This window comes from Cottoperca gobio, chromosome 12, assembly GCF_900634415.1.
Source record: "Cottoperca gobio chromosome 12, fCotGob3.1, whole genome shotgun sequence".
Lineage (NCBI taxonomy): Eukaryota > Metazoa > Chordata > Actinopteri > Perciformes > Bovichtidae > Cottoperca > Cottoperca gobio.
This window is the reverse complement of record NC_041366.1, coordinates 16717831-16787359: the sequence shown is the minus strand read 5'-3', so window position 1 is coordinate 16787359 and position 69529 is coordinate 16717831. Positions and strand designations below refer to the sequence as shown.

The 69529-nt window shown below is 40.1% G+C and overlaps 7 protein-coding genes and 1 long non-coding RNA gene across 15 annotated transcripts; 2 read left to right on the top strand and 6 right to left on the bottom strand.

Annotated features, from left to right (window-relative positions):
* Positions 1-2791: 2791 nt before the first annotated feature.
* On the bottom strand, positions 2792-13662 carry alpk2 (alpha-kinase 2). Of its 6 annotated transcripts, none has more exons than XM_029445011.1 (12): positions 13542-13654; positions 11216-11699; positions 9644-11121; positions 6891-8400; positions 6636-6783; positions 5686-5813; positions 5558-5602; positions 5169-5467; positions 4607-4695; positions 4281-4498; positions 4114-4162; positions 2792-4037 (listed from the first exon to the last, which is right to left on the bottom strand). In XM_029445011.1, exons 3-12 carry the CDS (start codon positions 11042-11044, stop codon positions 3830-3832), a joined length of 4095 nt encoding a protein of 1364 aa, XP_029300871.1. In that variant the 5' UTR covers positions 11045-11121; positions 11216-11699; positions 13542-13654; the 3' UTR covers positions 2792-3829. The 6 variants fall into 6 exon arrangements, with proteins under 6 accessions (XP_029300871.1, XP_029300870.1, XP_029300867.1 ...); XM_029445010.1 differs by having other exon boundaries at positions 9644-10413; positions 10504-11699; positions 13542-13653; XM_029445007.1 differs by having other exon boundaries at positions 9644-11699.
* A 3186-nt stretch (positions 13663-16848) lies between these two features.
* On the top strand, positions 16849-18291 carry LOC115016860 (uncharacterized). The gene is made up of 3 exons (XR_003833199.1): positions 16849-17203; positions 17629-17706; positions 18157-18291. It is a non-coding gene; the product is annotated as an uncharacterized LOC115016860 (long non-coding RNA).
* On the bottom strand, positions 17173-22945 carry oacyl (O-acyltransferase like). The gene is made up of 15 exons (XM_029444931.1): positions 22865-22945; positions 21660-21793; positions 21493-21571; positions 21260-21395; positions 20756-20958; positions 20207-20419; positions 20020-20122; positions 19555-19656; positions 19277-19442; positions 18986-19065; positions 18773-18883; positions 18474-18597; positions 18137-18323; positions 17839-17981; positions 17173-17712 (listed from the first exon to the last, which is right to left on the bottom strand). Coding segments are annotated over exons 1-15 (1887 nt in total). The 5' UTR covers positions 22866-22945; the 3' UTR covers positions 17173-17607.
* Positions 22946-24464: 1519 nt separating this feature from the next.
* Positions 24465-37754, bottom strand: znf532 (zinc finger protein 532). Of its 2 annotated transcripts, none has more exons than XM_029445237.1 (9): positions 37673-37754; positions 31323-33609; positions 30851-31032; positions 30180-30356; positions 29444-29606; positions 28891-29205; positions 28364-28476; positions 26267-26405; positions 24465-26172 (listed from the first exon to the last, which is right to left on the bottom strand). In XM_029445237.1, exons 2-9 carry the CDS (start codon positions 33576-33578, stop codon positions 25678-25680), a joined length of 3840 nt encoding a protein of 1279 aa, XP_029301097.1. In that variant the 5' UTR covers positions 33579-33609; positions 37673-37754; the 3' UTR covers positions 24465-25677. The 2 variants fall into 2 exon arrangements, with proteins under 2 accessions (XP_029301097.1, XP_029301098.1); XM_029445238.1 differs by lacking the exon at positions 37673-37754 and adding an exon at positions 36397-36433.
* Positions 37755-43763: 6009 nt separating this feature from the next.
* On the top strand, positions 43764-45185 carry grp (gastrin-releasing peptide). Of its 2 annotated transcripts, XM_029445046.1 has the most exons (4): positions 43778-43888; positions 43979-44094; positions 44591-44781; positions 44871-45185. In XM_029445046.1, exons 2-4 carry the CDS (start codon positions 44013-44015, stop codon positions 44922-44924), a joined length of 327 nt encoding a protein of 108 aa, XP_029300906.1. In that variant the 5' UTR covers positions 43778-43888; positions 43979-44012; the 3' UTR covers positions 44925-45185. The 2 variants fall into 2 exon arrangements, with proteins under 2 accessions (XP_029300905.1, XP_029300906.1); XM_029445045.1 differs by having other exon boundaries at positions 43764-44094.
* A 940-nt stretch (positions 45186-46125) lies between these two features.
* On the bottom strand, positions 46126-49011 carry rx3 (retinal homeobox gene 3). The gene is made up of 3 exons (XM_029444911.1): positions 48619-49011; positions 48185-48420; positions 46126-47363 (listed from the first exon to the last, which is right to left on the bottom strand). The coding sequence occupies exons 1-3, from the start codon at positions 48875-48877 to the stop codon at positions 46917-46919; spliced, it is 942 nt and encodes a 313-aa protein (XP_029300771.1). The 5' UTR covers positions 48878-49011; the 3' UTR covers positions 46126-46916.
* Positions 49012-52234: 3223 nt separating this feature from the next.
* On the bottom strand, positions 52235-57237 carry cplx4a (complexin 4a). Its single transcript, XM_029445119.1, has 3 exons — positions 57074-57237; positions 54556-54643; positions 52235-52462 (listed from the first exon to the last, which is right to left on the bottom strand). The coding sequence occupies exons 1-3, from the start codon at positions 57235-57237 to the stop codon at positions 52235-52237; spliced, it is 480 nt and encodes a 159-aa protein (XP_029300979.1).
* A 2546-nt stretch (positions 57238-59783) lies between these two features.
* Positions 59784-69251, bottom strand: lman1 (lectin, mannose-binding, 1). Its single transcript, XM_029445390.1, has 13 exons — positions 68952-69251; positions 67662-67816; positions 66910-67017; positions 66503-66564; positions 66022-66121; positions 65673-65796; positions 64960-65018; positions 64598-64730; positions 64231-64418; positions 64021-64100; positions 60922-61084; positions 60712-60836; positions 59784-60325 (listed from the first exon to the last, which is right to left on the bottom strand). The coding sequence occupies exons 1-13, from the start codon at positions 69169-69171 to the stop codon at positions 60289-60291; spliced, it is 1554 nt and encodes a 517-aa protein (XP_029301250.1). The 5' UTR covers positions 69172-69251; the 3' UTR covers positions 59784-60288.
* Positions 69252-69529: the final 278 nt, after the last annotated feature.

The window sequence follows — 69529 nt, the reverse complement described above, 5'->3', positions numbered from 1 at the left end:
GATTATTAAATACTAAAACGTATACGTGCCAGTTTCTTTAATGTTGATCTGAACTGATCTTTGTGCAGCCATTGCTCACACCAACATATTCCAAATTGTTTTAATAGATTCTCCTTACAGAGCACCCGTCTTGAGAAATGATTGAAGCTTACAACTCTCCCTGTCTGTCTTTTTTTTGTGTGTGCGCACGTGGTGGTGAAGGGACCTCAGTTCATTCACACAGGCAATCTAGGAGTTATCAGCTCCAAGGACAAGCAAATAAAAGCCACCCGGCCTGTCCGGGTACATTTTATCAAGCCCTGCTTCCCTCGATCTGGTCACAAACAAACCAAGAGCCAACTGTTCTTCAGATCCAAAACATTCCACTGGCTCGAAAAATAAAGTCACAAAGTGCAAATCTAAACTATGAAGAGGATGAATCATAAGAAAGCCCAAACACATTTCATTTTGTTGTCTTGCAGGCCTCTCACTGTGTAATGTCACAGCACCGACCTTAATCCAGTTGAAAATATTGTAATGATTAATGTTGCTCTGCTAAATCCTTTGTGGGAAAACCTGTAAAATATTAGATTTTAAAGGCAATTAATTGATAAAAACCATCCAAAATATTAAAAGACCTACTTTTAAACACCTTTAGCAACAATTTAATATAATAATTTTAACAACAAAACCTGAACACCATTGCACATGTATTGTAAAATGATATACATTTTGCAATACACTACAGGTAAAGTGAACTTATAGACCATGAAACTTCCCCTGTTGATTATTTACATTAAGACAATTGTTATTTGTATTACACATTTTCTGAAATGTTATATTTAAATGTGCAAATGAGGCATTTTTTAATGCTAACTTTTGGTAAATGGAGAAATCTACAGACACAAATAGAGAAATAAACACATAAATGTCTATTTTGGATGTTTTCTTTCCTTTCTGCATGAAACAAAACAATGTTTTTGCTTGTTGTGTATCAGCAGTACAGTGTCTTCAATACAAACAGTTATACAACTTAAGGTAATGTTCTGCAGACTCTGGGAATAGTTACTGTTTGACAGTCTGGACACTTCAGAAGTGCCCCCGGGGGTACAAGTACCCCCTAGTTGGGAATCCCTGATGTATTGTCATTCAGAGGGGGACAACTGAGCAGAGCGACACACATCTGACCTCCAGTTAAAGGCCTGCTGTTTCATAATCTGCATTAGGTGACAGGTTATATTCTGAAACGAACCCTTGAGGACATATCGCTACTTACAGAGCATCTATTAACTATTTTCTATCCATTAACGATTAACTCTTAAGAATTTGAACATTCGCTGTGTGAAATGTTTTAAATGGAGTTTGTCTTTCCTTTCCTTAACATTTGCCTTCAGATTGTGGAATAAACACATGACAAAAGTATTTTACGAGTGTCTAATTTTACTCCAAACTCTGGAGTAAGGTAGTAAACTCCCTCAGCTCCACCACGTTCTTCTGTCAGGCCCTGTTGCCACACCGGGGCAGCTCTTTGGTCTCCCCCTCCTCCACCCTTCACCCTCTACCTCTGGTCAGGGTCGATCAATACTTCCCCTGTAGCTTATCACTAATGTGGAACCGGCTGTTTGTCCAAACCCTGCTCTGTCTACATAAAGACTTGGAACGGGACAGCAGCAAACCCAAATGCATCACATACCACCTGGTGAACCTGCAGCTCCGGACGCACCACTGGACTTTTAAACGGTTTGGAAAGACTCAGAGATAAAGACACGCTGGAGCGAGAGGGAAGGAGCAGAGAAGAGCGAGAGAGTAAGCAGGGGGGAACCAGGAGCAGGAGAGTGACCGCTGGGTATGAACGAATGAATCGTGGAAAGAGGATCCACTTTAGAAACTTGAGGTTAGTTGGTTGTATATATCTGAAAAGTAAAGTTTTCAGCTCAGAAATGTTATATAATAGTTAAACGGTGATTTTTAAAAATATTTCTGTACAGTCTACTATATTTTAGAAAACATTAGTGAAACATTAGAGTGCTACTAATAATTATACATCATAGCTTAGTGCAGATTTCCGTCTGCCTTGTGTAACACCATGTGTACTATAACACTATCTTTTTCCCCACTTTCACTTAACTTACTTTTCTTTTTCTTCCACCAGGTTGTCCATCTACCAGTTAACAAACTCTCCGTATGCAGACTCTCCAGTAAATGTTGTCCTCCAGAGCTGTGGAGTGTGACAATGGTGTTTGTGTCCTGTGAATCAAACGCCATTATCACACTAAATAGCTACAGTGTGAAACAAACCTCGATATATTCCTCCGTGTCCTGCTTGTTTTTTTTCCCTTTTGTGTGTTTTTTTTGTCTTATTTATTATCTTAATTTTCTTTTTTGAAGATTTGGGGCAGAGATGGAAAGAGACACGCAGTGTGTTGATATGTCGCACGTGATCTTGAGCCTGTGACACACTTACTTTTGTGTTTGAGGCGTTAACTTGCTGCTGGAGACCTTCTCCTGTAAGTATAAATAAAAACAGATGCCGTGTTTGTTTCCATGTTGCCGCCATGTCTTGTCTTGGAATCTTCATCCATGCAAATGACGTGAATAAAGTTTTTGTTTTGATGTTGCTATAGAGTGAACTTTGGCCATTCATAAACACCTTTAAACATAGTCCCAATGTACAAAGACAAGCAGATATTCACACAGACACGGTGTCAAAATCCTGATGCAATACCCCCCCGTCCCTCAAACCTGAGGGTCACAGGTCCCATTACAGGAACTCGTTGATTTAACTTCTTAAAAACATAAATCAGAAAGCATCTTCAACCAGTAACATCTCTTTAATAACAAAGATCTATTGTGTGCTTACACACTGGCCTTAGCCGCATGATGTGATATGAAGACCGTCTGAGATGAACAGCTGTTATTGAGATCATGTGTACGTTAGTAGATTTGGTTCTGGATGTCGGGTTTGGGTTTAGTTTTATACCCTTTCACTTAATTTGAGATACATTAAAGATCCTTGAAATGATGCCCGACATACGCGTCAACTTAACGAGCAGTATTGCTCCAGACAATAAAATGAACAATAAATAAATCTTCACATGTTTCAGTGAATACATTCAAAACGCTCACTGCACTTAACGTGAGCTCTGTGTACAAAATATCTTTGTGTTTTTTTTTCTCCCCAGAATAAAAATATGAGCTTATCCTGAAATCACTGGCTTTTTACTAAATGTACAAACATTATAGTAATCTCAAATTAAACTGAATATCAAATACCTTGCAAACCAAACACACACACACACACATGTGCCACTCATACTGAACAATACATGTCTTTAACTGTGTGCACCTTATCATACAACCTACTTAAAAAGACATTTCCTCTAATCAATTAATTAACAAGTTCATTAATTTAATGAACTAATAGTTTGAAAACATCACCACAGTAGAAAAACAAGAAAACGTCATCAATAAAGCAATCTCTAAGACATCACAGTTCATCACAAACTCATCATTAAATAATCATTTTCAAGTGTTTGTTCAATTTGTCACAGTTTTCCCAAAACTGGTGAAATAAAGTGTCCTCCCATAGACTATAAATACACTCTCGTACAGAAATAATCTCGTTAAAATAAAATCTCTCTCTCAAATGTTCAACACGAGATGAAGCAAAATCAACTCTTATGAATCAAATACATCCGTTTACTCTTCTGGACTTCTGCAGCTCGTTGTCTGATCGATGTTTGACAGGCCGAACTCTGCATGACCAAGTCCAACTCGAGTGAAGCAAATCGCCGAAAATATCACCGTTTTCAATAAAAATGAAACCCCATAGTTCACAATTCTCCTACTATTATGACTTTCCCTTCACTGTTGGCCCACACGCTTTCTTCTTGGGTGCCGCAGAGGGTTGGGGTTTGGCTTTGGGAGCAGATGCAGGCTTTTTAGGTTTGGGCTGCAGGGATTTGAGGCCCAGGATCTCACAGTATGTGTTGCACTGGTGCAAAGCTTTGAACTGGTCGATGAAGGAGGTGGCACAGTTTCCTTTGAAGCCCTTATATCTAAAAAAGGAAACAAAGTTTAGTTTACATGTATGAACAAACTTGCTCTATTATTGGTCTCAAAAGAAATACTCACCCTTTCTTACAGGTGGCTATTCCCACATCAGTCAGCCTCATTCCCACACCTGAAAACACACAAACATCAGCCTGATAGTTAGATCTCCAAAATGTCATTTTAAAAGTACAATCATTTGGAAGTAAAAACATTTTGCGCGCCCTTCAAAATGCTCTACGTTTCCAAACCTTGCATGTCTGTAACCAGCAGGTTGCCCTCCGTCTTATGGTAGACCCAGTGCTGGAAAGCACAACATTTCTGCCCGGCCTCCGACTCGCGTCTCATCAGGTTTATCTCTTTCCCGTCTTTGACAGAGTACTTCACAAAGTCACCGATCAGCTCCTGCTCCAGCGTGGCGTACGGGATGTCATTGGATGGACGGTGAACCAAGTAGATGGGAATGATCCTGGTGGAAAGCATGAAATTAAATGCATTGCGTATTTTTTTTACATTATTCTAAAACACAGAGTTGTGTTGTGCGTTAAGTTTACAGATTTGAACATGCGGCACTTACTCTGGGATCTCTCCGAAGGCTTCCACAGACTGGGCTGCAGCGGTGTACGCCTTGATGTACTCTCTTGCTGTGTTCTGGACATGGCACTCCTACAGAGCGAAAACTCAATTACAATACAACACACAGACCATCTAAGCCTGCAATGCTTTCTATAAGTAATTAAAAACGTCTCATAAAAAGCTTTAATGAAAGCTTATCACGTATGTCACATGCCAATTATGTATGTTTTCGGGCATAAATGTAGTTAGTGGCACTTGGTGATTATTTTCCCAGAACAAATTGCATTTTTAAGCCATACATGTAATTTCATGTAATATAAATGTGAACTTTTTAATCACAATTTTATGACATTTTTCACAGAATTTTAATTTATAAAATTCTTTATAAATTTTAGATATTTAAGTATAATTTTCTATTTTATTATATATTAATTACTCTATTTACTGCAGGAAAAACATATGCTGTGGTATGTAATGTGGTTCCCAAAGAGGACTTTTATGTACATGATTGAATTATACTTTGAGCTATGAGGGACTGTTGGAGAGTCCTGTGGCGCTCTTACCTCGACAGCCAAAGTGAAGTTCCTATGTACGAGCTCATCGTTGTTCTTGGTCCCGTAGCTGATAGAGCTGTGTACTTTGAGCACACAGGAGTGTCCAGGTAGTAAGAAGGTTATCTGACCCGCCTGCATCTTGGTCCGGAAAGCTTGACGGTGCATCCCCTCCCCAAAGTGAACCTTTTCGGTGATGATGCTTAAAGGTTGGTTCTCTCCAAAGTATTGTTGAGAGAGGAAATCCTCTTTAAAAATCAACCTGGAACAGTTGACATCCTCTTCTTCACTCCCAACATCTACAGAGGCAGCTGGGGGGAGAAAAAGACAATGTGTCATCTGTTAAAATACAAAATAAGCCCAAATGTGTAAAGTCATCTCGCTGAAGGTTTGAAACTCACATGAGATGGTCTTTGGAGATGGAGGGATGACAATCTCACTGAGCACTAAAAACAGATTGATTTTGTAAAATGTGTTGGATACACAATTATGTTCTAGATAGTGACTGTAGTTAAATCATGATGTATACCTTCGTATGTGAGCAGGTAGTCCAGGGTGACTGATCCATGTGCGCTGGTGAGCTGACACTGGTACATGCCCAAGTCTTTTTGGGAAGCGCTGCAGATGTTCAGTGACACTCTGCTCTCGTCCCCTGCACTTCAAAAAGAGGTGAAGTGTCACACAATGCACCACACACACACAGCTGATGGTCACACGACAACCCTCCGGCATTGCATCTGAACATAATCTGAGGTTTTGATTCACCGTGACATTTTCAGTAACTATATATATTTTTGGAAATTCATGTGCCAAAACATATTTCTTGTGTCTGCTGATAATTGACTGTTTTGGTTGCTTCTCTTGAAGAACGGTCATGTCGGCTAGAGCAGTGGGGGGGGGTCTCAACCTGAGTTGCGAGATAATTCCTGTGGGACGCTAAATTCACTCTACTCATGTTATTTTCTTACTTCCTGCCTTTATCTTGTCCCCTCTTGTTTTCTAACACACCTGTGTGTCATTAGTTGATCAGTCTGTGTGCTTTCCCTGTTTGAGTTGTCAGGTCGTCTGCTTTGTTGCTTGTATCAAGCGCTTTTTGTTCTTCTTGTTGTTTAGTATTCCTTATGCTTTTATAGATGTACCGCTGTTTCCTGCCAGCTTTTGGATTCTCAGTCTTTTTTCATGATTAAATTATTGAAACTTTCCCTGCTGCCTCCAATTTTCAATAAAGTCAAATGAAAGCATTTAGAATATGACCAGCGGTGTCAATGAAAGACTACAATGAAATACTTCTGTAGCATCACTTTAACTAAAGGAGCATAATATTACAAGTCGCCTAACATAATGTGGTTATGTGGTAAATCACTGGTAGGAGATTGGTTGGGGCTTTGGGTTGCATAAAGCTGAGTTGTGTGAAAGTATTGTATAAAGATGAGGGTAAAGCTTGAGAACATTGTAAAAAATAATGTAAAATTAAACTACCTTCTCTTGCTCTCCGACAGGACAGTGTCCTCTCTGCGCCAGGTGACAGTGCAGTTGGAGAACACAGCCGCAAATTGACACCACAGGCACAGAGTCTGGGGGTCCCCGCTCACTGAGACTGCCTGGATAGGCTGCACCACCTTGGGGTCTGCAGACATATGCTTTAATTATGAGGTGTTTAAATACCATCATGCTGCTGGAATACTATAACGCGTCAAAGAGGAGCAGAACAATAGTTAAATGTATATCCCTTACCTTCCTTAGGTGGGATTTTCTGTTTGACCACTTCACTGAATGCCTTCTTGCGAGTTGCTCCGGCCTCTACCTTGGGCTCCTCTGCCTTTGCCTTAATAGAAATGCTTGGCTTCGGTACTTTAGACTCCAAAGCACTGACAATCTTCCCAAACTTATTATCTGACAGGCGACGTCTTTTAATAATATCATCGTTCAGAGGAGTGGCGACGTTTTTAGGATGGTGGTCTTTATGATCTGCATGACGCGGCGGTTGTTCTCCCTGGGAAGCTTTAACTTTAGCCTCTGGCTGCTGGGACTTTTTCTCATCTGACTGATCACTGTCGTTTTGAGCTATCCCAGCTTTTGCGCCCAGCTTGGCCTCAAACATGTCAATCCTTCCTTTTGCAGTCTTTGATTTTGTGCCATTCTCCACTTCAACCAGTGGCTCCCCTACACTTTTCACTCCTGTTGCATTCTGAGCATGTTTCTTTTTCTTCTTGACGTGTGGTTTGTTTGGAGCCTTCTCGGTTGGTATAATAGTCTCAATCACCAATTTAGCCTCCTTGTCCTCAAGCCCGACTTGAATGTTCTCACTGGTGTGATTTTCCTCAGTAAGAGGATGAATGTCTTGCTGTTTGCAGACCTGCTGGGGTGAAACATGATGAGATGAATTCTCCTGTTTCTTGGAGACTTGTACACCATGATGATGACCCGTTGTCTTGTCCTTTTTGGAGCGTGCTTTGCTCTCTGAGGTGGACTTGTGGGTTTTGTGCGGCATCTTTTCAGCTGTTTTCTGATTCAACTCCGATTGTATGGCTGTGGCGATGGGTTTTGCAGCCCTGGAGACAAATGGGTCATTTAAATCTAAAGTGATGAATGCGATGTGGTTCCTCTGTGAGACGACGAAATGATCAGCAGGGACATCAGCCAAGTGGGATAGTTCTCGACTGAGATCATGAATCTCCTCAATTATTGTTTTTCTCTCAGGTTGTCCTTGTGGTAAAGATTTCTCAGCAGACTTTATTGTACACTTTCTATGAATCAGCTCATCACCACACAGAGATGTTTTGTCAGTAATCCCATCCAAGGTGGGCCAGAGAATGCAGGGTTGTACGTGATCACAACTGAAGTCTGTGTTGTCATTGAGAGACCTTTTGGTACAAGTTTGATCTCCGTCCAAATTGCAGCTTGTCCGATAGACGAGTGAGGAGCGGATATCAAGAGGAGCTAAGGGCATAATAAACGTAGGACTTCCAAACTGTGGCTCCACCTGACATGCTCCGTCAAGGTCTGGTAAAGTGTCAGACGACACCTGTTTGTGAACATTAACATGCAGGCCAGGTTGTTTGTGCACACCTGGCAAGTGTGTGTTTGTCAGAGTGTGTTTGGTGAGGAAATGAAGATCTGTTGAAGGTTCGGTTTCTTCACGATTGACCTCATCTGGCACACTGTTGACTCTCTGCTCGACCGCCGAGCCCGGCTGGGAGACGATGTGTTCATCTGTCACTTCACACACTTCATCTCTAAACGGCTGGTAATGAAAAAGAACAAATATTAATACAAAGAAATGTGGAATGTAAGAAATTGTATATTCCTGAGCCACATACTTATTTAATCCACATACACGTGAGTATAAGACTCACTCAATGAGACTGTAATATCATCGTATAGTCCTTTAATAATACTAGGTGTTGGCATCAGTAGCACTGAACAGGTAATTATTTAAAGCAGATTTAGTAGATGGTTACAAAAACATGCACAACATTCGGATCCGTTCAACACATACCTTTCTATCGAGCTACAAAGCAGACGCTCATGAAACACCATGCTCCTATATCCAATCCCACAGTCCATATGTCCTGCACGCAACTGAAACCTACACTGTCGCTGTTATAGACAGGCGCTCCAACTATGCCTTGTGCACCTAAGCCAATCAAAAGCAGTCTCGTAGGCTCGTGGACCTGTTGGCGTCCTGATCCTGGGTTTCTAAAGGAGATGCGGTGGGAATGAGTGTGTTAAAGGGTGCATACATAAAGAGAGAGAGAGAGAGAGAGAGAGAGAGAGAGAGAGAGAGCAAGGGAGGGTCATGTTTCATTCCTCAGCTGTGCTCTCCTCTCACCCCTCCACTCTGACACGCCACGGATGCATGCTATTATCATTGAACTCTCAGCTATTATTAGATGCCATTTCTGTCCATTTAAAGTTTTCCTCGCATGCACTCCACGTTTCCTTCAGCACACACAGCTGCCTGTCTTTGAGATGGGAGCCAAAGGACTTATCCAATAATATAGAATCAAGCCTGGGTGAGACATGAAAGACCTTCATGGGTGCAAAATAAGTGGCTTCCATCCAAAGCAAGGTGACAATACTCGTGAGTGTCATACATGGATTTCACTCCCAAGACCACACAACTCCTGACTGGCAATCAATACTGTAGGAATGACAACACTGACAAGGGCAGGAGCAGGAATGTCTCTTAAGGTTCTGGCCGTGTTTCCAAAGTGGATGACTGATTTATCTGTTGGCTAGCGCGACTGATGTGAAGGTGATCGCTGTTATTCTCTCAACGGCGGGAATCTTTCCACTGCTCTATCTCTCAGTACACCACATATTTAGGAAAAGGTTATGTGTGTTTGAGAGTGTGTGGACAGGCACGTATGTGTGTCTGTATGTGTGGGATCAACACGCAAGAAAACAAACATACCGTCCCCAAGTTTTCCACCTGTCAAACATTTCTATAGTATAGTATAGATCTATGTAGTAAGTCATCTTACCTCCTCAATTATCAGTTCTCTGGGTTTAGTTTGTGCCTCCAAATCTGCATCCTCTATTATATTCAGAATGACTGGATCTTCTTCATTGCTGATGAAAATGTCTGACTCGTCAAATCCACTAAAGTGAGAAAGGTCCAGATCAGCAGAAGAAGTAGATCCAGGGATCACATCTACACTGTATCCTCCAGGAGAAGCCAAGGTAGCGCCGGGTGATCCCATGGATGAGTGCTGGTGTGAGGGGTATGGAGAGCGCTCAGCCTGGCAGCTCTGGATCTCTTCCAGCTTCTTTTCTTCTTCTGTGGTATCTGTGGAATCACACAAGGATTCAACGCTCTGGGAGCCCTCTCTGTCTCTGAGCTCAGGTCCTGCAGCTTCGTACAAAGAGAGACATCTCTGCCCAGAGAGGACGGAGCTCTCTGGGATGTTTTGTGCCTCTATAGGCTGATCCTGGATACCCATGGGTGGCTGCGATCGTGCCCGCACCGCTGACTCTACACCCTTTTCTTCTTTAGACGCCTCTGTTTCTATATAAGTATTTACCTCTGCTAGTGCCTGTGTCAGAGCATCAATGCCAGCCCCTATCTCCGTGAAAGCGGCTGTAAAGTCCTTTGGTGGAGATTCGAGGATGGCAGTCCAGTCTGAGAGTGCACTTGCCCAGCTGTCCACGGATGACCACCTCTCAACCGGTGGCCCCCAACCCCTGGTGTCATCACTGGACCAGCCAATCCCCTCACTACCATCAGGGATGTAACCTGACACTTGTGTCTCTCCTGGGGGAAAAGACAAGTCACTGGTGATCCCTCCTTGCGTCACAGAATGTCCTGTCTTTTCCCAAACATCCATATCATCCATATCCTCACCTGCTAGATACTGGCATGCGTCCAGCCACTGATCGATAGGGCTGTCACTTCGCCTTGCTTGGTGGGTTAAATCAGTGACCTCCGCTTTCCCTCGCCTCCCATCATTTACGGACATCAAGCCTGCCTCACAGGCATCCACAGCAGGTGGTCTTCGCTTTGCATGTTGACTTACGTCTGACTCATAGGCCACCATATCTCGTTCCTCACTGGTGCCGCCATGACATTGTGTCACGGCATTGTGTGAATCACATATCAGGACATGTGTATCGCAGTCAGGCTCTGCTTTTTCTCCCTCTGTTTGAGATAATGTCTTGTATTCAGTACACTGAGCCTCCTGGGGGTCTACATTAGGGCTCAGGATGAAGTCCTGTGTGTCACTTTCAAAGATGTAGAGGTCTGACACAGGTGCTATAGCTGTATCAGTCTCTAAACTATCCTGATGTGATAATGACCTTAATAGACAAGTGGCTAGACTGTGTTCAGAGCTGGAGAGAGGCTCAGTGACAGATGGCTCTGTCGAACCCTCACAAGTAGATGACATGTCCCTGAAAGGTTGAGGTGTACTATTGTATTGTAGGATTGAAAAGGAGAGGGCTGGTTCTTGTTTAGCGTGAAACTCTGAAAAAGATTCAGATAGGGGAGAAATAAGGTCATGAGAGAAGACAGGTAAAAAAGGTAATACCGGTTCTGAGGAGCCAAAATAGCTACAAACCCTGAAATCATCATCCTTTGGTGCTGGCTCGGAGCAAAGTGGTAAACACTCTGACATATTAAAGCTGGATGATGAAGGCTTCAAACACTCTGAGTTGGGGCTTTTCTCCTTAGAGAGGCTTTTGGAAACGTTTGATAAAGGCTCAGGGGATTTGCCTTCGGGGTCTGAGACATCTAACACAGCCTCTGCCCCTGTCTCGTATGCAGACAGCATGTTTTCTATGGGACTCTGCAAAAGAGAAAAAGGATCTAATTTGTCAGTTTGACTGTTTTTAAGAGCTGGGAGTGAACGTGTTTGGTCATCTGTGTAAAGGAGTGACAGATCCATCGGGACTGCTCGAGGAGATTATCAGCAGCAAGACTCCAGCTGTCAAGTTTTGGGACGAATGGCAAAAGGTTCTGCGCACAGATCACTTTTGCCTGTTTTTCTGGTGTCATTTCCACCCCTGGGTTCAACTGTGTCCTTAGATCCTTAGATTCAGTACCTGCAAAGTGAAGTCAAACAGTCAAATAATCTCCGATCTCTGACTCTTGTGTATATTTACCTCTTCGATATGAAGCATTTGAAGTAAGGCCCACTATCTCCCTCAAGCTATTTACGTTAGTTGCAGGAGATGCCAGTTTTTAAAAGGCATGTTGCATCTATTCTGGACGCTTTTAAAGGGCACTTAAAATACCGTATCAACAGGAAACCTGTTGTTGTTACTTTGGAGCTGATAAAAACGTCCGGTGTGTGTGTGTGTGTGTGTGGTGGTTGTGTTGTTACCAGCTGCAGACTACACTCAATTTCCTCAGTCTTGCACAACTAAGGGTAGTAAAACATGCATCGTCTATATTGATCCTGTGCATAACCCTGTCAGTCATTAGCTATGTATAAGAGACAAACACAACAATATTGAGTTTCCAAACCATCAGAGCTGCAAGTCGTTACATATTAAGAAAGTTGTTAAGAATCTTACTTTATTAGTTCAAAGGTAGCACTTTGCAGTACATGGTAAGGTAAGGAAAGTACAATTCCATGTTTATTAATCTCCAGTTTCATCTTATTTGCTGTAAAATTATGAATGTTTCCAATTCTGTTTTTTATTGGTCTTTTGTTAAGTAATTATATCCATACATTTAAAAAAAATAATGTAGGTAACCAAAATAACAATACACTAGGGATGTTTCTTAATATTTCAGCTGTGTTTCATGTTAATTTTTAGTTTATCGCTGTGTCTTGTTAAATTCACATTGCCCGTGTTGCTCACTACAGGCAACCTGACATACGTGCAGAAGCCTGATATAAAGTGTTGAAAGGGGAAGGCTTCAAAACATGCACCCTGATATACAGGTTTGCAGGAAGGGAACTGGTGGCAAACGACACTGGAAAAAATACCAGCACATCTTCACCCATGACCTGCATTTGTGACATTCCTGCTGCAGTGAAGGACACCTCGCCGAGAGCTCGAGTCTGAAGTGTTTACGAAGGAATACAGATCCTAACTTTAGTAAGTCTATTGACAAACACCTTGGACATACGGTGAACATATTGTACTCAATGTTCAAGCTGCAAAACACATTAAAACCTGACGAAATGTTTAATATGCCACAATCGCATTTTGTACACTGACTCCATATTTACATTTAATTATGGCGCGGATATTAATAGTCCTCTATATCTGAGTTGTAACCTACTATAAGAGGCTCTTGGAAGGTTTTAAATTAATCAGTAATCGACGTAGTTGGTGTGGTTGATTAAAGCATTAGATTGGACTGTAATCTGTAATAACAATAAAGCTGTCAGCACCTGCGTGACTGAGAGCAGGAAAGTGTAATTCAATTTCATCTGGACTGCCTGTGCCAAAATAGATCCATCCTCGGTCACAGAACACGCCCCAAGAGCCTGCCGCATCTTTAAAGCTTCTGCATGTGAACAACTTGCTTGAAAGACGTGCGCTCGAGTAAATTAGAAACAAAAATGTAAACACAAGGTGCGTCAAAATGTGACAGACTTTCTCAACACTACAGACGAGCAGAAGACGAGAACAAATGTTGTGTCAAAAGTTAATTACACTTGTAAATCACTTTACGGAATTATTTATGATGCTTGACAAAGTATGTCGTGTGTTTATCATGCAGCCCAGCCGCGTGTGTCCACCTGTCAGCATTAAGACGAAGAAATGTAATTGAGCACATTTACAATTCCCAAAGGAAAGCACAAACTTATGTATAAGCAGTAACCTCACAGCTGAATCACGCATAATGAAAAATATTATTATTACTTGAGGTATTAAAACAGTTGACAGCCTGCGAAGGGGAATTTCAGCCCTGCATGTAGTACGTACCCTTGTAATAGCCGTGTGGTTGAAGATATAGACCTATGTAGTTGGACTTCAGTATGAGCTCGGGCTTGAGCCGGCGGTCTTGGGATGTGAGTCTATTTTTAACTGTTGTCCCCCACAAGTACAAAGTCAGTTACCTGATATTGCAGACATGTGCCGATCTTGAACATTTAACACTCAATATCTATTTTTGCAGGCTGTTTCAGTGTTGGCCTGCTTTACAGATGAAGATGTTGACTTGTGGTTGTTGTAGAAATGTAACTACGGGAAGGTTTTTGGCTCTTGTCAGAGAGAAATGATGAGAAACTTAAGGCCAGCTCACATTTCAGATATTTAGGTTTGGATCAACTTACATTCATGAGGTGCAAAGAAGCAAGTGCATGAAAAAATAAAAATAAACGTGCAAATGTTACCGCTTGACGTTGAGTTTGCATGTGAAAAACAAATTCAACAAAACTAATTTGACTAGTTTTACAATAAAACAATGTATGACAAAGTAAAATCTGATATAAACATGTGTTATTATTGCACCCGACATTGAGGGTCACACTTCTGGCAATATTTACACCCCTTTTAATTACTCTGGCAAAGCAACAATGCACTGTTGTCAGTGGCCAGACATCCTAATGAGGACAGACCTTTCTCGGCCATTATGGAATATTATAAGTAGTTAATGATCTCACCCTGCTATGACGGTGATTAAATGTGACTTTGCCTCTCATTTAGCCGAATTACTCAGCTCCTGATCAGTGAACACGAGCTAATCCATAACGACATAAATGGCAGGTCAGTTTCCAATAATTAGACTGGTCCACTGATTCTTATTTAGTTGGAAAGTGATAATGATGATCTGTTGTTTGTACTAAAGAAATGAAATAATTATGTTGTTGTTTGCCAAGCTCCCACAATCCATAGATACTTTATGAGAGAAAGGCTTAAGTGGAGTCACATAATGATGCTTTGAAGGATTTAAAGGAAGAGTTTGACATTTCTTGCCAAACGTTAGATGAGATATTGGACTATGCTGTCATGTCTTTATGCTAATTTAATATATCCATAGTGAGAAATTAAACAGTGACGGTGGATGTTATTGACGGTCTAATGCTGCGCCACTTTAAATGTTGCTGCTGCAAGGAACTGTGGGACGACATTATCTCCTCTCCTTTCGTAAAAGATGTTCAAGTGTGTCCTATGCTTAAAGGAGATAAGGAAGGACACATTAAAGCAGCTTTCCTTAGCATTTAGAGAATTGGAAAAGACTCCCAATTAAACCTTCTTGAGCAAAAAGAGTATTCGACCCCAGCCCAAAACACTTCTCACTCCTAGTTATTCATCCCATGCTCTCATCTTGCTGCCGAACAGATGTCAATGCCGTATTCCTGCTACAATCCTGTCTTTGACTTCATGCCTTGCAATTCTCTTCTTACTTTTGTTTGTTTGCCATTCTTCATTATTCATCCTTCTTATGCTTCTGCAAGACCAGTCAGTCACCATGTCCAGGTTCTTATTGTCACACGATTGCATCTTTGAATCCAGCAAAACACTATTCCCTGGTCCGCTTTCAAAAAACATTTTACCCTTGAAATGACGAGTTATACCTTTTTATATATTCCATAAAACCACTTACATTATGTTTCATAATGACAGCGAAGGACAGTTTTATAAGCAGTAGTTTATGGCTCTTACCTCATTGTTTCTGCGACAGGTGGGTGAAGTGGAAGCTTTTAGAGCAGGGGTGTCAAACTCATTATAGTTCAGGGGCCACATGCAGCACAGTTTGATCTCAAGTGGGCCGGACCAGTAAAATCATAGTGTAATAACCTGTAAATAACAACAACTCCAAATGTTTCCCTTCGTTTTAGTGCAAGAAATTACAAGTACATTCTGAAAATGTTCAAATTTAAAGAACTGTCTTTTTTACTAAACATTATGAACAACCTGAAATTTCAACAATATTATGCCTCAGTTTATTATTCACACATGTGCGTTACAACTTACAGATCACAGTGTATCTACAAAGGCACAAAACATTTAGTGACAGGTATCTGGAACAGTATTTTACTTTATGATCAAAACAACATATTTTTACACTTTGCAAAGTCATCCCGCGGGCCGGATTGGACCCTTTGGCGGGTTGGTTTTGGCCCCCGGGCCGCATGTTTGACACCCCTGTTTTAGAGCTTTAAAATCACCACATTGGTAATAGTGGTTTAACAACACGTCTCAAATCTGATTTTTAAAAATGAATAAAGATAATAGACTATTTGACTATTTTTAGCTACTACTACTATACTTCTTGGCAAAGAAATGTATGACATCATTATTGTTCAGTGATGAGTTTTATGAATGAATAAGCACACACACATAAAGGCACACTACAGTACAAAGGGTTTCATTTATCATTTATTATTACGAGTGCAATAAACAGAGGACACTGTGGGAGTTGTTTGGTTTATTAATTTGTACTTTATCCTTCTGTGTTTTCTTTCTTTTGAAAAATATTTCACGGCAGATTTATTGTAATGAAGTTACTTTGTAAGTTTTCAAAATTAAATAGAGTACATAAATGGGATTAAACCATTAAAATGAAGCTTTACTCATAATGTGTCACTTCCCATTGAGTCACCAAGCAGCACTACTTTAATAGGGTGTGTGTGTGCGTGTGTGTGTGTATTCTGTATTCTGAGGCGGGGGTACACCAGTATGTTAGATCTTTTAAATACAGATAAATATGGAATAACACAATATAGGACTTTATCAACAGCCGTGCTCAGTATTTCTTCTATAAACTTACTTCATTTCTCCAAGACATTTTGCATCTTCTTGGACATGTTGTTGTGGGGCTTTGGGATGGACGTGGCCTCTTGTTGTCATGGTGAGAGAAGTGTCATCTTACCAAAGCAAGATATATTTTTACACCATGTTGTTGCAAAGTCGGCCTCCGCCTGGCGTCTGCCTTCCTTCCCTCAACTCCCTGGGACAGGACCAGGTGGGGAATAGTGCTGCACATGTAAGACGTGTGCGTCATAGCTACGTATTGTTTGTTTGGGTGCGTGAGAGAGTCAGCTGAAGCATGCTTTTCCACAACCAATTAAGGCAGGAGTGCCATAGCAGGCAAATGATGAGATCACTACGCCAAAGTGCTGTGAAAAAAAATAGCAAACCATATTTGGATTTTATCTTACACAGCTGAACTCAATGAAATAAAACATGATTTTATTAAGCACTGGATGCTGAAACTGGAAAAATATGGAGTTTTTTTTCTTTAATCTCCATCCTGGTGTCAACAACATTGTTCCATCATGCTGATTTTACAACATTACTCCAGTGAAAATCACCACATAAGGAGTTTGTTTCTGTGTGAGCGGCAGAGATTAACAGCGGCTGGAGGATCAAACATATTCCTTTGAGGCTGTTCATGAAGCATTACTCAACTTAATGCAATGTACAACAGAGCACATGCCCCGCATAGTGCTATGATGGAAACGTAGCTGTGCGGTTACGCTTCATAAGAAACTGAAGACCTTTTGTTATGATCTCATCAGCTGAGTCAGTGTCACTCTCTGACTCACTGCCACGTGAAGCAGTGAAGTGATGTCCCGTTAAAAGCAGGGGAAGGATGGGATATGATGAACTTTGTCACACTAGCCTTGTCCTGGCAAGAGGTCAGTACTAAGTATTTCTTTGTAATGTCAGACCTCTCCTCTTTTAATAACTCCGTGGAGACAGTAAATTATACCGTGCTTATGGAAAAAACTAATCCTAAATAGGAAACTTTCTTTCTGCATGGCTTTTGTTTTTTTGTTGGTATTTTCGGTTCTGGAGATCTCAAATACATTTCAATTATCTTCACTTCTTTACTGTTTACAATGTAAAAGTGGTTAATACTCAGCAATCACGATTAAAAACCAGAATTCTTTTTTCTTGGTTCCTTTTTTTTGTTTTTAGAAACAAACAGGTTTAATATCAACAAAAGCAGAACTGAACGAGAGCACTGACGAAGCTTACAAGGCACAAGCAAACAGAATATAAGAGAAGGGGTGTTAGCTGGATGAAGTCTTTTGTGTCTTTATGTACTGCTCCATTTCAGGAGGAGGTATGGCTTCTCAACCAGCACAGAAAACACATAGCTGACCCCGAGCGTGAGCACCAGGTGTCCAAAGAACAGGTACATCTAAAGAAGACCGGAGACAACACATTAAGTTAGACAAGGATGCAGCAACACAGCCAAATAGTGGATCTGAATCTGAAACACGTCAGCGTTAGGCTTGATGAAACTGAATTAAATGTGCTGACTCACGAAGTTGATGTCCATGTAGTGGATTGGAGTCTCTTGCAAGCCAATGTAGAGGATGATGAAGACTGGATGTGTCAGATAGCAGGCGAAACTAATGTTGGAGAGAGGAACCCACAAACCCAATGACAAGAAGCTCTTGATCCAACCTGGAGAGCGTGAAACACAGAAGGAAATGTAGCATAGATTTGATTAAATACATATTTCTGCTTTCTGTTTAAAGCTTAACAAGAAGTGTACGGTCATGCTACTACTGTATTTGTATTTAACATTTTATTTGATAGGCTCTGGACTCTTTGTTTACCTCCGTAACCCTCCTCACAGGCCAGTATGATCCAGGTGACAGCCAGAGCCCAGAGCGGCCTGTGCAGTCCCTGATAGAGGGCATGTGGCACAGATGGATAGGCCGGGGTCTCCCTGAGGACGTAGGCCAATCCAACCAACACAGCCATGATTGACAGACAGGAGAACCAACCAAGCGCCGCCTGCCACTGGAGCAACAGCAAGACTTCGATAAGCACAGGAGTGCGATGATTATGTGTGCTGAGTATATTCAGCGTGATGATATCACAACAGAGCATATATATATATATGTGTTCAAAGTACTACTAAGAACAAGCTGTGTGTAGTGACTTTCTCACCTTTTGCTTTAACAGCGGATCTTTTTTTGTTGACAGATATATTCCAGTCAAGATCCCAATTAAAAATGGTCCATACCTTGTGTACGGTTTCACATAGTAATATAAGACATAATACTCAGATGTCCTGCAAAATAAAGAAACAGAAGAAGAAACTATTTGAATGGCTGCTTAGCCTTTACTCTTTTTTTTTTTTTTACAGATTTCACAGTATAACAAATACAATTAAGTCACTTTACTTTTCATGTATTTAGTTCCTAAGCTGTTTGCATTTGTACTAGATCACCACCACTAAGGCTTACAGTGTCGACGGCTGAAAGACGGGCAGCTGCAGGAGTGCAGTGATAACAGCACCGGCCACAGTGGTCATCAGCAGAAGGCTTCCAGCCACAACCACAAACACACCTCTGTTTCTGATGAACACAAGACAGGATGGATGAGATTACATAACTGGAGTTGTTATAGTGAGCTGTGGCCATAATGTCATTTGTTCAAAGTAGAAATCAAGAACATACAGTCTGTAGAAATAGACCAACAGAGGAGTGGTGGCATAACACTGGAAGTCCAGAGACAGGTACCATGTCCAAGGAATACACTGAGGAGAGATTGGGAAATACAATGTTATGGTAAGTGTGTCAAAAATAGAAGAAGAGCTACTGAATTATTGCTTAAAGGAATACTTCACCCCCAAAATGAACATGTGTACATCAATTACGCTCACTACTTCACAAATTCAAGGTAACACTGGGTGAGTAGTTGATATACAAATGATCATTTTTGGGGGTGAAGTATTCCTTTAAACTTACTATCTCATGGACTGGGAGGAGATTGCTTATCAACAGTAAGTTAGCCCACCAGTACGTCTTACAATCCATCAGTGTATCTATAAATGGGAACCAGTAAGGTCCCCACTGGACCAGCGAGATGAGGCCGATGGTTAGACACATAATAAACAGATGCAGTGGTTGAATCCTGTAGCGAAGAGAAGACAAAGACAGAAGGTTTTAGATTGCACATACAATGAAGAGCTTCTAAATCAGTTTTATTGCCAAGATAAGATAACTTCAAGTACAGGAGGTCGCACCTTTTAATCCTCCTGAAGAGGTAGCTGGCCACCAAACCGGGGCTCAGCTTGTCCTCAGCCCTGTCGATGGAGCCCAGCAGAGACTTCGCACTAAGCAGACCCCTACAACACAAGAGCTGCTTCAGAAACGGCCACATTTAGCTTATTTAAAGGGACAGTTTACCCCCAGAACAAAAATACATACAGTTCCTCTTCCCTGGTAGAAAGACAATAGTTCCTATATGAAACTATTCACAACAAGGTCTGTGGATTATCTTGAGAAACAAGGTCCTGATTTCTGGAGAGAGACATTGCTATACAGTATATTCAAAGTGTATGCAGACATCTCTACGCCCGATATCTCCAACACTCTGCAACTCATACTAAAACAATGTAGACTGAATAACACTGCAGGTAAGAGGAACTTTTTAGTTTTTAGTTTTTGGGTGAACTGTTCCTTTAAAACTCGTGTTGTTTCAGACTTACCCCAGCAGTAGAAAGGTGTCTACAGCCAGAAACACAGGCCCGCTGATGGTAAGCACATGCAGAGGGTTGCTTTCAACTGTTCTCTTCCAGTTTTTGTAGTTATCTGCAATAGAGACAATACAGTTTATAGGAAAATATACATACGTAGTTAAATGACATGAAAAAGAGACGGTGAGTCTTGTCGTACCCAGGTTGTTTATTACTGGGAACTGTGCAGAGTGTCCACATATGATCCAGAACAGGCTGAGAACACGGATGCCATTCAGGGAGGAGTAGCCTCCTCCTGGGATGGATGAGGAGGTGCTGAAGACGCCCTGGCTGGTGGTCTGTAGAGAGAACGCCTGAAGGCACCGGGACATGCAGCTTCGAGGGAAACACGATGGCGTGTGCCTGGGACTGCCTGAGAAAAAAACATATTCAGTAAACTTATCGGTGTTCTTTGCTCGTTTATCTTTAGCCTACTTGTTCATGCTCAGTTTATAAAAAGGTTACTTTGACATGCTATTTTATTATTATGTTAATTAATGTTCACATTATGTTGGTGTGGTTTGGGAAAGAGGGAGAGCCTTTATGTGTATGTCCTTGTTGATAGTTGTGTGTCACTGAATTAATTTACTATCATTATTATTAATTATGTGCTTTTATAAATACTATCATCTGTAGTCCAACTACAGAAAAAGCATTAAGCATTCTCAGGAAATCTCGTAGAACATGTACTCACACAAAATGTACTTACTATTACTATTTTCCTCCAAAGTGTTACTATTAATATCGCTGCTGTAGGAGCCATTAGTCTTCAGGGTGCCATAAAGCATGAGGCCAGGGTTTAAACAGGAAGCCTCCGCCGTGGGCCGGACCTCTCTGTGCCGCTGCCACCTCATTATAGCTGTAAACAGGGTGGCCGCAAGAGGAATGGCTACCATTACACAACACACAAACCTGCAGGAGAAAAGGTTTCTGATTTAGCTGAAAGCTCACTGTAATAAAAATACACCTGTTCACTATGAATTGTTACATTTCTCATATTTAAGTGCAAATGTTTTGATCAGTTAACAATTTCAAAATAAAGGCGTATCTTAAAGATGATAAAATGTATCAATGTTTTCACTTTGCATCGACGATATTGAATCGTTGATCTTTGAATATATTGATCCAGATCGTTGTATTGTTACACTCGTATAACAATACAACAGTAAAGATCATTTAATAAAAAAGAGGTCACATTCAATAATATACTGACAGACACGTGGCATCAGAAGCATCAGGGGCAGTGGCGTTGGACAAACAGTGGGTCATGATCATCTCCTGAGTGGACTGATTGACCAGGATGGGAGGTAAAGGAGGAATGAGGGACATCTGACCAAACTGAAGTCTTCCTGTTAAAAAGGTGAAACAAATCCCAAGTAAAACAAAACAAGTATTGGACTGACAGAATGATGATGTTCAGAGAAAACTGATTTTAAAACCACTCACCGTACAGCACCAGCGTTTGCACCTCGTCTTCTCCACAAGAGTCAGGAACACAAATACCCACAAAGTACTGGAGTGCTCCCTGTGGTAGAACAGCTTAGTTTAAAATCTAAGCCAACTGTCAGGATGACATTTTATCTTCTTTAATTAATAACATTGTTTGTTGTTACCTGCCTGAGGAACACCTGGCAGTACTGTCCGGAGAAGGCGGGCCCGTGTGCAGAGCGACACTCCTGCAGCAGGCCGGGCTGGTTGACATTACCTCCTTCGATGTTACTACCCATCTTTCCAAATGCATCATACACTGACAATACACACACACACACACACACACACACACACACACACACACACACACACACACACACACACACACACACACACACACACACACACACACACACACACACAGATGACGGAGATGTAATTGAATTCAGCACAAACTAAGTTTTCACTGTCAGTTTGAACAGCTTTGCTATACAATGTAAAAATAACACAATAACAAAGTTTTCAATCACAAAAAACAATATTATAAGTAATAAGAACTCAAAAATGTTAACAAATCAATCTTAAAGTTCCTGTACTTTTACTGGGGTTTTATTTTCTCAACGGCTCTAACTATCACCCTGTATCGCCCCCTAATGGTCAGACATGGCGTCGCACCCTTACAGGTGGTGGACAGGCGAAGTTACTTTGATTACTAAGTATCAAACGATCAGACGCGCTCACTAGGATGTCTGTAAAGTGGACAAGTTATAGGAAAAGCATCTCAAAAGTCAAATTTAAAACCAGTCATACAACAAACAGCAATAGTTAATATTTAAATGAAACAAGAGTTAGCTTGCTTTTCAGTGTTGCTAGCTAGCCGTGCTGTAGTGAGACTAGAGAGCAGATAGTTCTGTAAGCTGAAAACAACTAAAAGCCATCTGAGCAACACGTGTGAGGAGAACATGATGACATCTACATGCATCTGGCTTCAAAGGTGAGTCAGTGCACCCTGTCTGTCTCTTTTCTCACTATTTGTTCTACCTGCTCTGTTACACTGAAGCTGTTGTTACAGTGTGCTGCTGACAGACACAGACAGTCACAGGGGTTTCAATTTGTGAATAAGTTTGAGCAAAACGTCTGCTAGTTCCTTGTGAGGATTCTGTTGAGGTTTTAAACTGTGCTGTATGATGATGATGATGATGATGATGATGATGATGATGATGATGATGGCTAAAATGAACACTTAGTTTCAAAGTTAATGAATCTGACCCAGTGTAGTTTAAATGGAATTGAACCTCCACTGCCCTTAGACTGATTGCAAAGGCACAAGTGACTCTACAACTTAACATAAAGAAAGAAAAAGCCCTTCAAAGTCAGCAACACTTACTGAGAACAGCATATTCCTTCGGCCTGTCCTGTTTAATTTCCCAGAGGAAAGTGTTGGTGTCCTCCGTACATCTCTGAGACACAGTCGAAGCCTGCGTATTCTCCAGCGCTACACTACACCCTGCTAACAGAAGGAACACCACCCAACACAGGGCCATTTTTAGGAATGAGTGCACCTTTTTAGTGGAGAAGCTGTTTAAATAACAAAGGAGGGGACACATCATCATGAAGAAGGTGGCGTGAAATTCATCTTGCATGGGGTGGATTGAAAAACTGCTTTGGCAACTGCAGCAGGTGTGAACAGGATTTGGTTACATGAGGATGAGATGGCTGTGATTATGGTCTGCACACAGGATAATTAAAGTGCAAGTAAATAATCATTTATACAGAAGTCAGTGTCAGGTAATCCAATCACTACCATTGGACCTACGTTGTTTAATTGTGTAATCATTTTAGTCATCAAGCTAATTTGGGAGTGCAGTAATTAAATAAATCAACAATAGCCACTAGAGGGTGAGCTTGTCCTGAAAACCTCCATAAAGTGCCTCAACTTTACCAGGCAACAGTGAGGGAATCTCTCATCCCCATCCTGTATGACGCAGCGACACGTTCTAATACATTCTAGCAGAGAGGAGTAAATAATTTAGTTATGCAGCACCTGATTCAAAGTCGTTAGATCTACATGAAATCATTTCGCTCCACAGTGTGACATTGTTGTACACTTTGCAGCATTTTAGAAAGGAGGGGAAGAGGAGATTTCTTTTCATTTTTCATTACATCAATATACTAAATTATTTTGTCGTGAAGGAAAAACATTTTTTTATTTGGATTATGTTCCAAAATGTTTTTATTTTTCAGTCCAGGAAGCTGTAGGCGATTTGGGAGGGGGCCCTTGTTCACAACACAACACAATGACCAACGTATATCCCCTTGTAAACCTGCCATCCCCCCCGTTACACCCTAGTAGCAGAGAGAGTGCCGGGGCAGAGGGGTTGTTTAGTTTAATGTGTGAGTCTCGTCTGCCTGACTCATTGACCAAGTTAGGATCTATGACCCGACCCATGGCTCTAACGTATCAGCAGCCTAACTGTGCTGTGTGTTGATAAGTCCCTGGCGCTGTCTGTTGTGCTGAAGCAGCACGAGGATTTATAATTACGACTTCTTCTCATCAGAGTCCCGCCCTTCTGTCGGTTTCCTTTATAATACTCTCTAAACTATAGTATAGCTAGTGGGGAGCAGGCGGTTTAAAAAAGCAAAAGAGTTAATGGACCGGGTCGATAGTAGCGGCTGAACAAATTAACTATTAACAAATCTCCTACTGCCAGGAAGTGTTGCATTCTCCGACCACACAGATGTACCACATGATTTTCTTTTACCTCTTGAGGTCTTACACTAAACTGTAAACACTACACTGACATAGTGTCACCTTGTGAGATTGATATGCTATCTGAATATTCACTCTCCTTTTAGCTCTGTATCCATCCACACAAATCCAGCATTTAGATTCCATTAATGCAACAACAGCACAATTGGACCATGAGTTTAAATAATCATGAGAGGGTGGAATATTTCCACAGAGACGAGCGGATGTGCACTTGACATCAGATCTTGTCATCATTTATTGACATAAAGAAAAGCTTTTTACACAAGCGTCAGAAACGTCTAAAAACAGCAGCAGCAACAGATCATTCACAGACTGCGTCTCTCGTGCAGTTTCACAGCGGCAGACAGTTAAAGTCTTATCGTCAGAGTAGAAACACTACTGTCCAAAACAGAATCATGTGTTTCTGTTCAGTTTGGATATTGTTCCCGGTGTTATTCCTGTCAATGAACTCTCATTATGATTTCATATTAACTACAAACTGAAAGGAACAAGACAGAAAATAATTGTTTTGACATTAGTTATAATGGCAAGAAGACTGCTGCTTTTTAAATATTCAGGTAAATAAACAGTGACTCGTCATCACAAAGAGCTGCCATATTATAGGACAGGAATATATAAGACAGGAATGAAAAGTTTAAAAAAGTTTTACAATCTTTTCCTTGAAAAAAGCTTATTCAAATGTGGCCGATTATATATTTGTCTTTAAAATACTTTTGTTTGTGATGTTTAATGTTTGATATAATCATCCACAAAACTGGCAGCTTTAAACTCATTTCTGAATGTTTGCTGTGTATGTATTTGATATATAAATGGTGCTTATTTGACAAGGTTTTTATCTTTGTCTGATATCTTCAGCTCAAAGTGAAGGCATTTTGTTTTAGATCAATAGTTTCAGGATAGATCCAGAGCCAGGAGGGCTCAGAGAGGAATATAATTATACATGCAATTAAATAAAAACTGAAACATAAAGACTTTTTGACGCCAATCTTTTACTCAAGTGAAATTGAGTGTGTTGAATTGTGTTGAAACCTGAAGCTCCAAAACGTTTTATATATATGTAAGTTTCTTACTACAGACATTCGTTTGACATTAGCAGCATAGAGAGTTCAGAGCACTGCTGACTGCATGAGGATTAATCCCAGTTCGACAAAATAACTTACGCACCTTATCTAGCACTAGTGAGAACAATGGAAACGATTTAAAATAAAAAAAAGCTCTTCTATAAAAGATCTATTCAAAGCCTATAAACATCTATGTGTACAAAAAACATGTTTAATTTAGCTAAAGAAACATAAAGTGACATACATTACATATTTGTGTGTGTATATTGTAGTACCCTGCATGTACATTATGTATATACATAATGTCTGCAACAACAAACTGTAAAGTTTAACACAGCTGTTTGCTTTAGCTGGAATGGTTTCAAAGTGTCACTTCTCAGCCGCGCTCAGTCTCTTGGACTTTATGAACGCCATCCCGTGTGTCCTCATGTGAGTATTGAGGTTTCCCTCCGTCTCAAACGTCTTCCCGCACACTTTGCATTTGGTATTTGGTGTCCCGTCTGTAACGTCCAATTGGTTCTCTCTCTGACTCTCGTCGTCGTCGTCCCTGCCCCGTTCGTTGTATCGTGCGAGACCCTTCGGCTCCTTCAGCCGATGGACGATAAAGAGGTGTCGGGCCAGCGAGCGGTGGGAGGTGTAGCACAGGCCGCACTCCTGACACTGGTAGGACGAGCCGTCTGACTTGTGTCCGGGAATGTGCTCGTGGAAAGCTGCGATGTCCTCAGTGGTGAAGCCGCAGACGGCACACTTGTGAACTTTAAGGATGTTCACCTTGAGCCTCTTCAGCGGCTGTGAGCCGAAGCCCCTGGAGGTCAAGCCTGGAGACCCCTGATCCTCTTCTGGCTTCCTTTTGGGGCTGAGGGTCTACACAGGGAATTAAAATGAGTTAGGAATGACGGAAACCATGAAAATCACTTGTCAGGTAAAAAGATGAACTTCCTTCTGTGTGGCACAGTACCGTTTTCTTGTCCGGTAAAGCCTCCTTAGTATCAGAGTTGCCCGTCTTCCCCTCGGAGTCTTTGACTCCATGCACCAGATGGATGTGCTGATCCAGCAGTACTCTTTTAGTGAACGGCTGAGTGAGAGCTGGACAGTGCCTATCACAGTACAAGAAAATAACAATTATAACCCCTTGCAGCTGATTTTTGACTTCTAGTGTTTGCATAAATACAATTTGCATACATCGTTATTATTATTAAAACATTATTACACTTTGAATTGTACTGTATGTAAGCAAGGTAAAGTATGGTTCTCGCACTGGACGTCTCAAACTTGTGCTCGCGCCCCTAAACCTCCACAATTACTAATTGGGGCTGCTGCATGGACCCAACACGTACCTCTTGAAATTTGACACTAAATGCTCGAGCTCCTTATTGGTTATTGACTCATTGGTACTCCCTAGCCCAGGGGTCGGCAACCTGCGGCTCAGGAGCCACATGTGGCTCTTTAACCCCTCTGCAGTGGCTCCCTGAAGCTTTGACCAAAAGAAACATGGAAATAAATAACATTATTTTTATGTGTTTCTTTGTTGCACAGTGGACAATCTTTCAAACGGAACACCTCTTATCTTGGAGGTGATATTGTGACACTGAAATACATTTAATTTAATGTTTACATTTCGTCCACTAAAACATGCGTCACATTCTCCCTGCGTCTACGGGCGCGGCGCCTTTCCCTGCAGGGGACTAATCTTGAGTTTCCGACCCCCGGCTAACTCGGTAAGCTAACAATGGATACAACTAAAAAAAGAAAAGTCTCGGAGGAAACAAGAGAGTTTAATTCTGCGTGGACAGATGCATTTGCTTTTACTGCCAACGATGCTGCTTTACCTGTCTGCTTGATATGTGGCGAGAAATTAGCTAACAACAAAAAATGTAATGACGAAAGACGTTTCAAGAACAGACACACGAGCATTTACCGAAAAGTACCGAGCTGGAGATGCGCGAAAAAAAGCGATTTCTGAACTTCTGCTGAAATCGGAGCGGAGCAAATATTATATTATAAGTCTTCAAACTCATCTACTGCTGCTAAGTTTTGTGGCCGCTGAGGAGATAGTGCGGCGTGGAAAGCCGCTCACAGATGGAGAACACATGAAAGAAGCACTCTTAAAGATATCAGAGCATCTATTTTCAGACTTCAAAAACAAAGATGAAATTGTTCAGAACATTTGAGATATGTCTCTCTCTGCAAAGACCGTCAAGGACAAGGCCATTAAAATGGCAACACACATCACCAGACAGCAAACTGAGGACATCAATTCAGCTGAAGCGTATTCAATCGCCTGTGATGAGTCAAGTGATGTGAATGATGTTGAACAGACAGCGCTGTGATGCAGGTGTGTGAACTGTGATGTGGTGCAGGAAGAAATCATTGAGTTGATACCGCTAAAAGAGTTTGGTGTTGTCCTAATAACAATTAAAAACAACAATACAATCTCAACAGTTTCCTTTGTCTTTCTGTAATTTCATAAATGCAACAAATATAGTATAACTATATATACAACTTAAGCTGTGTTATGAAATATGTGTTGAGGCTCCAGACACATTTTATTTGGTGGAAGAGGAGGCAAAATGGCTCTTTGGATAGTAAAGGTTGCCGACCCCTGCCCTAGCCAATGACCTTCTCTTCCGCTTCTTCAAAAATGAGGAAGTAGTCTGAGAGCCACAAAGAGGTCAGGGTGAATGGATGGGTCAACCAAACGTTAGAAAACATGTTCTGCTGTTCTTTTCTTGTTTCCTGAGGACAGTCAACATTGGTTTCTTGTAATCATGACAGCAGTTGTTCGCCAAATGTATCCAACTCGTTATTATGGTATGATGACCGAAATCTCCTAACCTTAACCGAGTAGTTATTTTAACCCAAACCTAAGTCTAACCAAACCTTATCCATAATGGCGTCAGATTATAAAACACATGCATGCGTCCTTCTGGAGGGTGGAGACCAACAACGCATTTTGTGATTACATTTGAAGGACTTGTTGTCAAAACTACAGTGTGTGTGTGTGTGTGTGTGTGTGTGTGTGTGTGTGTGTGTGTGTGTGTGTGTGTGTTCTCACGGGCAGGTGTAGAGCTTCCGCAGTCCCTTGTGTTTGAGACGGTTGTGTCGGCAGAGACTGTGGGAGGAGCTGAACGACTTGTCGCACTGCCGACATGGATGTTTCTTCAGTATCTGCGATGGAAGGAGAACGCATGATTACTTTTAAAATATAGGCATTCATGGTTCATGTTTATACTCGTGCTGTAACCAAGAACATTTACTCAAGTACTAATTTAAAGTGCTTTTACTTCTTTCTCCACTACAATTATTTGACAGTTATAGCTGCAAATGACAAATTAAGAGTTTACATTCAAAACATACTTACATACTTTTCTTAAGCAACATTAATGCAGGACTTTGACTTTGATTTTGTCCTTGTACTTTAAGTAGAGGATCAGAAGACTTTCTCCACCTCTGCAGGACTTAAATCATCAACTGTCTGAATGTTCATAAAGATTTCTCTCGTACCGCTCTAAGCAGAATCTCCAAAAAGACCATGTGACGAAATAAATAATAATAATAATAAAAATGGTTTCAAACATTCACCTTTCCATGTTCACGCCTCATGTGAGCCACAAAGACCTCCCTGGAGCTGAAGAGGCTGCTGCAGTCTGCACATGTGTATCCTGAGCCCGGAGGGTTCTTGAGGTCCACAGAGCAGTTACTGTTTGCTTTCTTTAGAGGCGAAGGCTTCTTTACTCCCTTGTCTTGTCCAGTAACATTTCCTCCATCTTTGTTATTATTATTACTGTTGGGATTATTGCTGTTGCTACTATTAGAGTTAGTGGGCTTGGTGGTGAGAGGGAGGTTGATGCCCAAGTTTGGTGGACCCTCGATGGTCTTCAGGGTTCCATGGATGGCCTGGGAAGGATCCACACATGTAGATTTAATCATAACTAAAGATTTATAAAGCACTGGTATGTGAAACATTTCTCCACCAAAGGTATTAGTAGAATTTAAAAAGATAGTAATGCTGTGTCACACATGTATATTCATTAAGTCACCTAAAGAGGTTTGATTTGAGAGTTTTAGAAATAGAAGTTAAAAACAGTCTCTATTATTGTCACGCGTCCCTAAAATAACTGCTGGTTATTCCTACCTTGATATGCTCCAACATGAGCTGTTTCTGCGCGTAGTGCAGGGAGCAGTCGGGGCATTTGAACACTGAAACCTTATGATTGGCGATGTGCTGGTCGAAGTGCGTGTAGAGCAGGGATTGCAAAGTGAACACGGTATCACACATGGAACACTTATAGATCAGCCTGAAAGACAGAAGAAAAGGAAATGCTGTTACTTTTTCTAATAGATCCTACGTTTCACATTGAGTTGCAGTTGTATTCTAACTAATGTCTGTATCTTGGGGCACAACCAGGGCTAGACCCCAAACAATGGTGCATGAACACCTGCTCCTGAGCACCTGCATCATCAGTAGTACTGATGCTGGATAGTATGTAAGTCAGGGAAAGGTTACCATGTGGAAAAAACAACCCAAGTTAAGCCACCAAGTCTAAAACCCACAAATCCTGCTACTGATGAAGCAGCGAGGATGATTTCCTTGTGAAGAATGAATTGGACGTGGGTATTAGGTTATATTGGTGTGTGCCTGTGTGACAAGGAAGAGAGTGTAGATGTGTGTCGACAAAGAAAAGCTGGTGTGTATTGCATTTTCTTTTTTTTAATATTACAAGACTTCATTTTGCATTAAAGTAAAAATGTTGTGTACTTCACAAAAACAACTGGAATACATTTGCTTTAACGGAACATAAAACTGAAATACATTTGGTTTGGATTAGCGTTTGTATAAATAATAAGTGCCCACAGTGCTTTTGACCTACTTGGGCTCTCCTGTCTTCATTCCTGGATGCTGTGTGTTCGCATGAGAGTGCGTTCCAGGAGCAGACTTGAAGGCCATGGGGCAGAGAGGACATTTATAGAATACCTCACAGTGAGAACTCTGGATGTGGGATTTTACAGATGCAAGATCAGCGAAGATCCCACTACAGTGGATACAGCTACAAGGAGAAGGAATAAGAATTAGTCAAATTCAGATTTAAATACAATTTCTTATTGTTTTCTTGTCACTATTTTAATAAATTATCATAACCAGACAGGAATTTTAAATATATTACAACATTGCAGATTTGAACTTTGAGACAAGATGTTCATTTTTATAACTTAATTTTAAGACCAGACTCATAATTGATTCATAATTGGTCATATACTGAGTTTTCAGTTTTAATGGCTTGTATCTTGTGTGAATCTACATAAAGATTGTGACTGTCCAATCTTCCCCCATAAGTTTCATTGTGAATAATATCACTTTCAGTTATATGGGATTGTCAAACTGAGGCAAACGTAATGTAATAATAACTGTAATTAGAAATGACATTGTACTTGTACTTAGAAAGCAAGAACACTGCTCAATGAAAAGAAACTACATCTCCTCACAAGAGAAGACTAGAATGAAAATAATTTATGATCTACATTTTAGGTAAGGTAAACTGACCGGTAGCCGACTCTACGGGTGTAATGCAGGCAGTTCTTGGTGACATGTGATTGGAAGTGGACCGAACGGCAGCTGGCGCCACACTCGGGGCAGCTGTACGGAGACTTGTGCTGGTGGATTCGCTGGTGTGACAGGAAGCTGCACTGATTTGGGAGTAGCATTTGGCAGATGGTGCATGTTTTCTGAAAAGAGGAGATAAAGAAAATCATCAATTGCATTTTAGACTGGCACTGGAACGATTGCACCCAGAACATGAGGGGTTATCTTCGTGTAAAGGATACTGTTATTTATTTAAAATAAATTAATGTTTCATGTAGATCCAAGCTGTTGAATTCCTCCAACTGTGACTGTAACATTGTGAATGGGAACCAGAGGCTCCTCGAAATAGCTGCTACCACCACTAAACCACTTAAAGCTGCTAAAATTCAATTAAACCATTTTATGTAGCAGTTCACACATTACATACACACACCTGCCCACTGGACTCCGGTGCCTGTTGGTAGTGCATAGCAAGCGAACTGTCATCCTGGAACATTTTATTACACTCCAAGCACTTCAGACTATGCCTGCAGAGCTTGGATGCATCATCCTCCAAGGGCATGGCTGCCACAAGAGGAGCACTGCATGGAGCTGAAATCACTGTACTTTGGGACCCTCCACCAGCAACTCTCCCTGGGATTTGATCAGTGGGTGCTTGAGCTTGTGATGTGGAGATGGTGCCAGTGATGTTGGGTGAGCCTGATGATGGGGATGTAGTTATCATCTGATCTGCAGGGATGGGTTTTAGGATTAGATGTGAGCACTGCATGACAACCCCTTTGTCCTTGTGGCCTCTGGCATGAGACAAGAGGCTGCATTTGTTGTAGAACACTAGACCTTTGGCACAGTGGTTGCAGGTGACCTCAATCCGCACACTGCGACGTTCGCGATGATGTGTCAGGCTCTTCTCAAGAGCAAATGAATCTCCACACTCTAGGCACTTGTAGCCACGTGAGGGTAGAGAGATACAAGCTGAGGTTGGCGGAGAGAGGTTTGGGACGTACACAGGGACAGGATTTATGCTACTCAGGACTTTATTGAATGCATCCACTACAGAAGTTTGAGAGCTGGTGAACACTTGAATAGTAGAGACTTTCTTTGAGGCCCGGCCAGCTAGAATTGTCTGACGTTTGACTTGCTGTGGTAGTTTGGAGGAGGATATGGCCTGTTTGAGAGCAGAGGATAGAGTCTGAGGCAGAAGATTGAGTTTACTAAGATGGACTGTCTTTGGCACAAGTTTAGCTTTAGCCAGACTGGAGGCATGAACCATGACAGTTTTTTGCTGGATGGCCTTAGCAGCTTTCAAGATAGCACTACTGGCACTTTGCACGGACGCAGCGGGGATGACTGTTGCTTTCACTGTGGTATTGTTAGCTAGCTTCAGGTTGATGACTTGGGAACCAGCTGTCTTGACTGCTGAGACAGGCAGGAAAGCTGTCGCCACAGGTTTAATAGTAATTTGCTTGGTTATTTCAATAGAAGGGCCTCCAGTGGTGGCTAATACTGTGGTTGATAGAGAGGGCCTTCTAGGAGATGAGAAAATTGCACTGAACTCTGGTACAACTCTGGTGACAGTACGCTTGATCTGGCCGGATGATGTCTTGATTGTTTTGATCCTGACTCTTGGGATGACCGGGGTTGTGTCTGTGCCTGAGACAGGGGAACTTTTACTGCTACCTTCACTGATGACACTAGAAGGGCTGTCAGGTTGTCTTGTTAGCAGCCTCTTAGCAAACTCTAGGGCTGACTCCTGCTCATGTGTCGTCTCTGGAGCGCTGGGATTTCTATTGTACAGGGTGGATTCTTTCTTTGTTTTTGGAGAATCCAAAACACCGAAGTCTGTAGTACTAGTCTTTGTGGCACTGAGGGCTACTATGGCTGCTATACAAGATGAAAGATTTGCAGAGGACTTGGCTTTGACTTGGGACATACTGGACGCATCAACATGGCTCATTAGCTCTCCATCTTCCTTGCACTCCTGACTTGATACAGTTTCCTTTAGTTCCCCCTCGGGTAAACTTGATTGCAGGGGCTTGTTAGACTTGAAACCTCCCAGAGTGCCATTGGTGTTCTTGTTTTGATCAGGCTTGTGGTCTCTGTTTGCTCTGGGAACATTGTCCACTGATACAGGAGATTTGGGATTCTGGTCCTCTGTCTTAGTCGTGGATCTAAAAAATGACTCGCCTACCTGCTTGACTATGGGGTCATCTACCTCAATTTTATCATCGCCATCGAACTCTTCAGCACTGGATATTGGGCTGAACTGATTGAAGGTAGGTGATTGGTTGTTACCTGGCTGTCCTTCCTCCCTAGGAGCTTTCCATCCATTCTTGGTGTAATGAGTACCTGATTGTATATCGGGCAAGAAGCCATTATGAAGTCCATTGCCAATGCCAACAGAATGGGGTTGGGGATGGACATCTTCATCCTTCTCTGATATCGTTCCACCATGCTCACTAGTGTCAGTGTTTCGGACGTTCTTGACAATGACACTAATACCAACGTCATGTCCTGGTGACAGTTTGTGGGATTCGTCTTCATTGGTAGTCACCCCAACACTAGGTTGCTTGAGCTGTCCTTCATGTTCATCATTTGGGCCGGATTCAATAGCGGCTTTAGGATCCACCATGTCAGGGATGTCGAAGGCCGCCAGCAGGTCATCAAAGTCTGGTGTCTTCATATCTCCCATGGTCCTTCTCTTGTTCTAATGAGAAGATCCCCTGGTGAACACAGATGAAAGGGTAGAATAATAAGTATCATAAGCCATGTTTCTACAGATCTAACTATTTTTACTATATCTAATGATATTATTAGTTCTTCAACATACTATAATATATTATAGTCTTCGTACTGTCTGTGCACTGTAGTAACAGAAACACAGATTTCATATAATCACATTCTTATCATTATTGCTGCAATAATAATTACTTATTTATCTTTGCCAAATACCAGCATAGCAGATCAAAGATCAACACTGTGTGCTATTACAGTGGATCCTCTGTGATCTGGTGTTGAATGTTCATAGTCATTTTGATGCCAATCTGCTTATTAGTTCATGGGATGTCTTGAGTATGAAACTAATATTTTGGTTTGGATCATAGTTTTCCGTAATTGAAAGGTTCATAATCTTTTAGACATGAATTTTCTCAATAAATGTCATGGACGGCTATACTGACATCCGTCATTAGACCCAAATGAGGTCGTTTCTTATGGTGATGGGAAATAACCATGTCATTCAATTTTGGGGGTGCAATTTGCTTAGGTTTAAAGTTGATAAATTAGTGATAGTTTGCCGGGCAATTAATGTAATTCTCTCCAAATTTGGAAGACTAAAGCCTCTGTAATATGATCGTGTTTATGAGTTTTTATAAGTTGGAGAGTGACATGAAGGCAGCAATGCAAAAATCTGAAATTGAGGATGATAAAAGTATAATTAAACCTGTCTTAGACAGTAAAAGAAATGAAACAAACATACAATAGTTCTTCAAAGACAAACATTTAATTGCATTTCTGTGATGAAATGACGAATGAGGGTGGATGTACATTCCAGTACATTCAATATAAATTCTTAATAGTGCCCTTCTTAACCTTTGTTGACTGTAATAGAAACAGCTCAAGACATTCGTTAAAACAGCTGTTAAACACTAAAATACAGCACAATACAATATACTGTTTACCTACAGTACTCCGGATCCAAATATTCTACTTCCAATAAAAGATTTTAACACACCCCTATTGAAATTTTACACACATGTTTGGCTCTACACACAATGACTGTGAAAAGACGGGAAGGTAACAAAAGCAACAATGAAATGTATTGTAATATGTTTTCTGTTCTGGTTAAGAGCTTTCAGGGACAATGGCATTACTTCATAAGTTATATCTTGTTTTATTGTTAGTGATAATTGTCCTTGCTATACACTAGTATGTTACTTCTGTGTTATTTCCCTTTCAACAATACTGGAAAACCTCTTTTTTAAAATGAAAAATCAACTTACTTGACAACGTTTTTATGGGATATTTTTGTTAATTGTGAAGAAGCCGCGGAACTAATAGTCCAAATTCATACGTGCCTATATTTTGAGGATTTGGGTCGAAACACATATAAATCATTCAGTCAAGCTTTTGGTGCACCAGTCTCAACATATACTGTAGTATATGTTGATATACCTATGAAATACACAATTTAGTCACTGCTTTGTTGTGTTTGTTGTTTAATGTATGCATTAGTAAACTGAGTTATATCGCGTTCCCCTGCTACATCGTCAAATTAATCTGTGCATCACTCTGATGCAAAGCTCTTCTGAGAAAATGAGTCCAGCTGACGTACAATTAGTCCTACTTATGCCTCAATTGTCCGTACGTTGTGTAACTTCACCAGGGAACCACTTGCTGCTCCGCACGGGGGGTAGATGTGACATTTTGATGACATTAAATGTGGGCACTTAGCAAAACATTTTCCCTTTCAATCACTACATGGTCAACAATGCTATAATTGAACAAATTAAATAGGGGGAGAAAAGCTGCCGATGGAGAGAGTTCCTCTTTCTGAATAAATATTTTCCGATAGATAATCTGGAGGATGATGGATCTAGTCCAAGTAATTAATACAATATAGAAGATTAATCTACTTTTAGTTATTTTCCTATCAGTGGACTTTCAATAAGCTGCTTCGATGGGGAATAAAACATCTAAACAATACTTAAGCTGAATGAAATATGAATTGTAAATCTAAACATGATGACAGGATGATTTATGTAATATGGAAAAGATGTAAGGATGGTCACTCAAGCAAACAACATGTTTATTAATCAAAACCAACCGATGTTCATAGAACATGTTTTTGTGGGAGAATTCCTTATACAGTGTTGGTCAGAACAACTTTGCTTTCAGTGGGTTATAACTCTTCAGAAACAAACCAGTCTTTATTTTCTTTAATAGTGCAAACTGCAAATAAGATGATGTGTCTGTATGCATTGTGGGCACAGCCGTGGAGCTGCTCTGCTTGTACGGTACGTGCAGTTAATCCAGTACTGCTCATGCTTCCAAATGCATGGTCAAACACATCTGCACTCACACAGACCCATATCTTCCAGCCTCATCTTTGATTTCACAAAGCAAGAATTCTAAGTTTAATCCAGATGACAGGATAGTTGTAATAATGATGAAACATAACAAAATGGCAGAGAGAAGGGGGAGAAATTTTATGGAGGGAGAGGGCAGACGAGAAATGCAGTGAGGGGAGAAATGGCTGCTGAGCTGTGTGAAGCTGCAGCAGAGAGAGAAAGGCCTGGTGGAAAGAAGAGCTAGTCACAGCCATGACAGCCAGAGCAGCCTGACGTAGAAAGTAAATTAAGGTTAAATGCAGACAGATATGAAAGTCACAGCAGTTTAATATACATGCTTAATTACCACCTGAAATCCACACACTGTAAAACTACAATCTCAGTAAAGTTAATGTAAAACAGCAATGGTGGAAACATGCAAGTGAATCAGCTACACCTCACCCTCTTGCCTCCGTCCCTCTCCAGCCTCTAGCCAAACCTTCTTTCCTCCCTTCCTTCCTTCCTGCAATAAACAGTCACAACACAGCTAACCCACAAAAAGCCACCCACCCCACCCTGCCTGCAGGGGGAAAACAAGTCCTGCTTCTTCCCAACCATGCAAAGGCCCAGAATACAGGGTCAGGTTACATCCAGGGATCTGGTGAGTGGTGGTCCTGGGTAAGGATCCTCCTCAGTCATTCTCTGCACCACTAGCAGCACACAGACCTACAAACAGACAGATAGATCATGCTATCGCATGTGCGTGTGTGTGTGTGTGTGTGAGGCTCCAGGCTGCAGATTCACAAACTCCCAGCCAGCCACGTCCCTCAGCCCTCGTCCCTTCTCAAATCTCCCTGCCCCCCTCGGTATGAGCCGTGCTGCGTAGCACGCTGACATCCAGCGAGCAGCGAGCAGCAGCAGGGTCTCTGCCTGTGCCATGGTAGCGAGTGTCTGAGCTGTGAAGGGCTGCCATGGAGTAGCCGGGGCTATCTCTATCCCTCAGTGGAGTATAGAGACGGCATTGTTCCTATCAGCCCTCCGTCTGCCTCAAACCGGTTTCATCTAGTTCCGGTCACCCAATATAAAGCTCTGTGCTGCAATACGGCCTCAGAAAACACACAGGCAGAAGCGGTGTGCACACATCCCTGGAAACACTGCAACATTTTACACCACACTACATGTATATTGTCATAGATTTAGTGAAACAACAACACAATATTTGATAGACAAGTGGTGTTGAAAGGAGATTCTTTACTCTGGTTGCTTGTACTGCCGTAAGATTAGGCCACAAAAAGACAACAATGCACACAAAGATGATGTTTGGATGAGCACAGTTACCTTGACACACACAAACACAGGACACAAGTAAAGGAAGAGAGAACAAGAGGTAAGATTTAAAACAAAATGATGCCTAATAACAGCAGCTGGTATTCAACTTAACACATTGAAAGGAAGTGCTTTCACTGAGGACACTCTGGTAGTCTCTCTGAAAACTACAAACTTTCATGCAGTTCATGCAGCCGGCAGCAACATTACGCTCAGCACTGTGATGTAAAGATAAGGAAAGTAAAAAACACCAGGACAGAAAATCTGACATGGGCAGACGCAGGCCCTTCATGCAGCCCTCTTCCCAGATTTCAATCAAACACATGTCACCCCCTACCCACAGATGCCGCCACAGAGACACACATAAACATAAACATGCACGCTCATGCATATAGAGGTAAATGTGGCATACCCTTGTCAGATTTTTTTCCTCTCTGAGAGATAATCAGGGGAAAAAAAGTCTTCCTGTAGAGGCCTCAGCACCTGCCTTTACTCAGCCCCATCCTCCTCCTCCTCCTCCTCCTCCCCTCCTCCCTTCTTCCCACACTCCTTCACTGAGTCAGTCCTAGATGTTAGTCCTAGTCCGGGCCTCGTTTTCTCCTGAAGCCCCCGCCACCACCTCCACCACCACCACTACGGCCGTGCATGAAGGGACGGACAGAGAAAGGGGGCAGTGTTCAGCAGGCGAATCAGGCCTTTTGTCTCTGTCTGTGCAGGGGGGCGAGGGGACTCTTCACTCTGGCTCTGGAGCAGCAGAAGCAGCTGGTGCAGAGAAAGAAGAGAGAGAGTAAGAGACGGAGACAGAGGGAGGTGTGGGGAGATTGAGGGGAAGAAAAGGTAACGAGCAGGAAAAGAGTATAATAAGGCTTGAATGTAGACACTCACATTTTAGGCCTGTGCCGTAGCACAGCCATATGATCGAGTCACGTTGGATTGTGCTGTAATCAGTTACATTATATATTTATTACATAATGTAGAAATAGCCAAGGCCTCTGTATAGGCCCCACTGCCCATTTTGCGAGCTGTGTATGCCAAGGTCAACGAGTGTTGTGTCTGCTTTTCTGTTGTTTAAGATGGAAGTGTTGTAAACGTTGATCCACATGAATACTAAGGTTATGACAATACATGCAGTAATGGCATCATCTTTCTCCTACGCATGATGAGTCGTAACTCATAACCATGCTATTGCACGAATGCAAATATAAGCAGAATTTGCTCCCTCAACATATTAATAACAAGGCAATTAAAAGAAAGTAAGAGCATACGGCATCACATTTGGCAAACCAAACACGATCATATCAAGTATTTCATAACCTACCTGCGAGAGTGCAGAGAGAGACTATCACTAGCAGTCCTTCATACATTTGGCAGACTTATCAAATACAGCCGTGAATGCTGCAGCATAAACTAATTAGCCTTCATTATGTAAAGCATAATGCCAGATGTATTCATCAGACAAACACAAATGCATTTCATACAATGCAAGGCAGTTGGATTTGTGCATATCATAAAAGGCCCTTGCGGTGCCTCCTGCCTCTAAACAGTGTGACAGATTCAGTGCAGGAGAGGAAGCTGAGGTGGCTGTGCTCCCCCACCCCGAACAGAGACACATGACGTCACGTCGTCTCCATTCATGTCGGCTATCGGCAGCAAAGAGGAGCTGCTTGAACATTTTTGAAGGGGAGCAGGAATATGTAATGATTCTGATTAGTGTCTGTCATACACGGTACATTTATTGTATCTAGATAGTTATAGATTATAAAATATTGTGGTATATGTAGAAGAGTATCAGTGTTTATTCATCTAACTCTAAAATGTTTAAATGTATAAATGAAGGTTGCACATTGAATATGTATATATGTAGCCCTGATCCAACCTTTTAAGTTAAATTGAAGCGATGTCACAGAGCATCTCAAGTTCTGGCCTTTGTGTGGACATGCAGTTCAACCAAAGATTGATTTTTATCTTTTTACTATCCAGTATTTTACAAGAAAAAGGCCAAACGATTCAAGTAAAGTCTATCTAATGAAACATAATGTTGCTTAACAGGCAGTAGTTGCTCCTTTTGGCAGGAGTCCCCAGGTCCCCAGGTCCCCAGGTTGGAAAGCAGGAGTTTAAACCTTTTGAACTCCACTGCTTCACTGTTGGGTCAGTTATACAAACTCATGCTGTGCAGCCAGACATCGTTCAAACCAAACATCTAGTGCAGATCAAAAGGTTTCCGGAGATGCCAAATATGTGAAGTTCATTTTGGGGGAAATGTGTATAAAATGATGAACTAGAATATTTCAATCCATAAAAACATGAAGTCTTTGGTTTTGAATATTTCACTTGTACTTTGATGAAGAGTTGGAATGAGCTGCTCTAGATTATATATGTGATACTGTCAGACTTTGCAGAAATAATAAAAAAAATTGATGCTTGAATAGGTGCATATTCAGTATAAAAAAAACATTTGAAAACAATATAATTACTAATAATAATAATAATATTATTATTTTTGCTGCATTTTTCAAAACAAAGTTGAAATAAAGTGCTTTACATGTTTGAAACAGGAACAAAAATATGTCAAGACAAAACAAATTGCAATACAAACACAAACAATAGAAAATAAAACACCCAAAAGTAATGTCAAAAATAAATTAAAAAGGGAACTGCATAACAAAAGACAGATACTGATTCTGCTCAGATCCTCAGGCAGGGAGTTCCTGACTGAAAGAGCCCTTTAGTCCTTTATGTTCTCTCTCCCTTTCTTGTGTAACAAAATGAAAGCAAAGCAAAATGTTCCTTTAAATGGCAGCGCTACCTTCAAGGTCTGTGAGCGGACAGCTGCTCGGGGATTTAGTTTGAAACTGTGACGAACAGCAAAGACCTCGTAATGACAATCTGTCCATTTTAATTGACACTTTCCCGCTGAAAGGCCTTCCTTAAATGACTCATTTTCACTTTTCATAAAGCCAATATTATCACGGTCTTGACACCACCGTCAGAACACTTAATGTATCATATGACATTTTAAAAGAATGAATAGAAACTAGAAGGACATTATTTTTACAGCTCAATGACAGATTTTTAGCATCACATTACTTATTGTTCACTTTGTTGAAAATAATATGAAACATATCAAATTAGCCTGCAGATACGTGTTATAATGCAATAATTGTATTATGTATAATATTGTTTTATTGGAATTATAATAATAAATAAATTACAGAAATTATTTATAAAGTAAAATCAGTAGTTTCACGCTTTTAGCAACATGTGTAATATATAAATAAAATAATTGACATGACTTATAGAGAAACAGAGGCGTGCATCCTAAATTCAGCCCACAGTGCCATCTGCTGTTTCTACTCCCAATAAATGTTAAATGAGACTAAACCAGGATTTTACAGTTGGAGGTATTGTACTATAACATTATCCACTCTTACTTTTAATTGTACTTATAATAGATGTTTGTTAAGTTGTACTTACACCCTTTTTAATACACTGTATATAGTCATTTATCTGGTTTAATTATGGGGTTTGAAATGATTTCAGTGGTCTCAAGTGCAGGTGATGAAGGGCTGGCAATCAGACCTGAGGGGTTGTTAGTGAGCTCATGAGGAGCTCCTGGGTCTGTCGGTGTGGAGTAACCCTGAGTTCATAACTTCATGCTGCTGTATTTATCATGTTTGAATACGTTCGATTTGCTTTTAATAAGTAAAGAAAAATCCATGTGAATAATATTCCCCAATATCATCATATCAGGTTTTAAATTAAACATAAAATAAGTTTTTATCAATATGTTCCTGCATTATTTCAAAAATAACAGTTTTATTTCAGTGGTAAATTTAATATTCCTGTATTTTTTTGTGATTTCTCAAGATGTTTTCCTGGTACATGATCATACGCAGTATCTTTGTTGTCTCACACACACACACACACACACACACACACACACACACACACATATTTCTGCTGGCACTAGCTGATAATGCCCTGAGACCGTAAGTGACTCATCCTGTTTTGTTAAGGTCATCCTTTGCCGAAGATACGATACTTTACGAGCCAGAGATATACTCTCTAATATCTAATATGGGAATATGTGTGGGGCTTTTGAACTGACAATACCCAGAGGAAACCTCCAACCTTTTCAACCCAGAATGTTACTCACCTGCGTGGACTCCTTATCTGTCCTCATTCATTCTCCTCCTCCAGCAATCTGTCTGTCAATACTGTCATGAAAGGGATCAGTCAAGTATAAGAATTTCACACAGGCACCTGCGTGGGCGCCTCACTGTGTTTGAGGACTGCTTATTTCACATTGTTAACCTTTCCGGGGGGGATAAACACACTAATAAACGGTGCCGATAAATGATGTGGACTACGCATAACGAGCTGCATTGTCAAATTCTTGTAACTGAGCACACGACAGCTGTTGTCTGCAGCAGAAGTATCATGCATCATCGTCGCTCGTGACGTGTTGCTTTTTATTTATTGTTTTTACTTCTGCGTCATTTCCTCTGCTTGGAAAACAAGTTGGTGTTTAGAAAAGTACATGTTATGGGGGAGGGGGGGGGGGGGGGGGGCAGAAACTGGTGTTGCACACAGGTTAGGTCCTAAATAATAAACTGTAATAAATAAACACTTATTGGTTAAATGTAGACTATAGTAACGTTTAATACTTTATTACAGATTACAGGAGACTTTAATTTCTACTTCTTTATTTCAGAGACAAGTAGTGTTTGTATATCTGACAGCTATGCTTTCTCGTTACTTTGAAGCTTAAAACACATTCAAATGTTTGTAAAATATTAATGCATCACTTATATAATCCCATAATATTATAAATATTAATATAACATTCTGAAAGGTGGACATTCTGCATGATTAGTAGTTTTGATTCTTTATTTACTGATAATACTTTTGTACTTTTGTAAGATGTTGAACGGACTAAAAAGACTGTTTACATTTTTATTTTTATTTTTAATGTGATTTGTTATACGCTGTGACGTTACCAGAGGTGGAAAGTAACGACGCACATTTAGCAAAGTATTGTTCTGAAAGGGATAAAGCAGTGACTTAGTGTTGCAGCTCCATAAAGTTGGGAGACAGATAAAATATAAACCGAAAGGTCAAAATTTAGGAGATTATCCTCCCAAAAAGAACGCTTTATGTTCAAGAGACAAAGCTTCGATGTGTTGTTCTAGAAGGAATGCATAACAATGTATTTGTTTTTTTAATTCGGAGGAACTGATGAAATTAAAACACAAGGCCCTAGTACAAGTCAAGCTCCATAAACACTGGCTCCTTCATTACCCATACTACAAACCAACTGTTACATGTTTACCACTGCCTGGTAAATGTCCATTTCGTAACACATAGTACGTTCCCCGATGACATGTGAGCAAAGAATTGATTTGCAATACGTGACTTAATAAAAAAGTTCATTCCCATCAAGCCAAAATGTACTTTGTCTGCCATGTTTCTGTGTAATATGACGTCACCTTTTCACTGATTTTCCGAGTAGTTCTGACTTGAGGGGGCGTTCACATCCTGATCAACTGCCTCAAGTGATGTCATTTGAGTCAGTGTCAGTTAGGGATGAAGACTAAAAGTCTGAAAATGATACGATAATGAGTTACCAGACCTCTGTAGCCGCTCCTCATCTCTGCTTGAGGCTAGCTACATTAGCCACTATTAGCATAATACACCCAAAATCTCAGACAGAACTGTCGGCGACTGAGTGCATCGTGGGTAATGTAGGCGGCAGGTTTTGACAAGGAAGTTAAATGAATGGGATATAAAAAACAATATTTTTGGTTCTGCTGCATTGATTTGATCTTCTTTATATATATATATATATATATATATATATATATATATATATATATATATCAAACAGAATTAACATTGCACTCATCAGGGACATTATATATATATATATATATATATATATATATATATATATATATATATATATATATATATATATATAATGTCCCTGATGAGTGCAATGTTAATTCTGTGTATTTGCAATTTTAAGTATGCTACTACTTACCGTTTGCATTAAGATTTAGCATTCAACATTTAATCACTTTATGAATTCTGATGCATTGCTGTTGATTATATAAAGTAGTAAAAATTCAAACTCAACCGTCAACATTAAAATGTTTCTTCCATGCTGGTTCAGTAAATAATATTTAAATGATAAAGCCCTATACCTAATGATAAAGGGGCCATTCTTCATGAGTAGGATACTATTACTCCTGATAGCATGCTCACTTTCTTTTATTTTTGATAACACTACTTAATAGGCCTACTTTAGCAATTACTCCCGTCCATCATCGTGAAATGACGTTGACACCTCCCGCAATCACCCTGCAATCTCTAGACAAACAATGGCGAGCAATAATAATTACAGGCTATCGATAATAATTTGTCATCATGACTTTCTCATCACCGTGGTACTTTTAAAAACAGCCGCTGACGTGCGGTTTGTATTAGGAGGGGCATTTACTTTCATCATTAGTCATTTCTATCAAAGGCATCGGGAGTGTAACTTCAACAAGTCTGCAACTGGAGCCCTTTCACCCGACTATATACCGACTATGGTGGAGAGTGTGTTAAGTTAGGAACAAACTGAGTAAGTGCAATTGAGGATTCAACAACCGCTGTTTAGACCTCACATTTTCTCTGATAACATGGGAGGAGTGTGCGTTTGTTGGACTTGCAGACCGGTGTGGCCACTTTTTATTCTTCTGGCTACAATGCCGTGTATGTTGCTCTGCTCAGACAGTCCTGCAGTAGTTGTTGGCAAAATGTATCCACGCGGCAACCACTGGGCAGTAGGTAAGAGAAACTTCATCATATTTCAAAAAGTAAAAAAGAATATTGCATTTTATATATCTTACATTATATGCATTATATTTTGCAATCATGCAAATGATTTAATATCTCGGGTCAGAACAATATTTTAGGCATATTCAGAACTTGATATCTTGCATGCTCACTAATAACAATGTTAATTTATGTCTTTATTGATTATAATAATGCAGTCGTTTGCCTGTCTCATCCCTGTTTAAGGTAAATCATGTTACATGTTTATGTAATAGACAATTATATTTTTTTTCTGCTAGACAGGTTTACAAAAAAAATACATTATAGTGAATGAAAGTAGCCAAATTACGTCTCTCTTTTAGATACAAAGCTGCTTCATGGGAGACACACACATTGCGTTTGATTCAGGCTGGCACTGTTGTGAAAGTCTTTTATGTACAGATTATCACAGTGCAGTTGGACCACAAACGGATTTATTCCAGAACATTTAATGCATTCAACTCACCAGGTCATTTGATGGGAAAGAAGAGCATCGAGCACCTGCCTGACCGCGACTACCTCACACCCTCAGAAACAGCCGGGGTCACAGAGCGACTTCTGGAGGCTCTGATGCAACACAAGAACCAGAAACAGACGATGCCACAAACTGCAGACATGCTGCTTCGGCTGCACGGCGACAGAGACAAATATCTCAGAGAGGTCAGTGTGTGGTTTATCACAGTCTTATCGGTGATTCTCAAAATGTTTGGAAATAAGATGTTATGGTTTCATGTATTTCTCCATTTTAGATGTCAGACCTGCTTCTTCTGGTTTTGAGACTGCGGGACAATGACTCCACCTGAATGCAAGACTTAACTCATAAAAGTCATCAATATATCTAAAGATATGCATCATAATCACATATTCATTCAAAGTGTATATTTTTGTTCTGCTGTAAGAGTACGCTGGAAACCATATAGAAGTTTATTTTATCACTAATTTGAAATGTTTGAATATGCACATAATGCAGCAGTTTGATTACAGACTGACATGACGAGGTTATGTTACATGAGCTGAGAATGCTGAATAAACTTAACGTTGTGATAACTGCATTATCATCATGCTTTGCACACAACAAGTGGCCTTTTATATTTCTTTAGCACACGTTCACTGTTATTGTTCACTCCACCTGTACAGTTACCAGCTTGTACCACCAGATGGCGCACAATATCTACTCTGAGAGCACCTGTAATTACATTTTGAGAAAGTTACCAGTAAGATGAAGCATGAAGAGTTGTTTTCATTATAATTACAGTTAACAAAAGCCGTTTATGGGCCATTCAGTGAGCTTTGATGCTGCTTTTTTTCCCCTCATCAGAATCAACACAAACACACCCCAGTGTATATTTAGGAGAGGAGGATAAATGATGACGAGGGACTATTATTAGCCCTCAGGGGTTGCAGACAAAAGCAAATGCTAATTGAAACAATTTGGTTACACACATCTTTTTTCTTAAAGCCAAAGGAAAGTGTTCTCTTCTGTCCTTATTTGTCGCGGATGATTGGCGAACAATAGAGGTACAAGCCGCTTTCACCCCGTCATTATGAGTCTAATCCCAGGAGCGAATGGAATAAAGTTTACAGGAGTTAATGAGGTAGAAATAAGTGGGTTGACAAACTATCTGTAAAGCAGAGACAGGAAGTCTGGGAGTTTAAGCTGCCTCTTTATAACACCCTCTTCTTTAAATTAAATGATTAAATATTAAAGTGGTGTGAAACTTGATACCATAAAGTTTCATTTACAATATGTTTTGGCCTAATTAGAGCCGATAAAGTGGTTTAGAGAGCATTTTGCAAATTAATTGCAATATGAAATAACAGAATAAACCTGCTCAATCTGCTTCTCTTCGTCACTAGTTTAGCTTTAAGTGTTAAATTTACTTCTTTTATTGCTTCTTCTTCTTCTCCCTCAAAAAAGTCTCAAATGTGACACATATTCAGAGGAAACATGATTAGCCACAATTCTGTTTATGAATTTTACATATAAAGTTTATTGTGTAGAGAAAATATGCACATTTGTTCAATCTTTCATGATGAAGATCGAAAAGCAGAAGGGAAAAATGAATCAAAATGAGCTCAATTTACAAAAGAAGAATAAATACTGATGGGTGCTAATGGACTTGTTATATCGGCAACATAACAGCGGATAAGAATAAGATGAATGTAAAACTTAAAGTAAACACAGCTTGTAAAGAAGACAAAGGAAAGGAATCATCAGTGTTCACTAGTTTCATATTTTTACAGGAATTTCACAGTTAGTGTCACAGATTTTCAGATCGTTGCTTATAAAGGTGACTCTTTAAGTCCCCTTTAATATTCATAAGCAATGCAAACATGTAATGCATGGTTTATAACACATGATGACGTCGGTGTAAGCAGGTCATTTGACATGTGCATTAATGTACAGTATTTGACAACAATTGTAACTTCTATGAAGACATATTATATATTATTACAACTGTGTTTTACGTTCTTGGCATATCTTTTAATACCCACAGATGGAGTTATAGTTGTTGACAAACACATTAACAAACACCTGTATCTACTTACAACCTCATTATAGTGTGTATTAAATTATTTATTCGACATTTATATCCTGCTTATGAATTATAAATAGGGAGAAGTAAAGTAAAGTACCCTTATTGGTGACGGGAATGTCTCTACTCCTGGATGTCAACTGTAGTTTTCACTTCCAAAATAACAATCCCGTCAGCGTGAGGATGAAGTCAGTTTCTCAAACGATGCAGCATGATGCATTCTGGGTTTCGATGTCCATTTTTAACCTCCACTCAGCATCACCACGTCTTCCCAATAGACTGAATATGTTCCTTGGCCTTCATCCTCAGTGAAGCAATACTGGAGTTCCTTGGGTCAGATGAGCAGTGGTACGCCGGGGGCAGGGGGCACATTGAGCCCATGTGGGGCAGGTGATGGCTGTGTCCCAGGGCCGAGGAGTTGAGGAAGGAGGCCGGCAAGGAAGAGGCCATGGAAGGGGGTGGAGAAGGGGTGTAAGTGCCCGGGAGGCCCTGTGAGCCGGTGATGAAGCCCGGGAGGGACTGCAGGGAGGTGGAGGTGGTGATCGAGGTGGAGAGCCAGGGGTCCAGCTGCAGACTGGAGCCCAGGGAGCTGGTGGGAGAGCGGCGGAAGGAGAGCAAGGAGGAGGAGGTGTCCTGGAGCTTGATGCAGCTCACCTCCAGCTTCTCCTGCCGACGCCACTTGGCCCGCCGGTTTTGAAACCACACCTAGAAAGAAAGAGGAGGATTTTAATTTTCAATTCAATTAAACTTAATACAACTTTATTTGTCACCGGAAACTGAACAGACACAAGAGATATAAACAGAAACAAAGAGAAAAAACATTTTAAAGCTAAAAACAATCAAAGGCAGAAATAACTATAGCTACTATTAAAATAAAATATTGTGTAAATATCTGATATTTAGAAATGTGGAGGTTGACAGAATGAGATATATAATTGATGATATCAGCTATTAAATGATGCATTTTGCATTAAATTGTATATATAATTTTGAAATTAATAAGTAGTGATTGTTAAAAGCATAATGTTTTAAGAAATTGATTTAACTTCCAGTTTTTCTGTTTCTTTTAAGCTATGATAAAAGCCTTAACTGAAGTTTAACATTTTGTAAATACATTTAAATTTCGTATTCAGCCAAAATAACATAGAAAATAACTTTTACAGTTAATTTAATAACTTTTACAGTGAAATAAGCACCGACCCAAACAAGTAATTTATATCAGTTTCATATTTATGATTCCAAATTAAACTAATATGCGACTGTTTCTCTAAATATATCTCTTAAATAATCTCTTAAGTAATAATAGCTGATCTACCCAAAATAAACTTTCAATATAAACATAAAACCTATAAGGATTTTATTTAGGAAATACTCTGTTTTATTTATTAAAAATATTACAAATGTTAGGAGAAAATGTATGACCACAAAGCTGTTGGCTCTATTTCTTTATGCAGCCATCATAACTTCCCTAAGGCCGAACATAAGCGTGCACAGATGTGATGAAACTGGTAGTTTTATGGACGAACCTGCACTCGGACCTCCGGCAGGTTGACCTTCAGCGCCAGCTCCTCCCTGCTGTACACGTCCGGGTAATGGGACTTTTCAAAAGCTCTCTCCAGCTCGTGAAGCTGGAAGGTGGTGAATGTTGTCCTGTTCCGACGGTGTTTCTTCTTGGGGTTGTCATCATCCGACAGTTTGCCGTCTCTGTCCGGAGAGTCCGGGCAGACCGACGCTTCAGCGGCGCCGCTGGCGCAACACACACCTGCGGGCAGAGGAGAGTGTGAGCGCCGGGAGAACACAGCCTTTTACATTTAAATACGATACGATTCATACAATCTAGAAATAAAATAATGAGTGGATGAGTGTCTTGAGAAAGAAGTGCAAGTGTCGGGTTTTCACTCTAAAGACAGATGTACTTCATTGACTTGATGCTTGTTTGGAGAAAACTAAATCTACTTACTGTCAAAACTTTCTGAGGAATGACTTTTCTTCAGTGGGGTCATAATTACATTCCGCTCGGCATCTTTCACCAGAACCTTTTCTGTCATGCTGTAGCAGGCCGATTTGTGGAAGAGTGTGTCCTCTTTAAATCCCAGTATCGCCTCTATGCTGTGGACTGTGGACGGGTTGTCTCCCGGGCTCTGGACGCAGCGTGCTGAGGGAGACAGGCGCTCATCCATCATCATCATCACTTGGGAAGCTGATCCAAGAAGCCACATTGGTCGATGAAGTCCAAAAGATGGTCACAATTCGCAAATCGCAACTTTTCAAATATATCGCTGCTCTTTGTGTTTGGTAAAGTTGTAAATTAGAAACCAGTGTGGAAAACTTGCGCACAAGACACACTCCAGTAAGCCTGTGTTGCTCAATGGATATGGAGCATCTTCAGAGGGGGCTTTTAAAGCAGTGCCTGTTGTAAGACCCCCTGCTCATGCGGCACCCCCGCTGCACGTCAGAGAGGGGACGTCCTGTTTGATTTGGCCCTGGATTTAGGGGTAACTGTGCGCCCGTGCAGGCACCAGCGCGCACACCCTCTCTATAACTCCTCCCCATCTCAAGTGCATCAGGCAGTGTTGGCTCTAAACCTACTTACATAAATCTTAAAACCATCTTTCAACTCCTCCAGATGTCATGTTCATGTGGAGAAAAAAAGAGAGGAAGCTTAGGCCCACAGATTAAGGTACAACAAAATCATAATTACAAGATTTCTGGTCAGGACACAGATTGCAAGATGACAGCTTAATATTTAATCAAAGCGTCAAGATATTGTTGCCAAACCAGATAGACATTTCATTTAGTTTAAGAATGATTTGTGTTATTGACCTAAAGGATAAATCACGCACCTCCTGACACATGTTGGTCAAACAAGACTTCAATACTTTTTATAGGCTCATTAAAAGTCAATGATTCATAAATGAGTCTTAAACTATGAAGCGTTTCTTTAACTCTTCTAGGTGTTGAGTCAAAGAGGGTAACAAAGACCAAACGATAACACATTTACACACTTAACAGCAAACAAAGATTGACAGCAGTGTGGTAATCCTACTTAAGGGGATTACATTATTTTACTCAAAAGAGTTAAAACCCCTAAAACTATTTAGCTTTTCCTAATTACAGAAGGTGACCTTATCCTTTGTTTGGCTGCGAGGGGGGGGGGGGGGGGGGGGTCAGAGGCAGAGAGATGCACTGTTTTAATTAACAGCAGAAAGTTGTGACTCGAGTACGTGCAAAAGTTTATTTATACAGCCAGAGTTTTTAAAGATGCTCTTTTGGTTACTTGTGTTTGCATGTGAGGAGCTCTGACAGAGTCTCATAATAGTTTCTTAAGCTGTATGGTGTCTGAAAAGTTTCATTGAGTTTTAATTGATTGTGTTTTATTGTTAAAATGTGGAGAAAAGCTGAAAATTCAGTTTCTGTCTCATGAGCTCAATGCTGGTTGACCTTGAAAGTTGAATGAAGCTTCAGCATAATAACTTCCAGAGTTCAAAATATCAGTAAAGAAAAGACGATGTAGACGCAAAACGTCTTGCAGGTTTCTCAGACTGATGTTTAGTAAAACGGTCTCAACTCAATCTTCATTTGAAAGTCATTGTTCGTCAGTCCAAACAACTTTTCCAAATCTGAGATCGATCACTAACCAACTATCATTTCTATCATCGTTCCAAAATAAAAGCTCAAAGGAACAGTTCAACATTTTGGGAGCCATGCTTATTTGTTTCCTTGCCGGGAAGAAGATGAATGCCACTCTTGTATCTGTCTGGTGGGTCAGCTGGTTAGCTTAGTTTAGCACAAACTGGAAACTGAGGGAAACATCTAGCCTGGCTCTGTCCAAGATTTGTTTTGAATCCACCTACAAGCACGCTTCAAGCTAATTTATTAACAAATCATATTTTGTTAGTTTAATTCACACAAAAAACGACAATTTGTTGGTTTTACAGGCGGTTATGTGACAGACCATTTCTCTGTTTATTCCTCTGTTTGGTCTTGGATGGTGCAGATAGATAGAGAGGAATGGAGGAGAGGGAGGGGGGGACACACACACCATGGCAAGGACCTGCAAGCACATGGGCGCCTGCTCCACCAAGTGAGTGCCCAAGTGACTGTTTCCCTATCAAGTCTTGTGCTAAGCTAAGCTAACAGTCTCCTGGCTGTAGCTGACACGAGAGATTGATATTAATCTCCTCATATAACTCTTGGCAAGAAAACCAACTTGTGTTGCATGTTACGTGGAAATGTGTTGAAATTCCAGCGAATGAGAAAGTTCTGTTGAGCAGATGAGATTCTTTGCACTTGAAGACAGGCGTGTATAACTTGTCATATGACTGGTTGCGCCGCTTCCTGTTTCAAGAACAAGAATAACGAGATACATGCAAGACTTCAGTTTGTCCTGTGCTGTTCTCATCTAGAGCGAGAGAGAGAGGGAGGGAGAGGGAGAGAGAAGGGGGGGGCACAGGCTGACAACCTTGGCTTTGCTGATCCTATTAGATTTTAATCTCCAGACTTCTACAGCCGTTTAAACTTCATGTGAAACTAAATGTTGAGGATTCCCCCTGCCACCCCCCCGTTCTGCCTAATCATTCCTAACAAGTGTTTGGATAAAGCCCAATTAAATGAAGACCTTTTTCTTTATTCACTGCATTAGCCCTGATTCAGGTAGATGGGATTAATTGAAGTTGATTTAAAATGCTTAATGTTTGTACAACAGGATTTCTGATCTGCCCCATACAGCAACATTACAGTCTATAAGCGTCTTGTTTAAATTAATAATAATAATAATTGCCTTACACTTGGAGCTTAGTAAAGGTATCTGCATACGACTGCTGATGGAAGACGTATACATACTGACATATTTCATGTATTCAATATACATCTTTATTTGAACAATACATTTACAAACCTGAAAATGTCTCTGCAAATGTTTCAGCTTTTATTACAACTAAAATGTATATGTGGAGAAATTCAAAGTAAATCAACATGTCAAGACTTATGAAGACGGTCTGTTTCGTAATAACACCAAAAAGAAAAGAACGAATCTAAATGTCATAATTAATTCTTATATATATATATATATATATATATATAGTCTTGGTATATTATTAGTTTGACTGAAAATCACACTTTTAGAGAGTTAATCGTCTCATTTTACAACAAACAGAGAAAATTAGATCACAAATAATCATCATTTTGAAACGTGGCCTGTGAAGGATGTGGAAAAGGAATACTTGGCTTGGGAAATCACTTTTCTACTAATTGAATCTAAATAAAAACAGTCATGAGGGAGAGATGGGGCACTGTGGTAATGTATGATAAGATGTAAATTACTACTCAGTTACAAGCTAACAGGGGTTACAGTACATCCTTCAGTAGATGCAGACCGGCAGCAGTCACCTTTCTAATTACAGAGAGGTGATAATAAAAGTGAATCCTTTATATATAGGCGGTTGTAACTGAATCCCAGACTTATTAACGCAGCTCAGTCTGCAGATTCACAGAACGTGTTGAAATGAAATTTCTTGTGTTATTCTCTTCCTCCGCTTCTTCATCGTTCAAACCCGGACGACCTCCTCCGGCACCTTTCACATGACGGAGCACTTCTCCTCCGCTTTGCTCTTCAGCTCGGTGACGGTGGCCGAGGCCTTCTCCTTCAGCTGGTCCATGTCCATGTTCTGCAAGTTTTGAAACTGGCCCATGATGGAGTCCTTGTCCTCCTCCTCCGTGGCGTCCTCGTCCACCATCTTGAGCAGCTCTTCGGGCACGTCCACGTCGTCCCCGGCTATCTCAATCATGTTGTCATCCTGCTCGCTCTGCAGGCGACAACACCGAGGAGAAAACAGGGTGAGAACCCAGAAACGCAGACATATGACGGGTTTAACGTTCAGTGTGATTATTGATATTAAGGACAATGAAGTCTCCGTTCTTCTCACTTATAAAGCACCACAGTGGTCTTTCTTTGCTTTGCAAATGTATGCAATCTCTTTAGCATACAAATGTATTTGGTAATACACAAATGTTGAAAGGGAACAGGCGACTACTTCATCTTGTTGAAATTAGATTCACTACATTCATTCTTAAAAGTGCTTTCTCTGGAACAGTTCGTTAAGATACGTCTCCATAGTAACTTATTATAATGACAATTTATCATAAATACAAATCCAAAGTACCAGACATGATGCAGGGTTCCCCCTGATTATAACAAAGACTCGTGGTTTGAATGATCATCTGCTGAAGGAAACAACCTAAAGTCTGACTTAAAGGCTTTTTACAGGATTAACCTGCTGGATTTCCAAAACATACAGTACATCTTTGACCTTTGACCTCACACACATTGCACAGCTCGTCGAAGGATGGACCTTGTTGAACGCTTTATATTGTCTTTTGATTTTACTTTCTAATGCAACACATAAACTATCAGACATTAGTGCATTAGTCTGCGGGACTGGGGGGACAGAAATAGACGAGCTCTGGGATCTGCCTTAATCCACATTCAAGAAGCTGCACTCGAGGATATTCTGCTCTTACTGTGTGTGTTTGCACATTTGAGTCTCCTTTGACTTTACTTCATTTGCCTTTTGCATCATAGAAATGCTAAATGTAAAGCCTTTCCAACAAACTCAATGTAATCACTTGATATCTGGAATAGTGATGCAATAGGGAGCGTACTGGGACTACTTTAAACTTCAATCTGCGGGATTATCTCAGACCTGCTTTAGCCTCTCCTCTCTGAATCCCAACGATAGTCTAAAGATATCTTCTGTAGTTACACGAGACCCTAATTCCATTAGACTGACAGCAGCAACTTCCTGTTTCTACTGTACACTTGTACCATTAAATATATAAATATATATTGTTGTTCTAACTGAATCATGATAGCATGTACGTCTCCCACCAATTATAAGAAAAGAATCAACACAGCAGGATCTCTTTAGGTGCCTTATTGTGTTTGAAAACCCATTTAAAATGCATATTTCAGTTCTAATAAAGACACTTTGTCACAAGCGGGAATGCAATGTCAACATCATTGAGGGAAAGTAATTTGATTTGTGTATAGCCTAATGCCTTTGTCCTCATCATATATATGTGTGGTTTCAATTTAAAAGACTTACAGTGAAAAGACATTTCTTTCAGCCATTGTTTAAAGCGGGAAACTGAACAATAGAGCGTTTACACTATGAGAGACGCTCCAGCAGCCAAGGTCACCACTGCACTCAGATAAATAATAATCACGGTGATAGAAAAGCTGTATTAGAAATAGATTTTTGCTTTGGTACAAGAACGTTTTTACCTTTTTAGATTATTTTTACAACACCGGTTTAAATAAAATCCCTACATACCTTATTTGCTCCTTCCATTACAGTTTATATTTCTTTAACCGTCCTTTTAAAACCATGCAAGTTTACTTCCACTGAAATAGATGTTGTTGTTCTTAAATCCAGTTCACACTGCCCGGCGCTCCGTAATGAGCCTGGGACACCTGCTCAGAGGCATTTGGCTTTGTAAGACTCAAGGTGCAATATGGGACACATAGGCTAACGTCTTCCAGGACGCTGGTTGAACGTCTTTCTCGCTAATCTATACTGGCATGGCTTCCACCTCCTGTCGCCCAAGGTGCGTCTGCCAAATGCTGCTCTTAGATAACGATAACCTCAGCTGGGAAGCCACTGAAAGACCGAGTAAAGTAGTAAAAGAAAACACAAAGCGATACAGAAACTGCATCGTAAGTGTCGAGATGGCAACCAATTGGTAACACTTTCCCTCTATTTAGCATTTATAAGCACGATAAAAACATGTTGAATATGTTAAACCACTTATTAGATATTTATCTAGTTTATTATATTATGTCTTTGTGTTGCTATTAACTGTAAAATACACCAGAACTGTAGGTATAAAAGCTCTTTACCTTTGGCAGCCTGTATTTTTCTCTGAGGCACACCCTGAGTGTTGCCCTCTCGGCCTTCTTGTGTAAGAAATCTGCATCTCTCTCCATCCTGAAATAGAGACACAACATATTATTTGCACAATGACCTTTGTTGTTGGCGTCAGGAACATCCCAGGTTTGGTTCAAAGTAAAAATGTTATTTATTTTTTAATCCCTTTCAAGCTGCAAGAAAACACCAGCAAAGTATGACCTTGTGTTGTCATCAGTGTATCAATGGCTCTTGAGCTGCATAATAGATCTTTCAGCTTTTGGATTTCAGGAAAAATATTTTTTGCTTTTGATGGCTCAGTCTGTTTTGTTTGTGTACATACACACACATACACACACACACACACACACACACACACACACACACACATACACACACATACACACACATACACACACATACACACACATACACACACATCGGCTCAATCAGGTAAACAATAGAGACACCGTTTAACTCAACCTTAACTGTACCTGAGTAGCATTAAAGTATTAAAGCTGAAAACGATTTGGATTAACCAATGATGTGCAATAAAGCTTAAGATTAAAACAAAGAATATCTATTTTTGTTGAAAGAATAAATGTTTTGATATAATTGTATATTCATTGGCTTTTCATTGAAACTCGATTGTGATTAACCTATATAACAATATATATTTAAAACGTTGTTTTATGCACAAGTTCTAAGAAACAGGTGTAAAAAAGAATAACGTATAAAATATTTATATATATAATAAAAAATAATGTATTAAAAATATATATAAAATATATATATAATATATATTAATATATATATATATAATATATATAAATATAATATAATATATATTAAAATATATATATATAAAATATAATATAATATATATAAAAAATAAAAAAGTATATATATATATATATATAATATAATATAATATATATATATATTTGATATTATTTTACTTTTGTTAATTTTGTTTGGGTTATTTGCAGTTTTGGAAAACATATCCTATTGCATAAATCTGAAATCTGTAATGTGGGCACTTAAATGTAATTTAATAACTTTACTGTCAGTAATTAAAAATGTACTTCCTTGAGATTAATTGAATATAATTATATTATTATATTATTATATATATTATTATATTGAACATAAACTATGCTGTGTTCTATGTTACACATTCAATTAAATGTTTTAGGCCATTTGAAACTAAGAATTCATAATTCTTCATCAGTGTTTGTAGTTTTTATCTTTGAATCAAGTTATTAAATCCCGTTTGTTTCACTCTTTTGTATTTTCAATGCAAGACTCACGTACTCTCCCTCAGCCAATTATAGACGGGATTATTAGGCCAGACTGTGTCAAGCAGATTTGAAATCAAGCCAAGACGCCACAACTTTATCAGTAGTGATACAACAACTCATAGAACTGAGGTTTCTACCAAACTACACATTTGTTCAAATGCTTAATCTGACAGATTATGCAGGTATTTGTGTAGTTCTTAAGAAGAACGTGCAGTAGATCAGGTTTCTGTCGCTGTGAATCTGAACACATGGTTTCAATTCCATCTACAATTGTGCAGCACGTTGTCATTTTACGTCTACTTTTAAAACGTAATTTCCCAAACGTAAGAGTGGAGGGGCTGGATTAATCTTGTTATGTAATACGGGATCCGCTCGATGCTGCAAAATTCACTCGCAAAATTCCACATTTTAAGAGAAAATATTGTTCACACTGTTTCTTCAAAATAGAATTTCTGAGTGTGTGCATTCACACACAAAGGACAGCAACATGGCACAAACCAAGCTACCTGCTGCTCATAATACTGTAGAGTTCATATATACAATCCTATATTTGATCAATACTAAAGATATTCCATAGAAAATGAAATAAGAGTGACAATAAAACAGCTATATTGTAGAAAAGTGACTTCCGACAGCTACCTCAAGTGGAGATCCAAATAAAATGGCTAAATAAATATACATTTGCAGGATTGTTATTGCTGCACCACCGCAGAATCTCAATAATAATCATAGGATGTTTTGTGTTTCAGTTTTAATAATCCTCTATTTCCTGCCTTTAAATCGAACTGCAAATCAAAGTTTTATTTTACAATTGCTTCCTTAATGTTTTGCAAAACCAAAAAGCCCCTCAAAATGTTCTTGATGCAGAAATAGATGCAGATTACGGGAGATTATTGATAGAGGCACGACCATTAGCTTCAGCGGGGTTATTATGTAGGAAAGATCCACTATGGTGGTCCCTCCGCTGTGACCTTCAGCAACAGATGCGTCTCTCTAAAACACAGCGTGCTCATTGCAAGCTCATGAAAACAATAAATAAATGAGTGTTTACATTTTAGTTAGAATCAAAAATATGTTAGTGCAAAAGAGGGGAAAGGTAAAGTAGAAGACAGCTTGTCAAGGTCAGATTGTACATTCTGCAGCCATTACTGGGTTCGATGGTTCCAATGGCATCAATTTAAAATGGAGCCCTCTCCATGTTACTACTTACTTCTCCTCCACCACCTGTTTTTGATACTCTTCATATTCCTCACGCGTCATCCCTGCTGCTTTGGCTGGATCTGTGGGGGCGGCCTCCTCTTCTTTGTCAGCTCCACCACCAAGACCAATTCCTGACAAGGGGTTCCCAATCATGCTCTTGATCAAGAAAGCCATGTTGAGTTGCTGTGTGACTGTTCACTCTGCGAGGGTCAGAATATTTGCTGCTAGGTGAAAGTGATGCTGCTCCCCTGATGGCGCCGTCCGGTTCGGCTTCCTATAGCTGTCAAATCCAGTGGTAGCTCTCTAGCTAACCTGCTGCTTGTCTATGGAGCCAAGGACACACTGACGACGAGCAACAGACACAAACACACACACACACACACACACACACACACACACACACACACACACACACGTACACAACGGTCATAATCTGGATTTAATCCTCCCTGCTCCACTACGCTAAGAGGCAGATGGCCTGTTTTCTCTCTATTTTTAAATCATGCAGACCTTTGTAGAAGTTCATCTTTATTAGTTTTGAAACTTTGTGCGTTCTTTGGAAGAACTGGGTGCAACGCTCGTCATAAAAATGTTTTCGGAGACGGCTGTCCTCAGTTTGGGACCACACATATGTAGTTTCCGCCCACTAGTGCTTAATCATATTAGTAAAGTACTGACTGGCCCGTGTGGAGCTTATAGCGCTGAGACCAAGCAGAGCAGAGCAGAGAGAGGAGCGGGATTACAGCGTTGTTTATCCCCCACTGGGGCCATCGCTCATGCCGTGCTATTGTTCAGTGGGAGGATGATTGACAGGAGGTAGAGAGAGATGGGGAGGACACGGCTCTCGTTTCATTTCAGCGTATCACTCCATCGCTATTTGCAATCTTTGGGGAAGGACTTGTAGATTACCCCAATGTTCTTGATCAAACATTTCAGAAATGCTGATCTGAAACTACATATGACTTAAGATATTGATATGATCGTGGGTGGATTACGAGACAGTGGGCCCCAGACCCCTACTGTACCTAGATACCTGCTTTTCTGCATTGAGTATTTTATTTACTTAAGTAACATCTTCAGTGTAACAGACTATTTTAAGTTTGCTATTAGCATCGAATACTTCCTCCACCATTGTTGTAGCTCAAAGCACCGCACGATGTCTGCAGACTCTTTCTTGTCGTATAGATACAGTAGACCAGGACGGGGCACAGACGGGTCAAGTGTTTTCTGTTGATTGTCATCTTAAATCCAACAGACACACTTTAAATAGCATTAATAAGCAGTTTGTAATCAATTATAGTTGGTTTATAATTCACTATAACGCTGTGAAAGGAAGTGTCGTAGAAAGAAGTCTTGAAAAGTTAAAGAAAATCACTGGAGAAAAGCCGAAGCCGAATACAAAAGAGTTTATTCGGGTACAAGTACAGATCAAAACTCTGAGGACACAGCCGGCTGAGCTCTGAAAAAGTAATGATCTGACCCCCCCCCTTCTTAGTTCACATACTGCACCGAGGATGAGGCTAAACAGGGCGTCCAGTTTCTTCCCCTTCTACCTCTGAATCAACACCTGGAGTGTCCTGACATAAGGCTTCTAGAGGGTGTCTACAGGTCGTCAGCTTAGTTTAGGTCAGTCGTGCCCTTTTCACCCCTCATCTCCTCCTTGATATGCCACGGGTCTCATAAATCTGTTCATTTTTACGGGTTTAAATTAGGAGACCTTCTCTTCAGGCCTTCAGCCAGCTGTGCTTTCACAACCACATTAAGTATATTGATTATTATACCATATATAGCTATATATATATATATATATATATATATATATATATATATATATATATATATCTATATCATCTTATGTTTGATGTACTTGCTGGATAATAATACTCCACAGAAGTTGTAAGCAGAAATAAAGACTTCATAAGTGTTTATTAATGTATTTATTAACAGTGTGTATAAATGCTTTATTACACACTGCAATCATTTCTTCTTGTGTAGTTATGATAGTTACAAACTGTTTATACATCAGTTATGAATACTTTATAAGAGGAATAAATATATAGTAATACATAATGTGTTCAACTTTAGGTGTTTATATGCTGCCTATAGATGTCAACGAGGAAGTGTTAAACATTAACATGTAGCTTGTTACATTTCTTTTTATTTACTGGATGGAAAACTACACAAAATACATGAATCAAAATTATAATTTATAATATATATATATTTATATAAAATTATTATAATTTAATATATATATATTTATATAAAAGTATTATAATTTATAATATACATATATTTATATAAAATTATAATTTATAATATACATATATTTATATAAAATTATTATAATTTATAATATATATATTTATATAAAAGTATTATAATTTATAATACATATATTTATATAAAATTATTATAATTTATATATTTATATAAAATTATTATATAAATCAAAAATATATTATTATGACCTTAGTGTCACTACTGACCTGTCAGATATAAGTATTTAAATTGCTGCTCTTCTTCAGTGCTGCAATTGTCCTTGTGTGTGAAGTTTGAAATCAATCATTGGGCTGTACAACTACACGTGTGTGTACAGTAGGTGGTAACCAGAACACACTGTAATCACAAGAGATGAGCGGGAGACACATTGCTCTCTGTAGATACATCTTATGTGGCGTGTACCTCACAAGATGAAATAAGCAGACACCGCAGAGGGATTGGTTTTGTTTTTGTTTATGTAAATTGTTCATGTGTCAGATTCTGACATGTTTGACTCGATCAAAGCAGATAAACGGAAGCAGACATCTGCTCTGAGTTCTCATCACCGACAGCTCAGCATTCGTTTTATACAAAATTGCACATTTTATAACACAGGAGGAGAGTGGGGGGGGGGGGGGGGGGGGGGGGGGGGGGGGTTGTTGTCAGTTCCATGAAATGGGCCTGGGGCAGATTTCGACTTTTGAAAACAATATCAAAAAGGATCCAACATAAAAATACTGTTTTACATCGTGTTGGAAATCCCAAAGTGCCATTCACAACGATTTAATGATCGAATGAAAAATCTGCAATTAATTCAAATAAACTTTTTTAACAAAAACTTTTTTTTTTCCCCCCCCAAGTACAATAATTTATGATCTGAAAATAATCAAACCAACAACAAAAACAGACAAAAATGGACATTCCCTCATTTACACACGCTTTCTTTTTTAGAAACGCATTTCATCAAAAGAACTTCTTTGCTGCTGCTTCTTGTTGACTTCTGCGAAGAAGAAGAGACACAAAGCGTTAGAGACGATGGTGGAACAAGTACGCAGATATTTTACTGGAGGTAGAAATACCACAGTGTAGAAATAGAAAGTCAAAATATACTTAAAGTGAAAGTACTCATAATGCAGAAAGACTCATTACAGAATCATGCATTATATCACAGATCATTAATGTGCATCACTAGCGTTGCAGCTGGTGGAGCTCATTTAAACTACTTTATATACTGTCGCTAATCCATAATAATGAATCAGAATTTGTTAGTGGATTTATATGTTGTATTAATAGCATCACATGGGAATTCTCCAGTACAACAAGTACATTGAGTAAATGTGCCACCACGAGCGCTCGTATCTCCGAATAGAAACGACGACATCTTACTTGTACATGACGTAGCAGAAGAACAGAAGCGACTGAATCACGATGAAGATTGCAAAATGAACGGTGGATAAGCAGGAAGGCATGGGAGGAACGTCGGGGCACTTTGTAATCTTATCCGCTGGATTCTGTTTGTGAAAACGAGCAGAAAATAATTAATTCTGATTTATTTTACAAGCTGCTCCACAAGAGGTTTCACTCTGCGACTCATACCTGAGCATTACGCTGGACCAGGTGCTCCACGTCCCTTTTGACCGTGTGCAGATGTTCCTTGAGGTCGTTGAAGTGCTGAATGGTCTCGTACGTTCCCAGACCGCCGGCGTTCCCCTGATGTTGGGCCGAGCCGATCTGTTTTAGCGACTCGTGAAAGGAGTTTCTGCGGTGACAAAGAGAAGACGCACTAAGTCCCCCGTACAAGTGAAAAACATTAATGCTGCAACTGCTTCCCCCCCCCCCCCAAAGGACTGAAACGATATAATCTTTCAATACCAAATAAATATCTCCGCAATATAATCAAGATGTTTATTTTCGGACAATTTGAATCATGCGTTGAGTGAATTCACGCGGGGAGGCACGATGTACGATGTACAGTCAGCGTGCGGAGCGGTATCATTTATTTACAGTAAGACAAATTGTCCAAAATTAATCTTTTAATCCCTATTCACTGGAGGCTCCATATTCCCAAAGTTTGAAAACACAAAATTACCATCTGATAAAAGAGGTCATGATTGCTGAATTAATCCCTTATAAAAACATGTTCTTTGGACAGATTACAAGTACAGGAGGTTAAGAAACGGAGCGCAGAGGAACAGGAGTCCAGAGTCTAGCCGCGATGCTTTAAGTGAAAATGGTGATTGAATAAAAAAAAACAACCATATGAAATGTATTGCACGAGTCGAGTCAAAAAGCTTTAAATCTTTCCAAAGATGAGAAGATAGATGAAGCGACAGACGGTTAGCTTAGCTTAGCTTAGCATAAAGACTGGAAACAGGTGGAAACAGCTAGCTCTGTCCAAAAAAATGTAAACATGAACGATCGTGTTATGCATCGTTTGCTCAAAGCTGCGTACAAAATGACAATTTGTGGTTTCACGGAGGATCGTGTGCTATTTATTGACCCGGTGTCGTGACTTTCAGGAGTCTCGTTGCCAGGTAACGTCCGTCTGACTGATGGTTAAACGCTGGTTTATCCTGCGTCACCGCATCCGTCCATCCAAGATCACATGTCCGATTGTCAGTAAACTACCGGTGGTGTCAGAAACGTCCCTGCGTCACTCCCTCAAAAAGCCTTCAAGATATACAATCCAAAAATGGGAACTCTCTAAATCTGTATCTTCACTTTCAATTTCATCAGTAAACGAAGTGGGTAATCCACTCTCGTAAAAGAGAACGCAGACGTCTAAGCCCGGATCATATTTCTCCACAAAATGTCATTTTCTTAAAAGTTGATTGCTTACAGGGAGAAAGCAATAAGTTTCCCTTATCATCTCAAACACATCTAAGACGATTAGAAAGAAAAAGAAGTGACTTGACAAATGAAAGGAACTCCAGCAGCGTAAGTAGGGAGGGGAGGATTGTGACAAGAAATCAATTGGAGGTAAAGCATGTTTTGCTCGTGTATGACAGATGTACTTAAAGACGACTAATCTGATAAAGGACAAAACGGTGCTAAGACGGCGGCCTTTTCTTGCTCGGCCACATGGTCTCGGTCTGAGAGTGAGGACAGGGATGACATGGAAACAAAATCTAATTTGTTTCACAGGGAGGGTAAAAAAAAAAAAAAAAATCTCCCTTGAGAAAGTAAGTGAGCATTTATTAAATCTAATCTTCATCTGCTACAAGTGACCCATTTATGAGCAGAAAGCCCTCCTTGGAGTCTGAGATGAAGTCCTATCATAAACTCAGTGTGGAAGAGATGGGCCAGGATAAACAGAGCTTAATCTACAATCTAATACAGATCAGTCGCTCATATTAGCACATTAGAGGGGGGCAGCTGCGGCCTTTTGCCAGGGTCTCAACTTATGTACTGTGTCAATCAGCTTACTCCTCTGCACCGCTTTCTTAAAATTGAATCATTACAGAAACTCCCGTCTTTCCCTGCCGTCTATAATATAATTAGTTTGGGTAGAATTGGGTAAAACGAGACATGTTGTAAGTGAGAGTCTGGGTCCAACGCCAGTTGTGGGTCAACAATATAATAAAAGAAAAATCATGTATGCAAAATCATTTGAGGATGAATGTGCCGTTGGATTTAGGGCATATACACAGCTTGATTCTTTTATGATACACGAGACTTAGAGATTAATGTAACATAAAATACAATCTTTAATATCTTGTGATTCTGATTAATTCTTAATGCAGATGGTGTGTTCAAATTAAGACGCAACAATCAAACCGTGGCGACAGGACAAACGTGCCACGATTGAATAAACAAAACGCCTTTTCTTTGTTGCTGACGAAGAATTAAAGATCGTTACAGAAGCTCAACACAAGAAGGTTTGGAAGTAACTCGTTGGATCATTCATTCACTGATTATTGGTGATAGAGAAAAAAGTATTCATTAAAGTCCCCTCAGAAATGTATAAGAAGGGGTTTTGTTTTTTTAAATCTATGGCGTGCTCACAAAGACTAAGCCTACAAGCACCTTAGGCAAGCAATATAATAAAAGCACAAGACACACACGCTCAAAGCGTCAAAAAACCACATTCTGAACGCCTAATCAGGATTACTTAGGAACAGTCGTGGAAGGCACACCATCATAAAATCTCTTAAGCTGTATTATCTTAGCATGAAAAAGCTGCTCATCGGAGAACATATTCAGAAGGAGAAGAGGAAGATTACAGCTGGGTATTACTACACTTATCACGCTGGATGTCTCTCAGCAATGATAGAAATCTTTTAATAACTGATCTTGAAGCTGCTGATCAACTGAAGGAACTCTTGTTTTCACATCCGGTGTAAATTAAGAAACTGCTGAAAAGTATGTGATGATGATCCCATGTAGTGCCAAGGCTTTTAGTGTGTGTGTGTGTGTGTGTGTGTGTGTGTGTGTGTGTGTGTGTGTGTGTGTGTGTGTGTGTGTGTGTGTGTGTGTGTGTGTGTGTCTGTTACTGCATATGGATTATCAGGCTGGCAGACACCTGTGATGTTGCAGCCACTGCATCCTGAGATTAAATATGATTTTAGGGATTTAACCGGCTTGTTTTTCTGGAGTATCACGGATCTCACTTTATGTTTTTTTTTTGGCAAAAACAATGGCTAGTTTTTAAAGACGAGACCAAATGTCAACAACAATGACCCTGTTGTTACTTACCTCAGCTCATTGAGGTTTTTGAGAACCTCCTGCTGGGTGGCTATGACGGAGCCCAACTGTTGTTGACCAGCAGCTTCCAGCTGAAGGAGAAGTACAACATTACGGTCAGAAGGTTAAACACTTAGAGAAATCATTACCCGTCGTTGAGAAATGACACTGAATAAATAACTCCTGTGGTGTGAACTCATCTTTTGGCAACAACACGCTCACCTGTCCTGACTCGGCGGTCGTGCCCTTCTTGGCGACCTCGTCGGTGATGACAGAAACGTATCGCCGCTGCTCGTCCAGGATCATGGCGAGCTGCCGGTGGAGCTGTTTGATCTCCAGGTGGATTCGGTTCTGGCCCTCAAACACCTGACGGATCTCCCGGTCGCTCACGCTCTCATAGAAGTCCTCAACTGAAGAGAATACAAACATGCGAGATTAAAAACCGAATCTACAAACCTTTCATGGAGGTATTGTAACGTTTGGGTAAACTCACGTCTCTTTGAGTAAATTATCGTTTATATTCTCCAAACAATGTAACTTGGTTTGTTCAGATAATAAACGTTATGATTGGTTTAAAAAAAAAACTAACTTGGCTCTCCTTGGACGTCGGGGTGCTCTTTCTGAAAGTCCTCTTTCTTTTTGTCGAGCTCTTGCTGGAAGTTCTGAAATTCCTCCTGGTACTTGTCCTTCTCTTCTTTAGGAATCTCAGAATCGGGTGGGGGCTTCAGTGGGAGAGACAAAAAAAACCCCTCAGTGAACTCAATAGAAGCTGTGCTCAGGACACACACACACACACACACACACACACACACACACACACACACACACACACACACACACACACACACACACACACACACACACACACACACACACACACACACACACACACACACACACACACACACACACACACACACACACACACACACACACACACACACTGGTTACCGGTTGCTGGCCCGGCTCTGTGAGTCTGAACAATAAGAAGGACAAAACATCGTGGTCGTCTGGTGGAGGAAAGAAATGAGAAGAGATGTAAATATTTAACTGCGCATCAATAACAAGTTATGAGGGGGTTATAGTTTAGGAACAACGGGGTGATAGTGGGGTAACATTATGGTAATTAATGAGCATAATAACTCAGAAATATCTTGGTTATAACAAAGGTTTTATGATAGATTATATTTTCTGTAATGGGATTAGCAGGTCAGAAACTAAAGTGCAATCCTCGGGAGAACATCTCAAACCGTACAAACTCTGATTAATAACAATGTTGTAACAGGAAACATGAAATACTTCTGTATCATCAAAACTTTAATAATATCAATTTAAAATCTTTTTAGAATAATAATGAGGGCAATGTTATAATAGAGTAATAAGATCATAATAATAATAATAATAATGAGGTAATAATAAGGTAACTAATAAAAAATCCAGGAAATCAGTAATTACCAGACAATAATACTGAAAGTCCTCTTCCCTCAAAAGAAATCTAAATACAGTCAATCAGCGTGTTTATGAATCCACACCTGACAATTTAAGGTCATCTGAGAAAACTAAGTTTGGCGTCTTAATGGCGCCAGAGGGCCGGTAGAGCTTCAGTTTGAGAACTGCGGAGAAACACTCGACACACAACTTAATAACGAGAATGACAGTAATACCTGCTAAACCTCCGGTGGCAGCTGAAATGCCAAAGAAGCCCTCAACGGGAATGATCATGTTGTCCACCTTTGTGCAGAACTCGTAGTCGTCTCTGTCTGGAGTGAACCCGTTGTTGATCATCACCTGAGGACGAAGATCGAGAGCAGCTGAACAACACGTCGCTGACTGTGCGGACCCTCGTTATGCAATACAATGAGATCCGGGCCATTGGCGGGAAAACTGGTGATTGTTAACGAGGTGGAACACAGCCACACACACACACACACACACACACACAGCCACACACACACACAGCCACACACACACACAGCCACACACAATAACTCTTGTGTTTATGCTTCCTCCTACCGTCAGCGTCTTCTTGTAGTATGTTATTTTGGCCCGGACGGGATAGGGTTTGTTGCGGAAGTCTCGTAAACATGTGCCGAGGGCTTGTGTGGTGCCGTCACTGGATCAAAACAAGTTTCAGATGAAATATCACAACAATGCATCGACACGGCTACACACACACACACACACACACACACACACACACACACACACACACACACACACACCGTACGATTAGGGTTTCTTGAATGACAGTGAGCAACATTAATGCCCGTGTATGTTTTTGTAAACACTGAGTAGTACAGTAAACAGTGCAAACTCTAAGACACACAGAAATGGCATTGAAAAAGTGATTTAAAGCTTTCACTGGGGGGGGGGGGGGAGATTAGGAAAGATGGAGGATTATTTACTTTCCAAGCAAATATAATCATATTTCCTAATCTCCTTTAAATTGTTAAAATTTGAGTTGATGATGACAAAAAGAAAAATGTTTACTTACTTTTGATGGTCATAAACAAGGTTTCCATTGTTTCCCACAATAACTATAGCTGGGTTATTTTTCTGCAATGAAGATGGAAGAAAACAAGGAAACACATTAATCCTCTTGTTCTTCTGAAGACCAGAGGTGGCTTTGCTTCGAGGTAGTCTTACTCATATCCGTCCCATACCTGGAATAAATAACAACTCAAATGTGACACATTTGTTTTGCATGAAAGCGATGTATTTATCCATATACTTAGAATTATATCCACTATAAACAAGAACAAACAGTAAAGAAGACATGTACACATTTACATTTAAATTAACATAAAAAAAGACAACTAATATTTATGATGCTGAATATATATTATAATTTTCCTCTATGACTAAAACATTAATAGTTACGTCAAAACAATGAACACCAACCTTTCCATCGTTGTCAAAGGAGTCAAAGAAGATTCCAAATCCGATCCACTGGTCGGCGGCGCCGTACACCGGACCGTCGAGGCCTTGTGCGGTGGTGAACCACACAGCCTGGGAGGCAAAGGAGATGTGGTGCAAAGGTTAAGTTTGTTTTAGCATTTTTGAAATGTGCCTTAGGTTTCTTTCAAAATAGTCCAGAGGCAGGTTTTAACGACAGCAAAGCAACATTATAAAGTGTATATTTAAAAACCTCAAACTACTTGTGTAGCACAAGAGATCTTAAAGACAACATCTCTTCTGTCAATGCTTGTCAGATAACTTCCTGTTTCTCTATATCTGATATCTATCTGATATCTGTTTCGAGAGGAATATGTAAGTTCTCACATTACAAGTAATCTTTATTTCTCACGTCAACATATAAGTATCGTTTGAAGATAAAATAGCTATTTTCTGTGACAATATCAAACCGCTACTTCCTCAGTTTGGGGAATATTTCCATGTTTTAACCTTTTTTTCATTCATTACTCTGCCATCATGAAATATAACAGTCGAAAGAAAGAAAGTTTACCGATTTAGAATATGAAATATCGCATCAAAGCACAAGTAAGCAAGAATCTGACACATTTTTGTTGGTATTGAACTCCACGGACACATTTTGGTGGAAGAGAAAGTATTAATACCCAGCCCTAGTGTAAATGCACAGAGCAGTAGATGCCGGGTCTGTGTTGTATCAGATGGTTCTGGTACATCCTTACCAAACCGTCCGCTCCCATCCGGCCTCTTCCAGATACTCTGAAGGTCACGTCAGCCTCCCAGTGTTCAAAGTTGACTTTGTTTTTTGTCCACACCGTGCCCTTCTGACTCCTGAGGGACGGCGTAATGCGCACCTGGTCTGCACTGGGAATGGCATCTTGGATGGAGAGAAGAGTACAAGCAGGATTTTAGTAGAATGTTATGTTCGATGATCAATCAAATAATAGCCTATGAACTCATTTATCAAATGTCAACAATATATGTGCTTAACAGAAAAAAACATGCACACAAAAGTTGTTGTTGTCTCGGATGTGAAAAAGCTTGTGCCGGCTAATTTGTCGTTTTGTTATCATAAGCCAGCATTATCAAGCTGGGCCTACTCTCTAATCTTTTAACTGATTCATAAACTGTTGAACATTTACCTCAGATTTGTTCGTACAATCTATGCTTATTCTACGTTACATAAACATTTTCGTGCTTGTGCTGAAACGAGAATTTATGAATGAGTTGTTAATGTCTTCTTTTCTCTGTTTATTATCTTTGTAACTTTGGGTTTTAAAACAAGAAATGCAAAGACATCACCTACTGCAGGGCTCTGGAAACCTATGACGGGCATTTTATTGTTGTTCTGTCTCAGTTTAAGAACATTTTATTGACTAAACAATAGTAGAATGGATTATTTGTATGTAATACCAAAACATTATCTGGTTCCAGCTTCTCAGTTGTGAGGATTTGCTTATTTTCTGTGTCTGATGTGATAGTTAACTGAATAAATTAGGGCTTATGTCAGCTTTGATTTGACTGACTCAAATATTAAATCAGCAGACTAACACTCGTTGCTGATGTGGAGGGAATGGATCATAATCTCGTTGCTGCAGATTATTGAATGCTCATATCAGCAGCTGGACAAAACTGTGTGATGTAAGAATCCAAAGGCCCATTTCTGCAAGATGAAAGTTCAACACTTGAGCTGCATGTGTCTGCACAGACTCACAGTCAGCGCCTTGAACTAGCTGTTTTTTAAAATCAGCCCAGGACACGTTTGAACAGGACTGCAATTCTGACATAAACGCTAGGCTGCTAACAATGTATGAACTCACTGGTGCAGTTTTCAATGGACAAAGAAACCGGCTATCATTTCTGAACATCCTCAGCGGAAACACGTCAATTATAAACCGTCCGAACATGACCGAGCTCGGCCGTCCTCTTGTCATCTTGACACATTAGTGTTTTAAGTAGAAACAGAGGACGAGCAGCAGCTCTGTGATGTTGACAGCTGGATACAAACTTACTTCCAGTGTGGATCCAAAACGGGATACTGCCGTCAGGCTGAGACAGGTGTGGTCCTTTGAAGCTGTATTTGTACTCAAACCGGCGGTGAGGAGCCTCTTCTGTCGTCGAGGCAGGTATAGGGATGTTAGCGACGCTGCTGTGAAATATTAACGTTGTGAGAAAAGTTAATATCAACAAACGAGCGTTGGCAGCCCGGCGCTGTGCTATGGAGACCGCCATGTTTGGGTTTCACTGCTGACGTAGCGCTGAGGCCACGAGCATGACGGGATGCCTGTAGGGCCAACAGGGCGCTTTCTGATTGGTCCGTCGTTGTGATCCTTTTTTCTCTGTTCTTCTTCTTCTTTCTTTTTTTAAAGGTTACAGCGTCCTGTACACACGTCACGTTGTCAGCTAAATCAAGTAATGATAAAATATACAGATATTAAATATATATATCAAGGGTAGGTGCATACAAATTAAGGCTGCCACGTTTGTTTTTCATCATCGATTAATCCGCCAATTATTTTCTTGATTTATAAATGTTTAACATTTTAAATGCTAAACTTTAGCATAAAATGTCAGAAAGTAGTTAAAAATG

What these genes read in the sequence shown, in the direction of transcription:
- alpk2 (XM_029445007.1), bottom strand. Translation starts at nt 11,542, where the DNA reads ATGGATCTGTCACTCCTTTACACAGATGACCAAACACGTTCACTCCCA. An exon ending in ACTTCACTTTGGCTGTCGAG is followed by an intron (nt 4,696 to 5,168) that starts GTAAGAGCGCCA and finishes TTCGCTCTGTAG; the next exon opens with GAGTGCCATGTCCAGAACAC. An exon ending in GCTGGTTACAGACATGCAAG is followed by an intron (nt 4,163 to 4,280) that starts GTTTGGAAACGT and finishes GTGTGTTTTCAG; the next exon opens with GTGTGGGAATGAGGCTGACT.
- oacyl (XM_029444931.1), bottom strand. An exon ending in GCTTCTGATGCCACGTGTCT is followed by an intron (nt 20,959 to 21,259) that starts GTCAGTATATTA and finishes TTTCTCCTGCAG; the next exon opens with GTTTGTGTGTTGTGTAATGG. An exon ending in CCCAGTAATAAACAACCTGG is followed by an intron (nt 20,123 to 20,206) that starts GTACGACAAGAC and finishes TCTCTATTGCAG; the next exon opens with ATAACTACAAAAACTGGAAG.
- znf532 (XM_029445237.1), bottom strand. Translation starts at nt 33,578, where the DNA reads ATGGGAGATATGAAGACACCAGACTTTGATGACCTGCTGGCGGCCTTC. An exon ending in TGAGGCGTGAACATGGAAAG is followed by an intron (nt 28,477 to 28,890) that starts GTGAATGTTTGA and finishes CTTCCATCGCAG; the next exon opens with ATACTGAAGAAACATCCATG. An exon ending in CGGAAGCTCTACACCTGCCC is followed by an intron (nt 26,406 to 28,363) that starts GTGAGAACACAC and finishes GTACTGTGATAG; the next exon opens with GCACTGTCCAGCTCTCACTC.
- grp (XM_029445045.1), top strand. Translation starts at nt 43,947, where the DNA reads ATGGGAGGAGTGTGCGTTTGTTGGACTTGCAGACCGGTGTGGCCACTT. An exon ending in CGGCAACCACTGGGCAGTAG is followed by an intron (nt 44,095 to 44,590) that starts GTAAGAGAAACT and finishes TCAACTCACCAG; the next exon opens with GTCATTTGATGGGAAAGAAG. An exon ending in GAGACAAATATCTCAGAGAG is followed by an intron (nt 44,782 to 44,870) that starts GTCAGTGTGTGG and finishes TCTCCATTTTAG; the next exon opens with ATGTCAGACCTGCTTCTTCT.
- rx3 (XM_029444911.1), bottom strand. Translation starts at nt 48,877, where the DNA reads ATGTGGCTTCTTGGATCAGCTTCCCAAGTGATGATGATGATGGATGAG. An exon ending in TTCCTCAGAAAGTTTTGACA is followed by an intron (nt 48,421 to 48,618) that starts GTAAGTAGATTT and finishes CTCTGCCCGCAG; the next exon opens with GTGTGTGTTGCGCCAGCGGC. An exon ending in TGCCGGAGGTCCGAGTGCAG is followed by an intron (nt 47,364 to 48,184) that starts GTTCGTCCATAA and finishes CTTTCTTTCTAG; the next exon opens with GTGTGGTTTCAAAACCGGCG.
- cplx4a (XM_029445119.1), bottom strand. Translation starts at nt 57,237, where the DNA reads ATGGCTTTCTTGATCAAGAGCATGATTGGGAACCCCTTGTCAGGAATT. An exon ending in AAACAGGTGGTGGAGGAGAA is followed by an intron (nt 54,644 to 57,073) that starts GTAAGTAGTAAC and finishes TCTCTATTTCAG; the next exon opens with GATGGAGAGAGATGCAGATT. An exon ending in AAAAATACAGGCTGCCAAAG is followed by an intron (nt 52,463 to 54,555) that starts GTAAAGAGCTTT and finishes TGTCGCCTGCAG; the next exon opens with AGCGAGCAGGATGACAACAT.
- lman1 (XM_029445390.1), bottom strand. Translation starts at nt 69,171, where the DNA reads ATGGCGGTCTCCATAGCACAGCGCCGGGCTGCCAACGCTCGTTTGTTG. An exon ending in CGACCGCCGAGTCAGGACAG is followed by an intron (nt 64,101 to 64,230) that starts GTGAGCGTGTTG and finishes CTTCTCCTTCAG; the next exon opens with CTGGAAGCTGCTGGTCAACA. An exon ending in TTCTGCTACGTCATGTACAA is followed by an intron (nt 60,326 to 60,711) that starts GTAAGATGTCGT and finishes TCTTCTTCGCAG; the next exon opens with AAGTCAACAAGAAGCAGCAG.